Genomic DNA, 72,089 nt, shown 5'->3' with positions numbered 1-72,089 from the left:
CCCGGTCGGGCACATGCGGGAGTCTGTCTGACTGTCTCTCCCCGTTTCCAGCTTCAGAAAAATACAAAAAAAAACCCCAAAACAAAAAACAAAACAAAAAGAACCAGTTAGAAATGAAAAAATACAATATCAGAAATAAAGAATAGGAGAAGACAAGATGGTGCTGGAGTAGGCAGTAGGCGGAAAGACCAACATCCACCTCCCAGAACTAAAGTGGATTACAAACTAATTTTAAGAACTATCATCTGGAAAAACCAACTTTGGACTAAACTAAGAGGACTCTTCAACCAAGGAACACTGAAGAAGCCACATCGAGACTGGTAAAAAAAATGGAAATGTGGAGAGGGCTGCCCAGCTCCCTGGAGTGAATGGCAGCCAGGAGAGACTTGCGTGGAGGGAAGTGAGTTTAGCAGAGAGGGGAGGGTCCTGAGTCTCAGGAACAAAGCCCCAGCCTGCAGCCCCAGAGCCTAGAAGGGGCGTATGGACAGTATTTAGCTGGAAACAAGTCAGGATTTTTTTTTGTGAGAAAGAGACTGATTTCTCAGACCTAGGATTCTTTTTAAAGGGACCGTGCAGAACACCTCTCTCACAACCACTCACCCAGGGCTCCAGGGGACAGGGAGAGAGGAGAGGATCAAAGTAGCAGGAAGAGAGTGTAATGTAGGAGGCACAGGGAGAAATATTTTGGGAGATAGCCACCCTAACCCGTAGGATAGTCACTTCCCAAATCTGAAGTGAATAATTCCCCTGGAGACAGCAATACCAGCAAAGGGAAGCAGGATGCCAGCCAAACAAGCTCTCCGGCAGCACTCAGAGCAGAATTGCTTAGAAGGAGGGAGCTTTTAGAACTACAGTAGTGAGTGTTAGGGTCTGAGCTGGAGCATCCCCACCCACATGGCTGAGGGCTCACTGGAGGGTGGGCAGTGGCGGGACATGGAAGCGTGGTTCTGTCGGCAAGGGCAGAAACCAGCTGGCCACTACTGGGCCCAGGTGTGAGCTCAGTCTTGCCTGGCTGAAGAGGAGGAGGAGGGGGAGTGCAAAAGTGGTCAAGACCAACTGCGGGCAGCCTGCAATCCAGCCTGCAGGAGAAGGGCAGGAACCCCAGAAGGGATGGAGACCAGTCCTTGAGCAAGGGCACTGGAACACAGCCTTGCCCTGTCCACAGAATGAGGCTTTTGGCCTAACTAGGGAGCTGGCTCCTCTCATGGAGGGGGAGCCAAAAACCCAGAACAGGCAGAGTCCTGTTACTGAGCATGGGCACACAGTCCCACCTGGCCTGTGGAGCCAACGCTTGCAGCCATCCCTCGAGTGGGCTCCTCCTGCAAGGGCGGGGCAAAAGCTCGGAAACAGGCGAAGACCTGCAGCTGAGCAAAGGTGCTTGCCACTGCCCTCAGGGCCGAGCATAACGCCACCCATGGGGGCAGGGCAAAGGCCAAGGCCACCAAGATCGTACACCCGAGCACTTGATCACAGCCACTCCCGTGAAAGAGAGGTGGAAACCACAGCAACAGCCCCAGTGGGCAGGCACCGGCAATGCCCATACCCAAATGCTCTAGGCAGCAACAGCAGATGGGGTGGCAGGCCTGCAGACAGACCATACCTAGAAAACAGAGGCCACACCCAGTGCACTCGAGTGGCCAAAATCTTCCTTTACACAGAGAAAATGAGAAGGCAGAGGAATGCAACACAAATGAATCAAGAGAAATCCCCAGAAAAGGACCTGAATGAATCAGATATAACCAAACTACCAGATGCAGAGTTTAAAATAACAATTGTTAGGATGCTCAAAGATATTAGAACAACAATAGATGGTCATTACAAACACCTAAATAAAGAGATGGCAAATATAAAAAAGGACATTGAAATAATAACAAAGAATAAGTCAGAAATGACAAATACAATATCAGAAATCAAGAACACAATGGAAGGAATTAAAAGCAGGATGGATGAAGCTGAGAATTGAATCAGCGAGTTAGAGGACAAGATAAATGAAGGCATGGAAGCAGAGAAGAAAAAAGAAAAGAGACTCAAAAAGTCTGAGGAAACTCTAGGAGAGCTCTGTGACACATGAAGAGAAATAACATCCGCAGCATAGGGGTTCCTGAAGAAGAAGAGAAAGAACCAGGGATACAGACTTTGTTCAAGCATATTGTAGCTGAAAACTTCCATCAATTAATGCAGGAAAACATCTCACATGTTCAAGAAGCACAGAAAACTCCATTAAAGAGAAACCAAAAGAAAATCAACACCAAGACACATCATAATTAAAATACTAAAGCTAAGTGATAAAGAGAAAATATTAAAAGCTTCTAGAGGATAAAAGACTATCATCTACAAAGGAGCCTCCATAAGGATGACTTCCGACTTCTCAACAGAAACACTTGAGGCCAGAAGGAAATGGCAAGAAATATTCAAAGTAATGCAGAACAAGAACCTAAAACCAAGACTACTTTATCCAGCAAGGCTATCATTTAAAATTGAAGAAGAAATAAAAAGTTTTCCAGACAAAAAAAAAAAACAACTCAAGGAATTCACTACAACCAAACCAAGGCTACAAGAAATGCTAAGGGGCCTGTTGTAAACAGATCAAAGGAGAAAAAGAATATAACAAAAGAAAAATACAGTTTTAAAGAATAAAATGGCAATAAACAGTTACATATCAATAATAACCTTGAATGTAAATGGATTAAATGATCTGATCAAAAGACATAGGATAGCTGCATGGATAAGAAAACAGGAACCATACATATGCTGTCTACAAGAGACACACCTTTAAAAAAAAGATGCACATAGACTGAAGATAAAAAGATGAAAAAAAATATTTCCCGTATATGGAAATGAAAAAAAAAAGCTGGGGTAGCAATACTTACATCAGACAAAAATGGACTTTAAAAAAAAGACTATAGTTAGAGATAAAGAGGGTCACTACATAATGATAAAGGGAGTAATCCAACAGAAAGATATAACCGTTATAAATATCTAGGTGCTCCTATAACTCCTAACATAGGAGCTCCTAAATCTATAAAGCAGACTTTGATGGATTTAAAGGGCGAGATCAACAGCAATAGTATAATAGTAGGGGATTTCAATACCCCACTAACATCACTAGATAGATCCTCAAGAAAGAAAATTAGCCTGACCTGTGGTGGCGCAGTGGATAAAGCGTCGACCTGGAAGTGCTGGGGTCGCCGGTTTGAAGCCCTGGGCTTGCCTGGTCAGGGCACATGTGGGAGTTGATGCTTCCAGCTCCTCCCCCACTTCTCTCTCTCTGTCTCTCCTCTCTCTCTCCTCTCTAAAAATGAATAAATAAAAAATTAAAAAAAAGAAAGAAAATTAACAAAGAAACAGCAGACTTAAAGGACATACTAGATCAACTCGATTTAATAGATATCTTCAGAACCTTTCATCCTAAAACAGCAGAATATACATTATTTTCAAGTGCTCATGGTACGTTCTCTAGAATAGACCACATGTTAGGGCACAAAAGTGGTCTCAACAAATTTACAGAGATTGAAATCACATCGAGCACTTTCTCTGATCACAATGGCATGAAACTGGAAATCAACTACAACAAAAAAACTGAAAAATACTCAAACACTTGGAAACTAAATAGCATGTTATTAAATAACGAATGGGTAAAAAATGAGATCAAAGAAGAAATTTAAAAATTCCTAGAAATGAATGATAATGAGCATACATCAACTCAAAATTAATGGGGCACAGCAAAAGCAATCCTGAGAGCGAAGTTCATAGCATTATAGGCATACCTCAAGAAGCTAGAAAAAGCTCAAATAAACAACTTGACCCTACATCTAAAGAACTAGAAAAAGAACAGCAAGTAAAGCCCAGAGCTAGGAGAAGGAAGAAAATAATAAAGATTAGAGCAGAAATAAATGATATAGAGGCTAAAGAAACAATACAGAGAATCAATGAAACCAGGAGCTGGTTCTTTGAAAAGGTAAACAAGATTGATGAACCTTTAACCAGACTCACCAAGAAAAAAAGAGAGAGGACTCAAATAAATAAAATTAGAAATAAGAGTGGAGAAATAACAACTGACCCAACAGAAATACAAAATATTGTAAGAAAATGCTATGAAAAATTGTATGCCGAAAAACTAGACAACCTAGATGAAATGGACAAATTCCTTGAAACATATAATCTCCAAAAATTAATCTGGAAGAATCAGAAAACCTAAGTAGACAAACTACAACAAATGAGATAGAAACAGTTATCAAAAAACTCCCAAAAAAGAAAAGTCCTGGGCCTGATGGCTTCACAAGTGAATTCTACCAAATATACAAAGAAGAACTAACTCCTATCCTTCTCAAGCTATTTCAAAAAATTCAAGAGGAAGGAAGACTTCCAAGCTCCTTTTATGAGGTGAGCATAATTCTGATTCCAAAACCAGGCAAAGAGAACACAAAGAAACAAAATTATAGACAAATATCTCTGATGAATTTAGATGCTAAAATCCTCAACAAAATATTAGCAAACCCGATCCAGCAATATATAAAAAAAATTATACACTATGATCAAGTGGGATTTATTCTTGGGAGGCAAGGCTGGTACAATATGCACAAATCAATCAATGTGATTCATCACGTAATCAAAAGGAAGACGGAAAACCACATGATAATTTCAATAGATGCAGAAAAAATCATTTGATAAAATCCAGCACCCATGCGTGATCAAAACTCTCAGCAAAGTGGGAATACAGGGAACATACCTCAACATGATAAAGGCCATCTATGACAAACCCACAGCCAACACCATACTCAATGGGAAAACATTAATAGCAATCATCTTAAGATCAGGAACAAGGCAGGGGTGCCCCCTTTTACCACTCTTATTCAACATAGTTCTAGAAATCCTAGCCACAGCAATCAGACAATAAAAAGAAATAAAAGGCATCCAAATTGGAAAAGAAGAAGTAAAACTATCATTCTTTGCAGATGATATGATATTGTATATAGGAAACCCTAAAGTCGCAGTCAAAAAACTATTAGACCTGATAAATGAATTCAGCAAGGTGGCAGGATATAAAATTAATACTCAGAAATCAGAGACATTTTTATACACTAACAATGAACTGTCAGAAAGAGAAATTAAGGAATCAATCTACTTTACCATTGCTACCAAAAAATTAAAGTACCTAGGAATAAATTTAACCATGGAGATTAAAGACTTGTACTTGGAAAATTATAAAACATTGATAAAAAAAAATTAAGGAAGATACAAACAAGTGGAAGCATATACCGTGGTCATGGTTAGGAAGAATAAACATAATTAAAATGTCTATATTACCCAAAGCAATTTATAAATTCAAAGCAATATTGATTAAAATACCAATGACTTACTTCAAAGATATAGAACACATATTCCAAAATTTTATATGGAACCAAAAGAGAACACGAATAGCCTCAGCAATCTTGAAAAAAAAGAATAATGTGGAAAGTATCACACTTCCGGATATCAAGTTATATTATAAAGCCATTGTATTCAAAACAGCCTTGTACTGGCATAAGAACGGGCATAAATATCAATGGAACAGAATAGAGGACCCAGAAATAAACGTACAGTTTTATGGACAACTGATATTTGACAAAGGAGGTAAGAGCATACAGTGGAGTAAAGACAGCCTCTTCAACAAATGGTGTTGGGAAAATTGGACAGCTACCTGCAAAAAAACAAAACTAGACCACCAACTTACACCATTCATAAAAATAAATTCAAAATGAATAAAAGACTTAAATGAAAGCCATAAAACCATAAGCATCTTAGAAGAAAACATAGACAGTAAGCTCTCTGACATCTCTCACAGCAATATATTTGCCAATTTGTCTCCACAGGCAAGTGAAATAAAAGACATGATATACAAATGGGACTATATCAAACTAAAAAGCTTCTGCACAGCTAAAGACAATAAGAACAGAATAAAAAGACAAACTACACAATGGGAGAATATACTTGACAATGCATCTGGTAAAGGGTTAATAACCAAACTTTATAAATAACTTGTAAAACTTAATACCAGGAAGACAATCCAATCAAAAATGGGCAAAAGAAATGAATAGACACTTCTCCAAAGAGGACATACTGATGGCCAATAGGCAGATGAAAAAATGCTCTACATCATTAATCATTAGCAAAATGCAAATTAAAACCACAATGAGATATCACCTCACACCTCACACCTCACACCTCACACATGAGAATGGCGCTCATCAACAAAAGAACACAGAATAAGTGCTGGCGAGGATGTGGAGAAAAGGGAACCCTCCTGCACTGCTGGTGGGAATGCAGACTGGTGTAGCCACTATGAAAAACAGTATGGAGATTCCTCAAGAAATTAAAAACTGAACTGCCTTTTGACCCAGCTATACCACTGTTAGGAGTATACCCCAGGAACACCATAGCACTGTTTGAAAAGAAGAAATGCACCCCCATGTTTATGGCAGCATTGTTCACAATAGTGAAGATCTGGAAACAGCCCAAGTGTCCATCAGTGGACTAGTGGATTAAAAATCATTGGTACATAAATACTATGGAATATTACTCAGCCATAAGAAATGATGACATCGGATCATTTAAAACAACATGGATGGACCTTGATAACATTATACTTAGCGAAATAAGTAAGTCAGAAAAAACTAAGAGCTATATGATTCCATACATAGGTGGGACATAAAAATGAGACTCAGAGACATGGACAAGAGTGTGGGGGTTACAGCAGGGGGGTAGGAGAGGTAGAAGGTTGGTGGAGGGGATGGGCACAAAAAAAACAGAAGGTGATGGAAGACAATTTGGGTAATGAGAATGCAGCATAATCAAATGTCAAAATAATGTAGAGATGTTTTCTCTGAACCTATGTACCCTGATTTATCAATGTCACCCCATTAAAATTAATAAAAAAAGAATTTGTTTCATGGTTATTTCAGGCAGTTAGAGGAATAGTATAAGGATGCTAATTCTGCTTCTCAGGCCACATCTTGCAAAAGGGGCCCCAAGAAAATTGGTGATTTGGCTCCTCTGATTTTGCCAATTGGATTTAAAAAAATAGGTCAGGAACACCCTGAAATGCAACTAACAATACATGGGGATAAATTTAAAAGACTTTTAGATACTGGAGCTGATGTATCTGTTATTGCTAAACTACATTGGCCTCATTCCTGGCTCACTCATGCAGCAGCCACAGAATTACAAGGTATAGGGAAGAGTAAATACCCTCAACAAAGTTCTCATTTTTTGCATTGGGAGATTCAGAAGGTCATTCTGGATCTTTTAAGCCTTATGTGCTCCCTGGATGGCCAGTTAATTTGTGGGGTAGAGATGTTTTGAAAAATACGGGGGCGTTGCTTGTCAGTCCTAATGGTTTAGTCAGTACTCTGATGCTTGGTCGGGGATTTTTGCCCACTAAGGGCCTAGGGAAAGAACAGCAAAGAATTCTCACCCTCAAAGAAGTCACACCCAATACCAGAAAGTGTGGATTAGGATATCAAAATTTAGCATAGGGGTCTTGGTAGCTCCTTCTACCTCAATAATGCATTGTGTAGACCCAATTACTTGGAAATCAGATAATCCTGTGTGGGTAGACCAATGTGCCCTTCCTCAGGAGAAACGTAGGGCAGCTGCTCAATGGGTACAAGAGCAGCTACAGCTTCGGCACATTGAACCATCTAATAGCCCATGGAATACACTTCCATATTTTGATCTTGTTGCCTCCTGGATTATCAAGGGGCATAGGCAACCCTTACAGTTTATAGGTTTTGAGCCTCAAAATTATTGTTGTTCCTTTTTACAAAGGATCAACTACAATGGCTCTGGGAAACTTCCACTAAATGGCAAATCACTTTTGCCAATCAATGGACAACTTTATAGTGAAACAGTCAACTTAAAATTAGCTCAAAGTCTAGAATTATATGCCATTATCATGGCTTTTCAGCATTTGCCATATTCCTCTTTTAATCTATATACAGACAGCAAATATTTACTTATGGTGTTTCCACTATAAAGACTGCTGTCTTAGGGACAACTGCTGATGAACTATTTCAGCAGTTCCTCCTTCTTCAAAGACTTGTATATCAACATAGAGCTCCATGTTTTATAGGACATACTCGAGCTCACTCCATGCTCCCTGGAGCTTTAGCACAAGGGAATGTCCTTGTTGATAAAGCTAACCAAAAGAAAATTATTTGGAGCAGCCACAACAGATCGAGCAATTCAGTCTTATACTATTCATCACCAGAACGCTGCAGCCCTGTGTAAACAGTTCCAACTTTCTCGAAAAGCAGCACAGCAGATTGGTAAATCCTGTCCAAGGGGTCCTATACTACAGTCTGTCTCTTCATTTGGAGTTAACCTTCAAGGACTCCTACCAGGACAACTTTGGCAAATGGATGTCACTCATATACCTTCATTTGGCAAACAGTCCTATGTCCACGTTACAGTGGATACTTATTCTGGATTTATAGTAACCTCTGTCAGAACAGGAGAGGCTGCTAAGCATGTTATAGCTCATTGTCTGTATGCATTTTTTTATTATTGGATTTCCTAAACTGGTTAAACTGACAATGCTCCTGCATATGTAGCAAAAGTATTTACTCAGTGACGTCACGGAAATGGCGCCGTGAGCAGCGCGTCCAACAGATCTCCCCAAAATCACAACAAATTTATCAACTAGAAACAGAAAAATTTATCCTCGGAGCATTCTGGAGTTCCACACAAACTGAAAGCGAAAGGACTGTTATCACTTGAATCTGAGAGACGAGGGTGTGGAGGAAGCTAACTACCGCAGGGACGTTCATTCAAGCCGCAGAGAGAGTGCGCCTGTGGTGAGTCGGCCCACACTTGGGAGCGGCGAGCAGCCACCAGCGCGCGCCTGGTGCCGCGGTCCGGTGGCAGAGCGAGCACCGCTAACGTTCCCAGCGGCCCGCGCACTGCGAGTGAGAGTCCTCAGCCACCAGTGCCCGGAGTACCCCATTCGCGCGTGTGCCCTGGGCGTCCCACGCGCCCAGAGCGCCCTACTGGCCCGCACACAAAGGGTGCCCCATTATCCTGCACCCGGTGAGCCCCAGCCACCAGCAGCAGGGCGAGCGGGAGAGGCACCAGGGCGGTCTTCCCTACTTGGGAGATTCTCTCCATGGGCGGGGCACCTCACCGAGCCATTCAAGCTAACAATCAAGCATTGGGGGAGGGGCGCGCAGGCAGCCTGAAATACCTTCGGGAGCACAGCTGCAGACCCAATCACTGAAATTAGCTTAACCCATGAAATCTGTGCACCCACGGGGCTCAGATTGATAAGATCTCTCTCAGTTCAGCGATCCAAGACAAGAGGCATGATATTTTTTAGTGCCTCTCGCTAAAGGGGCGGGGCAACTTCTGATTGATAGAGCCTCCATATTCAGGGATAAATGCTAACAAGAGGGACTTGGCAGATAATAAGATCTATACTACACTAGTCGCAAGCAGAGACTAGTGCCTCTTCTTCCCAGCCAAAACAGGCTACAAAGTGTGGAAAGCCTGGGTTGAGTGGTCCAGCTGAATGCTAGGCACTGAACAGTCACCTTGACAACAATTGACTCCCACCCCCGCCTGATTACACTGGAGGCTCTGACTGCCAGAGCCTTTCCCAAAGCCTTGCACTGAGTGGGGATAGAGTGGGGATTTCCTAGCTCTTTGAGCCTCTTACTCCCCAGGCAGAAGCAGTAGCAGCCTTATAGCTGTATCACCAGGCTGCTAATTCAGGAAGGGGGGACTAGGAGAGAGACTCCAGGAAAGCAAACTCTCTCATCGTTGGACCCTGCAAATGCCAACAAGCCTTGACTACCAGCAAGACTAAAGTCAATTATATGACATTGCCATAGAATCCCATCAACTGCAAATCCCTACCTAAGTGTGACACAGGGGCAGAGCCTGGGGTACAGAGTCACTGACCAGGAAGAGGGAGAGAAAAGAAAAAGGAAGAAGTTAACCTCTCAAAATCAAGAAAAATCCACAGACTTTACAACTTGTTCCACTAATTTTTCTGTTGTTGTTTCTTCTATCTTATTGCCTTTATTATTATTATTTCTATTTCCTCCACCTCGGTCCTTTTATTCTCTGCCCATCTTATGCTTCCCTTTTCTTGAACTACACTACCCATGAGTGTTACATTTTATTTCTTTTCTTCATCCTCACCCTCCTTTAAGGTTATACTCCAAAACGCTTAACTCTCACTCTCTCCTCTTTTGTTTTTTTTTGTTTTGCTTTATTTTGTTTTTTTCTCTTCCTTTTTTTTCTTCCTTCGTTTTTCTCTTTTTCTTATTTTTTCCTTTCTATTCATTTTTTCTTTTCTCGTTTTACTTTTCCTCCCATTTAATCCTCAATCACGAACAAATTATTTAATTTGGGACTCAAGGTTTTTTTTTGGTTTTATTTTTCTTTTTCGCTTTGGTTTTTGTTTATTTTTGTGGCATTTTGGGTACTTTTTACATTGCTTTTTAACTCACTAGCATTCCTCCCAACCCAAGGTCTCCATTGTATTTAGTCTTCGCTCCACTTAATACAACAGATTTTTACTTATTATTTTTATTTTTTTCTTCTTTATTATTCTTTTGTTTTTCTCCTTTTTTCTGGTTCCCTCTTATCCCTCTCATTATATCTCTTAGTCGACCATCACTTACAAGCAAATCATCTTATGCTTGTCTAAGATTTTCTTCCTTTTTTTTTTTTTTTTTGCATTTAGTAGGTCCCTACTCCCTTTTTTTGCCCCTTGAACTCTTCACCCCAAATCAGGCCCTCCATTATAGGCAGTTTTTGTTCCATTTAGCATAATATAATTCACAGGTCATCACGATATTTCCCTGAGTTGGGGAGAGGAGGGAAAGAGCAGAAAGAAAAAAAGGGGAAATAATAAATTATTACTGTTTTTTTTTGTGGGGTGTTTTACCTTTTTTTTTTTTTTTTTTTTTTACTTTTTACTCTTTATTAATTCTAAGTAGTGCTATCAACAAGACCACCCTCAGATGCCAATAAGAAAGAGGAAATCGAATATTATGGATACAAAAGAAAGAGAGGTAACACAAATAGATGTGGAAAAATCTATGGAGAAAAGACTTAACATATTGGAAGCCTTGGAGCTAAATGACAGAGAATTTAAAAAAAATACTCAGAGATATACAAGAAAACACAGAAAGGCAATTTAGGGAGCTCAGAAAACAACTCAATGAACACAAAGAATATATTACCAAGGAAATTGAAACTATAAAAACAAATCAAACAGAAATGAAAAACTCAATTCACGAGCTGAAAAACGAGGTAACAAGCTTAGCTAACAGAACAGCCCAGATAGAAGATAGGATTAGTGAAGTAGAAGACAAACAACTTGAGGCACAAAAGAGAGAAGAAGAAAGAGACTCAAAAATAATAAAAAACGAGAAAGCCCTACAGGAATTGTCTGAATCCATCAGAAGGAATAACATAAGAATAATAGGTATATCAGAGGGAGAAGAGAAAGAAAATGGAATGGAGAATATACTCAAACAAATAATAGACGAGAACTTCCCAAGCCTGTGGAAAGAACTAAAGCCTCAAATTCAAGAAGCAAACAGAACACCGAGTTTTCTTAACCCCAACAAACCCACTCCAAGGCACATCATAATAAAGATGACACAAACCAATGACAAAGAAAAAATTCTCAAGGCAGCCAGAGAAAAGAAGAGTACAACATATAAAGGAAGGCCTATTAGATTATCATCAGATTTCTCAGCAGAAACTCTACAAGCTAGAAGAGAGTGGACCCCAATATTTAAAGCCCTGAAAGAGAGGAACTTTCAGCCAAGAATACTATACCCATCAAAGCTATCCTTCAAGTATGAAGGAGATATAAAAACATTCACAAATACAGAAAAGATGAGAGAATTTATTAGCAGAAAGCCCTCACTCCAGGAAATACTAAAGGGGTTTTTTCAACCAGATTCAAAGAACAAAAGAAAACAAAACCACAAGTAACAGCTCCACCAAGAACACAATAAAACCAAACTTAAACTGTGACAACAAAGGAAAAAAAAGGGGGGAGAGGATGGAGATTAACAGTAGCAAAGGACGATGAAGTGCAGAAATACTCATAAGATAGGGTACTACAATGAATATGGTAGGTACCCTTTTCATTACTTAATGGTAACCACCCTTGAAAAAACCACCACAAAAACACTTGACTTAAAAAAGGTAGCAACAGAGGAAAGAAGTATGGAACACAAACAAACAAAAACAAATGATAGAAAAACAAAAGAGAAGAATCAAACAAGATACAAAACTAACAGAAAGCAATTTATAAAATGGCAGTAGGGAACCCACAAGTGTCAATAATTACACTAAATGTAAATGGATTAAACTTACCAATAAAAAGACACAGAGTAGCAGAATGGATTAAAAAAGAAAATCCAACTATATGCTGCCTACAAGAAACACATCTAAGCAACAAGGATAAAAACAAATTCAAAGTGAAAGGCTGGAAAACAATACTCCAAGCAAACAACACCCCAAAAAAAGCAGGTGTAGCAATATTCATATCTAATAATGCTGACTACAAGACAGAAAAAGTACTCAGAGACAAAAATGGTCATTTCATAATGATTAAGGGGAAGTTGAATCAAGAAGACATAACAATCCTTCATATATATGCACCAAACCAAGGAGCACCAAAATATATAAGACAGCTACTTATTGACCTTAAAACAAAAACTAACAAAAATACAATCATACTTGAAGACCTCAATACACCGCTGATGGCTCTAGATCAGTCATCCAAACAGAGAATCAATAAAGATATAGTGGCCTTAAACGAAATACTAGAACACCTGGATATGATAGACATCTACAGGACACTTCATCCCAAAGCGACAGAGTATACATTTTTCTGTAGTGTGCATGGAACATTCTCAAGAATTGACCATATGTTGGGCCACAAAGACAATATCAGCAAATTTAGAAAAATTGAAATTGTACCAAGCATATTTTCTGATCATAAAGCCTTGAAACTAGAATTCAACTGCAAAAAAGAGGGGGAAAAACCCACAAAAATGTGGAAACTAAACAACATACTTCTAAAAAATGAATGGGTCAAAGAAGAAATAAGCGCAGAGATCAAAAGATATATACAGACAAATGAAAATGAAAATACCACATATCAGAATCTCTGGGATGCAGCAAAAGTTGTAATAAGAGGAAAGTTCATATCACTTCAGGCCTATATGAACAAACAAGAGAGAGCCGAAGTAAACCACTTAACTTCACATCTTAAGGAACAAGAAAAAGAAGAACAAAGACAACCCAAAACCAGCCAAAGAAAGGAGATAATAAAAATCAGAGCAGAAATAAATGAAATAGAGAACAGAAAAACTATAGAAAAAATCAATAAAACAAGGAGCTGGTTCTTTGAAAAGATCAACAAAATTGACAAACCCTTGGCAAGACTCACCAAGGAAAAAAGGCACAGGACTCAAATAAATAAAATCCAAAATGAAAGAGGAGAGATCACCACAGACATCATAGATATACAAAGAATTATTGTAGAATACTATAAAAAATTATATGCCACCAAATACAACAATCTAGAAGAAATGGATAAATTCCTAGAACAATACAACCCTCCTAGACTGAGTTATGAAGAAGCAGAAAGCCTAAACAGACCAATCAGCAGGGAGGAAATAGAAAAAACTATTAAAAACCTCCCCAAAAATAAAAGTCCAGGCCCAGACGGTTATACTAGTGAATTCTATCAAACATTCAAAGAAGACTTGGTTCCTATTCTACTCAAAGTCTTCCAAAAAATTGAAGAAGAAGCAATACTTCCAAACACATTTTATGAGGCCAACATAACCCTCATACCAAAACCTGGCAAGGATGGCACAAAGAAAGAAAACTACAGACCAATATCTCTAATGAATACAGATGCTAAAATACTAAACAAAATACTGGCAAACCGAATACAACAACATATTAAAAAAATAATACATCATGATCAAGTGGGATTCATCCCAGAATCTCAAGGATGGTTCAACATACGTAAAACGGTTAACGTAATACACCATATCAACAAAACAAAGAACAAAAACCACATGATCTTATCAATAGATGCAGAAAAGGCTTTTGATAAAATACAACACAATTTTATGTTTAAGACTCTCAACAAAGTGGGTATAGAAGGAAAATATCTCAACATGATAAAGGCCATATATGATAAACCATCAGGCAACATCATATTAAACGGCATAAAACTGAGGACTTTCTACCTTAAATCAGGAACAAGACAGGGTTGTCCACTCTCTCCACTCTTATTTAACATGGTGCTAGAAGTTCTAGCCAGAGCAATGAGACAAGACAAAGAAATAAAAGGTATCCATATCGGAAAAGAAGAAGTAAAGGTATCACTTTTTGCTGATGATATGATCCTATACATCAAAAACCCGAAGGACTCCACAAAAAGATTATTAGAAACAATAAACCAATACAGTAAGGTCACAGGATACAAAATTAACATACAAAAGTCCATAGCCTTTCTATATGCCAACAATGAAATATTAGAAAACGAACTCAAAAAAATAATCCCCTTCACGATTGCAACAAAAAAAATAAAATACCTAGGAATAAACATAACAAAGAATGTAAAGGACCTATATAACGAAAACTACAAGGCATTATTAAGAGAAATAGAAAAAGACACAATGAGATGGAAAAATATTCCTTGATCTTGGATAGGAAGAATAAATATAATTAAAATGGCCATATTACCCAAAGCAATATATAAATTTAATGCAATTCCCATCAAAATTCCTATGAGATTTTTTAAAGAAATGGAACAAAAAATAATCAGATTTATATGGAACTATAAAAAACCTCGAATAGCCAAAACAATCCTAAGGAAAAAGAATGAAGCTGGGGGCATTACAATACCTGACTTTAAACTATATTATAGGGCCACGATAATCAAAACAGCATGGTATTGGCAGAAAAATAGACACTCAGACCAATGGAACAGAATAGAAAGCCCAGAAATAAAACCACATATATATGGTCAAATAATCTTTGATAAAGGGGCCAACAACACACAATGGAGAAAAGAAAGCCTCTTCAACAAATGGTGTTGGGAAAACTGGAAAGCCACATGCAAAGGAATGAAACTCAACTACAGCCTGTCCCCGTGTACTAAAATTAATTCAAAATGGATCAAAGACCTCAATATAAGACCTGAAACAATTAAGTACATAGAAGAAGACATAGGTACTAAAATCACGGACCTGGGTTTTAAAGAACATTTTATGAACTTGACTCCAATGGCAAGAGAAGTGAAGGCAAAGATAAATGAATGGGACTACATCAGAATAAAAAGTTTTTGCTCAGCAAGAGAAACTGATATAAAAATAAACAGACAGCCAACTAAATGGGAAATGATATTTTCAAACAACAGCTCAGATAAGGGCCTAATATCCAAAATTTACAAAGAACTCATAAAACTCAACAACAAACAAACAAACAATCCAATAAAAAAATGGGAAGAGGACATGAACAGACACTTCTCCCAGGAAGAGATACAAATGGCCAACAGATATATGAAAAGATGCTCAGCTTCATTAGTTATTAGAGAAATGCAAATCAAAACTACAATGAGATACCACCTCACACCTGTTAGATTAGCTATTATCAACAAGATGGGTAATAGCAAATGTTGGAGAGGCTGTGGAGAAAAGGGAACTCTCATCCACTGTTGGTGGGACTGTAAAGTAGTACAACCATTATGGAGGAAAGTATGGTGGTTCCTCAAAAAACTGCAAATAGAACTACCTTATGACCCAGCAATCCCTCTACTGGGTATATACCCCAAAACCTCAGAAACATTGATACGTAAAGACACATGTAGCCCCATGTTCATTGCAGCACTGTTCACAGTGGCCAAGACATGGAAACAACCAAAAAGCCTTTCAATAGATGACTGCATAAAGAAGATGTGGCACATATACACTATGGAATACTACTCAGCCATAAGAAATGATGACATCGGATCATTTACAGCAAAATGGTGGGATCTTGATAACATTATAAGGAGTGAAATAAGCAAATCAGAAAAAAACAAGAACTACATGATTCCATACATTGGTGGAACATAAAAATGAGACTAAGAGACATGGACAAGAGTGTGCTGGTTACCAAGGGTGGGGGGGAGGGAGGACATGGGAGGGAGGGAGGGAGAGAGTTAGGGGGAGGGGGAGGGGCACAGAGAACTAGATAGAGGGTGACGGAGGACAATCTGACTTTGGGCGAGGGGTTTGCAACATAATTTGATGACAAAATAACCTAGACATGTTTTCTTTGAATATATGTACCCTGATTTATTAATGTCATCCCATTACCATTAATAAAAATTTATTAAAAAAAAGTATTTACTGTATTTTGTCAAACCTTTTGAATTATGTGTATTTCTTACAATCTTTAAAGTCAAGGTATTATTAAAATGTACCTAGGAAATATGTTAAGGTCAATTTAAAAAAAATTTTCAACGGGGGAGTCATATCCTGGAACTCCTTTGGGTCTACCATGTCATGCTTTTTATTTAAAAAATTTTAAATTTCTTTTGAATTCTGATGAACAGGAGATGCCAAATCTTTTTCTCCTGCAAACTTCTACCTTCTTTTATTTGATCCAGCTAATAACACTGTTTTGTCTTTTTTCCAAATAGCTCCAGATATACAGAAAAGGTTTATATAGGCAGATGGGAATCCTCCATCCCCTCAACGAGATCTTCTGAGCATGACTTTTAAGGTACCAAGAGGCAGAAAAAGCCCAATAGAGATCAGGTGAACTACAAGCTTTTAGGATACGCCTTTAAGGCTGCAACACTCCAAAGGGGTCCCATAGGATTCCATCTGGGTCCTGCTTCAAAAATGAGTAGGAAGGTCACTGACCTAAAGCCTGCTAGGCTTACAAGCCTTTGCTGTGAGGAAAAAGGGACACTGGAAGGTAGGCTTCCCCCTCGCTCCTCTAAGGGAGGGTTCAGTCTCTTCCAGTCCTGCTCCAGCCACCTATGACCTAACCTTGCCCAAAATGCTGGGGTTTGCCATGGAAGGCTGAAGGTGCCCAGGGCCATCGGCCCCATCCACGACACTGTGGTCGAGACTAGTGTATTTCTTCCAAGAAGCAGGTAAACTGATCTCATTTGCACAAGCGCCACTTGACTATGTTTTGCCTGAATAGTCAGGTTTTTTATTCTTCCCTCGAAGATCTCTGTTGTGGGTGTTGATAGTCCTATTTTCTGCTGCTTTGTTTAATATATAGTGTTTCCTTTATTCCTCCTACCCCAATGCCCCACTCATATTTCAGGCTGGGACCTACTCCTAATTTAGAGCTCTCTTTCCCCCTTTTGCCAACTTCTATTATGAATCTATCTTTGCCAACCAGCTTAGTGTATCCCAAGCTTCTCTTTACATGCTACAGTTGCACAACTTCAGGGAAAAGCAACCTCATCTCATCTCTTCAGGCAACGAACAGAAGCTTCATCTCCACACATGCTGCAGATGGCTTTTCAAGTCTACCTGAATTATTACCAGCTAGAAGCAGCGGTCATTGGGACTTGGACGTGAGCTGCAAAGTATAAATTGTGACAACAATTCCAGTGCCATGAGGACTTTTCCTGGTTGTGGACTTTTCCTGGACTCCTGCTCATTGGGACAGCTCCTAACAGACTGAACTGGGGTTGGGTTGCATTTGCAGGGATTTGGAATGGTGTTGGTGCCAACATGGACTTGGTGAATATGTTAAGGACACTACTCTTTTATGGATTCTTGCTATATTGGCCAAGAGTTTGTTTAACGGCTTTAATCACTGTAAAAAAAAATAGAAGACTGGATAAAGAAGATTTAGCACATATACACTATGGTATACTACTCAGCCATAAGAAATGATGACATCAGATCATTTACAACAAAATGGTGGGATCTTAATAACATTATATGGAGTGAAATAAGTAAATCAGAAAAAACCAAGAACTGTATGATTTCATATATTGGTGGGACATAAAAATGAAACTAAGAGATATGGACAAGAGTGTGGCTGTTACGGAAAGGGGGGAGGGAAGGAGGGAGAGGGGGAGGGGGAGGGGCACAAAGAAAACTAGATAGAAGGTGACAGAAGACAATGTGACTTTGGGTGATGGGTATGCAACATAATTGAATTACAAGATAACCTGGACATGTTTTCTTTGAATATATGTACCCTGATTTATTGATGTTACCCCATTATAATTAATAAAAATTTATTTATAAAAAAAGAAATAAAGAATACACTAGAAGTAATTAACAGTAGGTTCGATGAAGCAGAAGATTGAATCAGTGATTTAGATAATAGAAAACACCCAAGCAGAGCAATGAAAAGAAGAAAGAATTTTAAAAAGTGAGGAAACTCTAAGAGACTCTGTGACAACCTCAAGTGTAACAACATCTACATCATAGGGATACCAAAAGAATACAGTACAGAGAGCAAGGGTTTGAGACCTATTTGAAGAAATAATGGCTGAAAACTTTCTTAATCTAGTAAAGGAAAAAGACACAGAAATACTGGTGGACAGAGGGTTTCAAACAAGATGAACTCAAAATACCAAGACACATCATAATTAAAATGGCAAAGGCTAAGTACAAATAGAGAATCTTAAAAGCAACAAGAGAAAAACAGTTACCTATAGGGGAGCTCCCATAAAACTGTCAGCTGTTATGTTAATGGAGACATTTTAAGCCAGAAGGGATTAACACGAAATATTCAAATTCAAAAAAAGCAAGGACTTGCAACCAAGCTTACAACCAGCAAGAGTATCATTTAAAATTGAAGGAGAAATACAGAACTTTTCAGAAAAAAAAAGCTAAAGAAGTTTATCAGCACCATCACAGTATCACAAAAAATGTTAAAGGGACGTACTTCTTTAGAAGAAGGGGGGGGAGAGAAAGAGAAACATAGTCATAAAAAATAAAATGGCAATAAAGATGTACCTATCAGAAATCACTTTAAATGTGAATGGATTAAATGGTCCAACCAAATGACATCGAGTTGCTGAATGCATAAGGAAACAAGATCCATATACAAGGGATCCTCAGGTTACTACAGTCTCAACAATGATGTTTCAGATTTACAACACTCACTCCCATAAAAGAAAAAATTGAGAGGTGAATATTTTAGCTTACACCATTAGCGTCTACTTAGGGACTACATGTGTGAACTCTTTTGGTTGCACACTGTGGAAGAATATTCAGTACAGTGTACAGTATAATATATTTATGTCCTTTTCCTTTTTCTGTTGCTTAGTTGTGTTTTTATGTTCTAGATTATGATTTTACAATTGTGTTAAGATAGGTAAGTGATTTAGGCTAGGGTGTGTTTCAACTTATACCAAAAATTTGGTTACGTCACTGTTGTAGGAACAGAACTATGTGTTAACTGGAGGACCCCCTGTAATGCTATCCACAGGAGACCTACCTTGGAACAAATGATCCATAGAAACTGAAAATAATGGGATGGAATAAGAAATTTCATTCACATGGAAATGAAAAATAGCTGGGAGGCAATACTTACACCAGACAAAATAGATTTTAAAACAAAGGCTAAAATAAGTGACAAAAAACCCTTTACTTAATGAAAAAAGGATCAATCCAACAAGTAGATATTACCCTTGTAAACATTTATGCACTCATGGTAGGCACACCTAAATATGTAAAGCAAATTTTTTTTCTTTTTTTTTTAATTATTTTTTTTTTCTGAAGCTGGAAACGGGGAGGCAGCCAGACAGACTCCCGCATGCACCCGACCGGGATCCACCCAGCACGCCCACCAGGGGGCGATGCTCTGCCTATCCGGGGCGTTGCTCTATCGCGACCAGAGCCACTCTAGGGCCTGGGGCAGAGGCCAAGGAGCCATCCCCAGCGCCTGGGCCATCTTTTTGCTCCAATGGAGCCTCGGCTGCGGGAGAGGAAGAGAGAGACAGAGAGGAAGGGGAGGGGGTGGAGAAGCAGATGGGCGCTTCTCCTGTGTGCCCTGGCCAGGAGTCGAACCCGGGACTCCCGCACGCCAGGTCAACGCTCTGCCACTGAGCCAATCGGCCAGGGCCGTGTAAAGCAAACCTTGATGAACGTAAAGGGAGAGATAATAATAATGAAGTCATGGTAGGGAATTTTAACATCCCACTGACATCAATGGATAAATCTTTTAAACAAAAAATCAATTAGAAAACAGTGGCCTTAAATAAAACACTAGAGCCTGACCTGTGGTGGCGCAGTGGATAAAGCGTCGGCCTGGAAATGCTGAGGTTGCCGGTTCGAAACCCTGGGCTTGCCTGGTCAAGGCACATATGGGAGTTGATGCTTCCAGCTCCTCCCCCCTTCTCTCTCTCTGTCTCTCTCTCCTCTCTCTCCCTCTCTGTCTCTCTCTCCTCTCAAAAAATAAATAAATAAATAAATAAAATTAAAAAAAATAAAACACTAGACTAGATGGATTTAATTGATATTTTCAGGACATTTCATCTCAGCAGAATATGTGTTATTTTCAAGTGCACAAGAAACACTTTCTAGGATAAGCCACACGTTGGGACACACAACAAGACTCAAAAAAATTAAAAAGATTAATATCATATCAAGCATTTTCTCTGACCACAATGGTAGGAAAATAGAAATCAATCACAAGAAAGAAAATAAAAAACACAGAAATACCTGGAGGCTGAATAACACATTACTAAACAATAAATAAATTAAAAATGAGATCAGAAAGAATTCAAAATATATCATGAAACAAATAAAAATGAAAACACAACAACCCAAAATCTATAGATCACAGTCCAAATAGTCTTAAGAAAAAAATTAATAGCATTTCAGGCCTACCTCAAGAAACACGAAATATCCCAAATAAACAATTTAATTTTACACTTAAAAGAACTAAAAAGAGAACAACAAATAATGTCCAAAGTGAGTAGAAAAAAGGAAATAATAAAACCAGAGACTAGATAAATAAAATAGTCTAAAAAGATACAAAAGATCAATAATATCTGGTTCTTTAAAAAGATAAAAAGATCGACAAACTTTTAAGCAGATTCATCAAGAAAAAAAGAGAAAGAACCCAAAGAAATAAAATAAAAAACTAGAGGAGAAGTAACAATTGACACCACAGAATAGAAGTGACTTAAAGAGGATATTATGAACAACTAGATGCCAACAAATCAGACAATCTGGAAGAAATGGGTAAATTTCTAGAAATTTAAAATCTTCCAAAATAGAATCAAGAAGAAACAGAAAACGTGAACAGACCAATTATAGCTAATGAAATAGAAACAGTAATGAAAAAACTTTCAGCAAACAAAACTCCTGGACCAATGGCTTCACAGGTGAATTCTACCAAATAGTTAAAGAAGAGCTAACACTTATCCTTTTGAAACTATTCCAAAAATTCAAGAGGAAAGAAGACTCCCAAGCTCATTTTACCAGGCCAGCATTATCCCAATTCCAAAGCCAAATAAAGACACTAAAAAGAGAGACAATTATATGAACATAGATGCAAAAACTTTCCACTATTTCAAAATATTAGCAATCTGAATTCAGTAATACATTAAAAAAAGATCACACATCATGATCAAGTGGGATTTATTCCTGAGATGCAAGGTTGGTAATATTTGTAAATCAATAAATACAATATATCACATAAACAAAATAAAAGAGACAAGTCATATGATCATATCAATAGATGCAGAAAAGCATTTGACAAAATCCAGCATTCATTTATAATAAAAACTCTAAGCAAAGTGGTAATAGTGGGAGCATACCTCAACATAGTAAAGGCCATATATGACAAACCCACAGCTAAAGTAGTACTTGACCAGGAAAAATTAAAAATGTTTCCCTTAAGATCAGAAACAAGACAGGGATGTCTGCTTTTACCACTCTTATTCAACATAGTATTGGAGGTCCTAGCCACAGCAATCAGACATAAGAAATAAAGGCATTCAAGTTGAAAAGGAAGAAGTAAAATTGTCATTATTTGCAGATGACATGATACTGTATATAGAGAGAACCCTAAAAACTTCATCAAAAACCTATTAGAACTGAAAGATGAATTCAGTAAAGTAGCAGGATATGAAAGAAATATTCAGAAGTCTGTTGCATTTCTATACACCAATAAGGAAATATCAAAAAAGGAAAATAAAAAAAACAATCCATTGACAATTTCATCAAAAATACCTAGCACAATAAATTAAAATCAATAAAAATAAAAAAATTCCTAGGATTTAACCAAAAATGTAAAAGACCTGTACTTAGAAAATTATAAAATACTGAAGGAAGAAATTGATATAGACACAAATGGATGGAAGTTTATACTGTGATTATAGATAGGAAGAATTAATATTATTAAAATGTTCATACTACCCAAACAATCTATAGATTCAATGCAGTTCTTATCAAAATGTCAATGGCATATTTCACAGAACTAGAACAAATAATCCAAAAAATTTATATGAACTATAAAAACCTTGAATAGCCACAGCCATCTTGAAAAAGAACAAAGTGGAAGCCATCATGCTACCTAATATCAAACTACAGGTGTCCTCAGGTTATGACATAGTTCCGTTCCTATGACAGTGATGTAACTCGAATTTTGGTGTAAGTCAAAACATACCATAGCCTAAGTCACTTACCTTCCCTAATACAGTTGTAAAATCATAATCTAGAACATAAAAACACAACTAAGCCACAGAGAAAGAAAAAGGACATAAATATACTGTATTGTAGTAACAGAAAAAATGACAAAAAATAAGTGTAAAAAATTTTCTTACCTTTATTCCTGTGATTGGCTTGCAAACTGGAAGGAGCATTGCAAGGTGGGAGAGAGTGACCTATTGGGAGGAGGAAGCTGGAGAGGCAGGAGAACCTGTAGAATTTTGGAGATACTGGGTCAGGTGAGTCAGGATTGCCTAGGGAACATGCTGGAGATGCTGGAGTTGATTCTACCTGCACTACAGGTGTTTCATCTCAAGAAGCAGCTAATGTAGAGGGTACAGGATTTGTTGTAAGCCTCTCTACCTTCTTAAAGAATTGTTCCAGGCTAATCTGGAACTAGTTCACCCATGTCGTCAGTAAGTGTGACGCTAATGATGTAAGTTGAAACACATCTCAATTTTTAAAAGTTTTTATGGGAGTGAGCATTGTAAACTTGAAATGTTGTATGTCAAGACTGTTGTAACCCAAGGACCCCATGTACACTAAAAAGCTGTTATAAAAACAGGCAATATAAATTAGTGAAATACAATTAAAGAGCCCAGAAATAATCCCATGCCTATATGGTCAATTAATATTTAACAAAGGAGGCAAGAATATACAACAGGGTAGAGAGTCTATTCAATAAATATTGTTGGGAAAGTTGGACAGATACATGCAAAAAAATAAAACTAGGCCACCTTTTTATACCATATACATGAATAAACTCAAGATGTATTAAAAAATGTAAGACTCAAAACCATAAAAAAATCCTAGAAGAAAACATAAACAGTAATATCTTGGACATTCTTCTTAACAATATTTATTCTGATATATCTCCTTAGGCAAAGGAAACAAACAAACAAAAAACACAAATGGAACTATATCAAACTAAAAAGTTTTTGCATAGCAAAGAAAACCAACAAAATGAAAAGACAACCTACTGGATAGAAGAAGATATTCAAAAATGATTCATTTGAATTTATTAAGAATATTACAAACTTATTAAGAATTCATACAACTCAGCAAACAAACAAACCATCCAATTAAAAGTGAACAGAGGACCCCAATAGACACTTTTGCAAAGAGGAAATACTGGTTGCCAATAGACATATGAAAAAATACTCAACATCACTAATCATTGGAGAAATGCAAATTAAAAGTACAATGAGATTTTACCTTACACCTGCCAGAATGGCTATAAATCAAATTTATTGATTTATCATCAATAAATCATTAAACTTTTGCAGAAATCAAAGGAGGACAAAAACGCTCAGACAACTTGATGAAGGAAGTAGGATTTATAAAAGCCAGCAGAGCACGTGAGGACTGTAGCTCCCAAACAAGGGCTCCCTGAAGTTGACTTTCTTATGGGTTATATACCTTTACAGTATCTAAGTAATGAGCATGTGATTTTTTTTTGCGTAAGGTTTCCCAGGACTCAAGGAGAGGGGAGGGAAAGCTTCAGTGGGGTAAGCAAGAGGAAACGAGTTTCCAGATCACTGGCCATAGTTACATACAGTTCTTGCTGTTCTTGTTTTGTATTGTACCTATGGGATATAGATAATTTATCACTGGCTGGCTCGGGTACCCCAGATGGCTCCTTTCCCTTGTATTCTTTTTGTTTCTTCCTTCTAAGCCAAGAGGGGGCCTGCCTCTCCTTCCACAAAGCAACAGGTGTTAGTGAGAAGGTGAAGAAAAGGGAACCTTGTGTATTTTTGCTTGGAATGCAGATTGGTGCAGCCACTATTAAAAACAGCATGGACAGTCTTCAAAAAATTAAAAATAAAACTGCCTTATGACCCAGTGATTCCACATCTGAATGCAGATTAAAAAAATCCCTGAAACATTAATTTAAAAAAATATATGCATCACTTTTTTATAATAGTCAAGATATATAAGCAATCCAATTGCCCATTTATAGACAAGTGGATTAAAAAAATGTCGCTACATATATACAATGATATATTATTTGGCCACAAAAAATTAAAGTTACCATTTGCAATAGTATAAATGAATCTAGAGTGCATTATTCTAAATGAAATAAGTCATATAGAAAGACAAATAGTGTATGATTTCACTTACATTTGGAATCTAAAGAACAAAACAAACAAAATAGAAACAGACTCAGATACAGCGAACAGACTGATGGTTGCCAGAGGGGTGAGGGTAGGGGACTGGGTAAAAAATGTGAAGGGATTATAAGTACAAACCAGTGGTTACAAAATAGTCATGGTGATATAAAGTACAGCATAGGAAATAATATTGTAATAACTATTTATGGTGACAGGTGGGTATGAAGAATATTGTGAGGAACCCTTTATGAAGTATACAATGGTCTAATCACTATGCTTTAAACCTAAAACCAGTACAAAGTAATATTTAATGTAAACTGTAATTAAAAAATAAAATTTGAAAAAGCTGGGTAGCAATACTTACATTTGACAAAATAGACTTTAAAACAAAGGTTATAGTAAGGGATAAAGAATGTCACTACATAATGATAAAGAGAGCAATCTAACAGGAGAATATTACTATTGTAAATATCTATGTGCCTAATATAGGAGTACCTAAATACATAAAGCAGATTTTGATGGACATAAAGGGTGAGATCAATAGCAATGCTATAATAGTAGGGGATTTTCATATCCCACTAACATCAATAAATAAATCCTCCAGGCAGAAAATTAACAAAGAAACAGTGGCCCTAAATGACACATTAGATCAACTGGACTTAATAGATATCTTCAGATTTTTTCACCCCAAAGCAGCAGAAAAAACATTCTTTTCAAGGGTTTATGGTACATTCTTTAGGATAGACCACATGTTAGGACACAAAATGAGTCTCAATAAATTTAAGAAGATTGAAATTATATCAAGCATCTTCTCTGAACACAATGGCATAAAACTGGAAATCAACTACAATAGAAAAACTGAAAAACACTCAAACACTTGGAGGCTAAATAGCATGTTATTAAATAACAAATAAGTTAACAATGAGATCAAGGAAGAAATAAAAAATTTCTTTGAAAGAAATGAAAATGAACATACAACAACTCAAAATTTATGGGACACAGCAAAAACAGTCCTGAGAGGGAAGTTCATAGCATTATAGGCATACCTTAAGAAGCAAGAAAAGCTCAAATAAACAACTTAACCTGCATCTAAAAGAACTAGAAAAAGAATAACAAATAAAGCCCAGAGGAAGTAGAAGGAAGGAAATAATAAAGATCAGAGCAGAAATAAATAACATAGAGGCTAAAAAAACAATACAGCAGATCAATGAAACCAAGAGCTGGTTCTTTGAAAAGGTAAACAAGATTGATAAACCTTTAACCAGACTTATCAAGGAAAAAAGAGGACTCAAATAAATAAAATTAGAAATGAAGTGGAGAAGTAACAACTGACACAGCAGAAATACAAAGAACTGTAAAAAATACTATGAAGATCTGTATGCCAAAAAATTGGACAACCTTGGTGAAATGGATAAATTTCTGGAAACATATGATCTTCCAAAACTCAATCTGGAAGAATCAGAAACCCTAAAAATACCAATTACAACAAATGAAATAGAAACAGTTATCAAAAAACTCCCAGCAAACAAAAGCCCTGGGCCAGATGGCTTCACAGGCAAATTCTACCAAATATTCAAAGAAGAACTAACTCCTATCCTTCTCAAGCTATTTCAAAAAATTCAAGAGGAGGGAAGACTTCCAAGCTCCTTTTATGAGGCAAGCATAATCCTTATTCGAAAACCAGGCAAAGACAATACAAAGAAAAAAAAAAACTATAGGCCAATATCCCTGATGAACTTAAATGCTAAAATTCTCAACAAAATATTAGCAAACCTGATCCAACAATACATGAAAAGAATCATGCATCGTGATCAAGTGGAATTTATTATTGGGAGGCAAGGCTGGTACAATATTCACAAATCAATCAGTGTGATTCATCATGTAAACAAAAGGAAGGCAAAAGACCACATGATAATTTCAATAGATGCAGAAAAAGCATTTGATAAAATTCAGCACCCATTCGTGATCAAAACTCTTAGCAAAGTGGGAATACAGGGAACATACCTCAACATGATAAAGGCCATCTATGACAAACCCACAGCCAACACCATACTCAATGAGAAAAAATAAAAAGCAATCATCTTAAGATCAGGAACAAGGCAGGGGTGCCCCCTTTCAGCACTTTTATTCAACATAGTTCTGGAAGTCCTATCCATAACAATCAGACAAGAAGAAATAAAAGGCATCCAAATTGGAAAAGAAGAAATAAAATTATCATTATTTGCTGATGACATGTTACTGTACATAAAAAACCCTGAAGTCTCAGTCAAAAAACTACTAGACCTGATAAATAAATTTGGTAAAGTGGCAGAATATAAAATTAATATTCAGAAATCAGTGGCATTTTTATATACCAACAATAAACTGTCTATAAGGGAAATTAAGGAAACAATTTCTTTCACTATTGCAACAAAGAAATAAAGCACCTAGGAATAAATTTAACCAAGGTGGTAAAAGACTTATGCTCAGAAAATGATAAAACATTGATAAAAAAAAAATCAAGGAAGATACAAACAAGTGGAAGCATATACCATGTTCATGGACAAAAAGAATAAACATCATTAAAATGTCTGTATTACCCAAAGCAATCTATAAATTCAATACAATTCTTACAAAAATACCAATGGCATACTTCAAAGATATAGAACAAATATTCCAAAAATTTATATGGAACCAGAAAAGAACACAAATAGCATCAGTAATCTTCAAAACAAAGAATAAAGTGGGAAGTATCACACTCCCTGATATCAAGTTATACTACAAGGCCATTGTGCTCAAAACAGCTTGGTTCTGGCATAAGAACAGGCATACAGGTCAATGTAACAGAACAGAGGACCCAGAAATAAAGTCATGCTTTATGGTCAATTGATATTTGACAAAGGAAGTAAGAGTATACAATGGAGTAAAGACAGTCTCCTTAGTAAATGGTGTTGAGAAAATTGGACAGGTACATGCAGAAAAATAAACTAGACCACCAACTTACACCATTCACAAAAATACACACTTGATCTTAGCCAAAAGGCCAAGAAGCAATGCCATTCACAAAAACAAACTTAAATGGATAAAAGACTTAAATGTAAGTCTTGAAACCATAAACATCTTGGAAGAAAACATAGGCAGCAAACTCTCTGATATCTGTTGTAGCAATAGTTTTGCTGATTTATCTTTATGGGCAAGTGAAATAAAGGACAGGATGAACAAATGGGACTATATCAAACTAAATAGCTTTTGCACAGCAAAAGACACCGTGAACAAAATAAAAAGACAACCCACATAATGAGAAAACATATTCACCAATACGTCTGATAGGGGTTAATAATCAAAATTTATAAAAAACTTCTAAAACTCAACACCAGAAAGATAAACAATCCAATTTAAAAAATGAGTAAAAGAACTAAAGAGACACTTCTTCAAAGACGGCATACAAATGGCCAATAGGCATATGAAAAAATGTTCAACATCACTAATCATCAGAGCAATGTAAATTAAAACAGCAATGAGATACCACCTCACACCTGTCAAAATGGCACTCACTAAAATAACACAGAATAAGTGCTGGCGAGGGTGTGGAGAAAAGAGAACCCTCCTGCACTGCTGGTGGGAATGCAGACTTGTGTAGCCACTGCGGGGAACTTGGGTTTCCTCAAAAAATTAAAAATTGTACTGCCTTTTGAAAAAAAAATAAAAATTGTACTGCCTTTTGACCCAGTTATCCCACTTTTAGGAATATATCCCAAGAACACCACATCACTGATTCAAAAGAAGAAATGCACCCCCATGTTTATGGCAGTATTGTTTACAATAGCCAAGATGTGGAAAGCCCAAGTGTCCATCAGTGAACAAGTAGATTAAAAAGCTGTGGTACATACACAAAATGGAATACTACACAGCTGTGAAAAAGAAGAAAATCTTACCTTTTGTGACAATATGGATGGACCTGGAGATTATTATGCTAAGTGAAATAAGCCAAGCAGAGAAAGAAAAATATTATATGTTCTCACTTATATGTGGAATCTAATGGACAAAGTGAACTGAGGAATGGAATAGTGGCAGAGGTGGGGTCACAGGAAACAGAGGGACAGCAGTCAGAGGAAAGGGGGATGAGGAAATGGGGTCAGAGAAGGTAAAGGGATTAGTGAAATTATATATACATAACACAGAGATATAGATAACAGAAAAGCAAATCCTAGAGGGAGGTGGGGAAGGAGTTAGGGGGAGGGAGGCAAAGCCGGTATAAAAAGGAACACGGGGTAAAGGATGAAGGAGTTATATTCATTGGGACACCTGAATCCATGTAAACACAATAAATTAAAATTAATATAAATTTTAAAAATTAAATTAAATTTATAAAAACCCCAAAAGACCACATTGGGAGCAAACAATGTGAACTTTGGAGGGAGGAAAGATGAGTATGGGAAAAGTGTTAAGACAAATCATGTCCAGCTTCCAAAGAAAATAATGAGGACTGGAAAGAGGTTCCAGTCCTATGAGCAATGAAGCTCAAAATCAGAGCAAAAGTATGAGGAAGGAGGATCTTACTCATCCTTGTGTCTGAACATTATAGGACTATTATTGTATTCTCAGAACATCATGTCAGCAGGCCCATGGTTTGAGTTAGTATTCTCCAAATGTCTCCATTGTAAAGTTACAGTTTTTTCCTATGTATGAAGTAAATATTATGTGTGGAACAGTATTTTGAGGGTATCTATATCTTGTTTGTTTTCTTCCTCTCTAACAGTTCGCCAACTTTAAATCCCTAATGTAGAGAAGTTAATGTCTTAAAATCGAGGTTTCTTATAAGCAGATATTAAAATCCATTTTAAAAATCCAACATATTCAGCCTGACCAGGCAGTGGCGTAGTGGATAGAGCATACAACTGGGATGCGGAAGACCCAGGTTTGAGACCCTGAGGTCACCAGCTTGAGCGCAGGCTCATCTGGTTTGAGCAAGGCTCACCAGCTTGGACCTAAGGTCGCTGGCTCCAGCAAGGGGTTACTTGGTCTGCTATAGCCCCGCGGTCAAGGCACATATGAGAAACAATCAATGAACACCTAAGGTGTCACAACGAAAAACTAATGATTGATGCTTCTCATCTCTCTCCGTTCCTGTCTGTCTGTCCTTATCTATCCCTCTCTCTGATTCTCACTCTGTCTATGAGAAAAAAAAAAGTAAAAAATCCAACATATTCAATTCCTTACCTTTGCCATATTCATAGTGGTAGGAGAAGACTCCTTGTCACTCAGGGGCAAACATCAGGGACCTTACATAGCCCAAAGAAAAGCAACTGAAGACGCAGAGCATAACACCTAGTTCAGCTGTTTCTTTGGATGACCTGGCTTCCCCAACATCTAGGAAGTCCAGCTTGTCCAGTTCAAGGGGGAGCACCAACCAATTCCTGAAATGATGGGACGTTTTGCTTCAGATTTTTTTTTGGTCAGGACACTGGTACCAGTGTGAGGCTCAGTAATGACTCATTTAATCAAGAAATCAAGAATTTCCGCAGACTGTGGTATCTGACAGCATTGTGTCTGGGTGGCCTGAAGGTCTCATTTTTTTAGTCAAGAAAGGAGCACGGGGAAAATCACTTTCTGAAACTGGGTGTGAGAGATGGTACAATGACCCTCACTGGGATCTTACAAGAGGACCTAACAAAAGATATGGGGAAGAAAGGTGCATTGTCACAAAAGCCAATGTTCTGAAGTTTGACTGATTGTCCTTCGGATCCATCTATTCCATAACATAATCTTTGTCTCCTTGAGGAAGCCAGACAGAAGATCTGAGATAGCCTGCATCAGTTACTATCTTCCTGTACCTTGAGAGGTATTCCAGGTATTATGTTGGCCTATTATCTGGATTGAAACAGGCTTTGTTGATTTCCTGTATGGACATGTGCTGCCTCATGCAACTAACCACAAAAGGCATGGTTGATGATGTTTATTAAACAGTTGAAATTATCCCCATTCAGGCCAGCAATAACTCTGATAAAGAGAGCAGTGAGCTCTACAAAAGTTTGACCTTTTTCTCCTTTGACCTTTCTAAGTGGGGTTATGGAATAACCTGGAAAGAAATATCTGAGAATAGCTCGAGTGTGGAGGCCAGAAAAAAATCCTCCACTGTCTTCCTCCCACAAGAATGAACTAAAAATTCAATGCCACATAGCTCCTTCTCACCATCAACCCACCTTATTTTTCATCTGAGCGCTTCCTGCTGCTACAATGCATTGAAACTCTCCTTTATTGAGATTCACCAATGATCATTTCCCTACTTGCTTTGTCATTTGCATATGTGTTATCACTCACTCACCCTTTTTCTGAACCATCTCAGTGTAATTCTACTGGAAAAAAAACTATGTGTTTATATCTATATGGATTCATGGATTCCTCTTTGTAGTCAGTTAATTATAATTCATTACTATCATTATTTATTTTGATGCCGCAAAGTTCCAAATTTGGCTAATGAGATATTCCCAAATTTTTTAGTGTACACTTTTTAAGAATCAAGTCATTCTTTTACATAATTGTAGCATATTAAAAATCAAAATATTTAATATTCATAAATTATCTAATCCTTAGTCCATGGTAAAAATTTTCATAATAGTGTCCTTTAAAACTATTTTTTCCCCCTTGGGATCCAAAACAGAATCACATATTGCATTTAGCTATCAGATCCTTTAAATCTTTTTTATTCTGGAACAGTTCCTTAGCTTTTCTTTATCTGCAATGATCTTGGCATATTTGGAAAAGTCTAGCTGGGTATTTTGTAGAAAGTTCTTCAATTTAAGTTTAGTTGATTTTACCTTGTGATTAGATTCAGATTATGTATTTTAAGGAGAAATGTTACAGAAGCAATGTTGTAGTCTTCTCAGAGCATCAGTGGAGAGCACACATGGTTTAAATTGGTGTCCTTCAGATTTCTCCACTGCAAAGTTACTATTTTTCTTCTTGAAATTAATAAATGGCTTGTAGAGACATATTTTGAGGCTATATATATTTTGTTCCTGTCAACCTTTTATCCACTAGTTTTAGCATGTGTTAATGGTTCTTGCTTGAATCAATTATTCCTATGATAGGTGCAAAATGGTATTTTCTAACTTGATCATTTTTTTCTACATGTATTAGTTGGCATTTTATTTGTAAAGAAGAGCTTTCCATCATGTGTGTATGTATGTACGTATGTATGTATGTATATATGCATTTCTGTATGGATTCATAGGTTCTTCCTTTATTCAATGAATTATAATTTATTACTATCATTAATTATTTTGATGGTCAAATGTCCAGTGAGAACTCCTCCAAACTGGATTTTGACAAATATGTCTGTATCATTATTCGAGCTTTCTTTTAGATACAATAAGATATTTAAGGTTCATCTTGTCTTTTCCTTGCCTCAGACCTAGAAGCAATCATTGATTTCTCCAAGGGATCTGAGTCCTCTCAATGGAGAACAGTATTCAGAAACTGAGCTCCGGATAGCAGATGTGCTCATTCCCACGGTGGTCATATTGCTTTGTCAGCATACAGAGCTACGAAATAAACATATGTTTGTGATTGTGAATATGTATATATATATATATATTATATATTTCATGTATATGTGTATATATGTAAATATATGTGTGTATACATGTACACACAGACATACACATATGACATGAATTCATACTAATATATCTGATTATAATCCAGCATCATGGGTTTATTCTAGGCTTCTCTTTCCAAATTTGTCACTCCCTTCCTGAGAGTTGTGTTTTAAAAGTCATCCTTAAAATGAGAATAATTTTAAGGGAAATTCAAGGGTGGTGATAGGAAGCCAAAGGGAAAAAGGCCTTCAAAATCTATTTATGAAGTGAGCTCTTTCTTATTATACTTCTTGTTGACTAATATAAAAAGCAATGAGAACTTTTAAATAAAGGTAGAATAGAAACTTAATAAGCCATTAAAATATAGTGTAAGATAAGAGAATAAAAGAGATAAGAAGAAGTAAAAACTAAGCTCAGAAGTCCAATAAGAGTAAAAAGTTAATTTTTTCAAAATAACAAAATAAAATGATGAGTTTTAAAATAAAAGATAGCTTGTCAACCAATGAGGTAAAAGGTTAAAAACATAAAAAGCAAAAAAGATAAAATCTAAAAAAACCCCCCCACACATATGCTTCACGAAGCAGAAAGTTAAAATACCAAAAGGAATTAAAGATTAGAAGTAGAAAATATGAAATAAAAATATAATTAATAATATCAAAGAAATAAATAAAAATATTGAGGAAATATAATTAAAAGAAAATAAAAATAAAAAGTTGAAAGACCAGAAGACTGACTAGTATAGTGGAAAAGAGGCATTATATAGAGGATGAGGAAGGAGAATCCATGATCAAGTTTGTGAGGTTCTGCTTTTCTTCAGGGGGAATGTATCTTCCTGTTGAAATTCAATTGCCCTTTATAAAACTAGAGACAGCACTTACTGTTCCTTCATTGGTGGGGGGAGGTACTCTCATTTCTACTGTAAGCAGTCCATAGACAGCAAGGAGTTGAGGATGAATAGATGGGCAGACATTCTCACAGCAATCAGTTGGTACAAGCAAAGCAAAACAGCTTCTGAATATTAGGAACCCCTTGCTCACTTTTCCTTTTAGAAGTGTAGTTGGAATAATGTACCCTGAGTGGGCATGGCTTAAAAATGGATATGATGGTATGTACTTCCTAAGATTTCAGTGATGTGTAGGGGGAAGAGTAAGGCTTAGAACTTGGTAGACTTGGGTTTAGTCCTGGGGGTCAAACTAATGCAAGCTTGAATATTCTCCCAGGACTTCGCATTTATAGCATGTATGTAGAGTATATATATGTGTATGTATTTATTCTGTAAAAGGAGAGCCTTGCAATGTTTCCCTGTAAATATTAGGCCACGAACAAGCGAAACAGCAAATTATCAATTGTAGGTGTCTAGATCAAATCTTCTGTCATAGGTTTGTGAAGAGAGGTGGTAATGAGAGGAGAGGTGTACAGGGCACCAGGCTGCTGCCGAAAGAAAAGATGGGAGCAGAAGTTCACATGATGTAGTAAAATGTTTGACTCCAAAATTCTCAAACCTGAGGTTGAAAAAAAAATGGTGAAGCTACCGAAAAACTTAGCTTACCAGTTGTTGTTGTTGTTTTTTTAATAGTGTCAATAAAACAAAAACTTAGTTGGGAAAACCCAAGACTTCAGCCAACAAGGAAGAAATTAACAAGCATGGTAATTATCCAAATCATAAAGTTAAAACAGGAAATGGAGCCAGTTCTATTGGATATGTAATCTGAAGTTGTAGTCTGCACTCATGTGAAGATACTTCTAACTGGCCTGCATCCAAAGATGTCATAGTAACCATGGGTGTATGTATGACTGATCTTCCCTTTCCCACATCACATTGGACATCATAGCAACACATCAGGATTCTCTCCTCTTCACACTAGAAGACCTGGCTGCTGGGAATGAGGGTAACAGGATTGCCAATCATCCAGACACCAAGGAAGATCAGGGTAACAAACAGGGAACGTCGGAGGAGCAGAGACCCAACTCTGTTGCCATCTTCTCTTCCCTCCTTCCTCTGTCCTAACCTTGCCTCTAGCTCGAATTCCCTGTTTTATCTCCTTGTTTGTTTTTGGGTTGGGTTTGGTGTAGTTGTTTTTTTTTTTTTTTCCTCTTAATTTATATGAGAAAATGGTGGGAGGAAAGCACAGGACTGAGAAGAAACACAAGTTATTTCTCCTGTCTTTATTTGGCTCCAGAATTCTTGCTTTATCTCTATGCCTTCATCATCTTTTGCTAAGTCCCCTAAAGCCACTTTCCAGTATCAGTCAGATGCTTTTACAGTATGATAACTTCCTTCTTTTTAAATTTTGTCCATATCAAGCTTGCCTTAGTTTTCCTTTAAATCACCCCTCACTCAACCCTTCAGCAAACCTAATTCTTTTTTTACTGGAAAGGAGTAAAAGGTGAATGCAGACTATCTAAGAATCAATAGGCTGTCTACTTAATTCAGTCAGCACATTTTTGGTGATGACAATTTGGGGCAGTTTGCTAACATGGACGCTGGGTAATGTAATGGGTAATCTCTGCTTTCTAGAGTTTGCAGTCTAACTGAGAAAATAAAAATCTTTTGTATGAAGAAGTGAAAACACAAGAGTTAAAACCAGCCTGACAGACAGTGGCGCAGTGGATAGAGTGTCGGACTGGGATGCGGAAGGACCCAGGTTCGAGACCCCGAGGTCGCCAGCTTGAGCGTGGGCTCATCTGGTTTGAGCAAAAGCTCACCAGCTTGGACCCAAGGTTGCTGGGTTACTTGATCTGCTGAGAAAGCAATCAATGAACAACTAAGGTGTTGCAATGAGCAACGAAGAACAAATGATTGATGCTTCTCATCTCTCTGTTCCTGTCTGTCTGTCCCTGTCTATCCTTCTCTCTGACTCTGTAAAAAAAAACGAGTTAAAACCAATACCAGGTGACACAAGACAAGTTGTGGATAATGTCTAGTGAATGGGATAGATTTTGAATATTTAACATTTTAGAAGAATGGGGGAGAGTTTCCTGTGGGGCCCATCTGAATCCTGAAATAGATAAATAACAGTTGTGGTAATTTGCATGGCACTTCAAAGTTTAAAAATTATGTGCCTTATTTAATGTTTATTTATTTTTTAGAATAATTTTTATTTTTTAGTTAAAGTTGACATGCAGTATTATGTTTCAGGTGTACAGCATAGTGATTACATATTTATATAACTTACAAAGTAATCATCCCAATAAATAGAGTACCCATTTGACATCATTCATGCTTCTTAAAATATTATTGACTATATTCTTTTTGTGTGTGTGACAGAGATAGAGAGAAGAACAGACAGGGATCAAACAGGTAAGAAGGAAGAGAGATGAGAAGCATCAATTCTTCATTGTGGCTCCTTAGTTTCCTTAGTTGTTCATTGATTGCTTTCTTATATGTGCTTTGACCGGGTGGGGGGGCCTACAGCAGAGCTAGTGACCCCTTTCTCAAGCCAGTGACCTTGGCTTCAGGCCAGTGACCATGGGGTCATGTCTATGATCCCATGCTCAAGCCAGTGGCCCTGCGCTCAAGCTGGTGAGCCTGCTTAAACTGGTGACCTTGGGGCCTCAAACCTGGGTCCTCCATGTCCCAGGCTGATGCTCTATCCACTGCGCCACTGCCTGGTCAGGCTTGACTATATTCTTTAAGCTATAATTTACATCCCCATGGCTATTTTGTAACTGCCAATTTGTACTTTCTAACCCCTTCACCATTTTCCCCAAGCCCATGAACCCTGCTCCCATCTGGCAACCATCAGTTTGTTCTCTGTATCTATGAGTCTGTTTCTGTTTTATTTGTTCTTTAATTTTGTTTTTTACATTCCATATGTAAGTGAAGTCATATGATATTTGTCTTTTTCTGTCTGACTTACTTCACTTAGCATAAAACCCTCTAGGTCCATCGATGCTGCTGCATATGACAAGATTTTATTCTCCTTTATCCCATTGTATATATCTGCTACTTCTTTTTTCATTGATTACTGCTGGACACCTAGGTTGTGTCCATATCTTGACTATTGTAAATAATGTTTCAGTGAACATATAAATTTCTACCATATTTCCCCATGTATAAGACGCACCCTTTTGTGAAAAATTTGGGGTCTAAAAACTAGGTGCGTCTTATACAGTGGTTGTAGATTTTTTTACTTGTATCTCCTGCTTTTTCATGTTTGTTTTTAAGCTCATTGTTGAAGACAGTGATTGGTCATCAGACACAGATGAGGACAAGCTAATGGATGGAAGTTCTGGCAGTGATGAAGAGTTGTATGAATTTTATGGTGAATATAACTTGAGTTTAATAACTTTACGTAAAACTTTTTTTTTTCCAAATTTCGGGCCTCTAAATTAAGGTGCGTCTTATACATGGGGGCATCTTATATATGGAAAAATACAGTACATCTTTTGGAATTAGTGTTTTGAGTTTCTTCAGATAATACCCAGAAGTAGAATTACTGGGTCCTCTTTGTCTCACTGTAGCCTTTGTTTAAAAGTGTTTTTTTTGTCTGGTACAAGCATTGCTACCCCAGCGTTGTTTGTTTGTTTTTCCTTTTCATGAATTATGTTTTCTATCCCTTTGCTTTCAGTCTGTGTGTATCTTTCAATCTGATGTGAGTATCTTGTAGACAGTATAAGTAAGGGACTTGTTTTGTTATCTATTCAGCCACCCTATGTCTTTTGATTAGAGCATTTAATCCATTTACATTTAAAGTAATTGTTGACAGATATGTAGTTATTGCAACTTTATTATCCATGTTTCTGATCTTTTTTTCCCCTTCTTCTTCATATAGAAGTCCCTTTAACATTTCTTTTACTTCTGGTTGGGTGGTGATGAACTTCTTTAGCATTTTATTGCCTGGGAAGCTCTTTTTCTGTCCTTTAATTGTAAATAGTAGCTTTGCTTGTAAGCCTTTGCTTTTCATCACTTTGACTATTTCATGCCAATCCCTTCTAGTCTGAAAAGTTTCTGTTGAGAAATCAACTGATAGCCTTATGGGAGCTACTTTGTAGGTAACTAACTGCTTTTCTCTTGCTGCTTTTAAAAATCTCTTTTTGTCATTAACCTTCCACATTTTGATTATGATGTATCTTGGTGTGCACCTGTTTGGGTTCATATTGTTTGGGACTCTCTGTACTTCCTGGGTTTGTATGTCTATTTCCTTTGTCAGGTTAGGGAAGTTTTTCATTATTATTTCTTCAAATAGGTTTTCAAAACCCCCCCCCCCACTCTTCTCCTTCTGTTATACCTATGACACAAATGTTGGTCTGCTTGATGATGTTCTAGAGGCCCCTTAAACTATTTTCATTTTTCTGGATTTTTTTTCTTTTTGCTGCTTTGATTGTGTGTTTTCTGCTACTTTATCTTCTAAATTGCTGATTCAGTTCTCTGCTTCATCTACTCTACTGTTGATTCCCTGTAATGTAATCTTTATTTCTGACTGGTTCTTTTTATATTTTCTATCTCTAGGTTTTGTGTACCCTCCTGTTATAGTTGAGCTTTGATTGATGTTTGGAGGGATCAACCCTCAAGCTGACTGGTAGTAACTCACTGGCCACGACTATCGTTGCTTGGGGGCTGACACTACATAACAATATTTTCTTTAGTGGAACTTTGGTGCCTGTCAAGTCTGCCCTTTGAGTGTATTATTTGTGAAGGTTTTTTGGGTGGTACTTTGGTATGGTCTGAAGCTGGCCACTGGGTGTGTTGGTTCTGTGGGTCTCTGGGAGGCACAGTATAAGGTCAGCTGCTGCCTGTGTCCTGCCTGTGGTCAGTTGGTATGAGATGCAAAGTGATCTGCAGATGGGTGCCACTGTTTATGGGCTTGGAGGTGCCTAGAAGAGGCTAACCTGCCTGATCAGGTGGTGGCGCAGTGGATAGAGCATCAGACTGAGATGCAGAGGACCCAGGTTTGAGACCCCGAGGTTGCCAGCTTGAGTGCGGGCTCATCTGGTTTGAGCAAAGCTCACCAGGTTGGACCCAAGGTCGCTGGCTCGAGCAAAGGGTAACTTGGTCTGCTGTAGCCCCATGGTCAAGGCACATATGAGAAAGCAATCAATGAACAAGTAAGGTGTCGCAACAAAAAACTGATGATTGATGCTTCTCATCTCTCTTCATTCCTGTCTGTCTGTCCCTATCTATCCCTTTCTCTGACTCTCTTTCTGTCTCTGTAAAAAAAAAAAAGAGACTGGCCCTGGCCGGTTTGCTCAGCGGTAGAGCGTCGGCCTGGCGTGCGGGGGACCCGGGTTCGATTCCCGGCCAGGGCACATAGGAGAAGCGCCCATTTGCTTCTCCACCCCCCCCCTCCTTCCTCTCTGTCTCTCTCTTCCCCTCCCGCAGCCAAGGCTCCATTGGAGCAAAGATGGCCGGGGCGCTGGGGATGGCTCCTTGGCCTCTGCCCAAGGCGCTAGAGTGGCTCTGGTCGCGGCAGAGCGACACCCCAGAGGGGCAGAGCATCGCCCCCTGGTGGGCAGAGCGTCGCCCCTGGTGGGCGTGCCAGGTGGATCCCGGTCGGGCGCATGCGAGAGTCTGTCTGACTGTCTCTCCCCATTTCCAGCTTCAGAAAAAAAATAAAATAAATAAAAAATAAAAGAGACTAACCTGCAAACCGAGGCCAGCTGCCACTAGTGCTGGGCTGGGCTTAGGACTGCTTAGCAAGAAGTATAGGGCATGCTGAGGCTAGATGATTCTTATTTGGGACATAGTGAACCTTTGAGAGATTTTAGAGAAGTCCATAGCATGAGCCAAGACATGCCTTTTGTATGGAAAAGACACTGGAAGTGGTGTGGGTGGTGCAAAGTCTCAGGTAATTATTAGGGCAGGGGAAATTAACTAGGTTGACAGAGAATCAGATATGGTTCCCACCTATTCATGCAGGTTTGGTGGGGGGAGGGCTCAAAAATGAAAGAATGGCTTCTTTGAGCACTTCTGAATGGGAGAGAGCTGCCCCTCCAGCCCTCACTTTAAAGGTTGACAATTCAGTTTTTTCCCTATGTCCCTCATACTTTTGGAGTTGCTGCCCCAGCACTGGAGCTCAGAGAGAGTAAGTCGGTCAGTGAGTAAGTTCATGCATAAGCCTTTTAAGAGAAAAACCTGAGGCCCTGGCCGGTTGGCTCAGTGGTAGAGCGTCGGCCTGGTGTGTGGGAATCCCGGGTTCAATTCCTGGCCAGGGCACACAGGAGAAGTGCCCATCTGCTTCTCCACCCCTCCCCCTCTCCTTCCTCTCTGTCTCTCTCTCCCCCTCCCACAGCCAAGGCTCCATTGGAGCAAAGTTGGCCTGGGCGATGAGGATGGCTCTGTGGCCTCTGCCTCAGGCGCTAAAATGGCTCTGGTTGCAACAGAGCAATGCCCCAGATGGGCAAAGCATCGCCCCCTGGTGGGCATGCCAGGTGGATCCCGGTTGGGCGCAGCACATGCGAGTGTCTGTCTGACTGCCTCCCAACTTCAGAAAAATAAAAAAAAAATAAAAAAATAAAATAAAAAAGAGGAAAACCTGGTATTCCAGCAGACTTCCATCTCAGCCACAATCTCAGCTGTCTTTCATAGCCAGAAGTTAGGGGGACTTCCCTTCCCTGCAGTGGAACCCTAAGCCAGGGAGCCTGATGTGGGCCTTGGGACTCCTTGCACTTCAAGAGGACCTCCACAGTTGAGCTCTCCCTTCAGATTTTTAACCACCACATGTGGTATAGGACTAGCATGTTCTGTGTATCCTATCAATCTCAATGTGACTATTTCTGATATACTTAGTAATAGGACTTCTGTTTTGCTAACTTCATGCAATTCTCAATTATGGTTTATTTGTAGTTTTGATGTTGTCATGGGAGGAGGTAAGTACAGCATTTATCTACTTCACCATCTTGACTAGAAACTGATTTAATGTTTAAATCGTAAGTCTTCCAGCTGAGGAAACTGAGGCTTAGGACATGTGGAATCAGTTAACCTTGGCCTCCCAACCACAGGCTAGAGCTGTTGGCATAGGGACCTCCTCTGAAGAAGCCAGACTGAGCAATGAGCTGTGAGAAGAAGTTCTAGGAGCCAGACCACCTCAGGCAGTGAGGTGAATCTGAAGGATCTTGAATATGGAAGTAAAATTGTCTTAGGGAAATAATTGGCTCAAGCAAGGATAGAAGTTGACCCCCTTTATACCTGACATTCCTTGAATTGGTGGCTCAGGGGCCAGATTTATCCTAAAGGCAATTTGTAACATACACAGTAGCTTAAAATGTGTGTATTTGTTGCCCATGTTAAAAAAAATGAGGTAATTTTTCTTTCATTCTCACACACACAAACACACTCATATTGCTAATATCACTTGAAAATTAGAATCCCTAATGACACAGAACCCCTTTTCTCATGGCAACTGTGAGCTGAGCACATGCTCTGAAAGTCTCCAGGCACTGCATGGTTTGGCGCCTGGTGGCTTTTGACTTCGCATCCCTGGATTTAGATGGGGAGCTTGTAAGAAAATCTGATAATTATTGCACTTCAACAATCCTTAGATTTGAGTAGTCTATGAAAAATTTGAGAGACAATTATGATATCGTAGAAAGGGGCCAAAGGCCTGGATTCAAACTCAGTTCTACCATGTGCCAATTATTTAATCTTAGCTGAAAAGTCTACCTCTTTTATTGTTTATTCTTCTTATTATTATTTGTGAGAGAGACAGACAGGAAGGGAGAGAGAAGAGAAGCATCAACTTGTAGTTGTGGCACTTTTAGTTCTTTATTGATTGCTTTTCATATGTGCCTTGTCTGAGGGGGGCTCCAGCTGAGCCAGTGACCCTTTGCTTAAGCCAGTGACCTTGGGCTCAAGCCAGCAACGTTTGGGCTCAAGCCAGTGACCATGGGGTCATGTCTATGATCTGATGCTCAACTCAGCATCCTGCATTCAAGCCAATGAATCCATGCTCAAGCTGGTGACCTCGAGGTTTTGAATCCGGGTCCTCAGCATCCCAGGTAGATGATTTATCCACTGCACCACCACTTGGTCAGGTTCCACCTCTTTCAATTTCAGCTTCATGGTCTTTCAATTGGGCGGGATGATAGCTACTTTCAGTGAGGGCATGAGAATTATCTGAGCTAATATAGAGGAAGTGCCACCTATATTGTTTTAATGCTATTTTTGGAAGTGCTCAATCTAAGATGCATTGATTCTACAAGATACTTCTCAAAATAATTTTGGAATCTTTGTGTTAAAGTGCCAGCTTTGGGATGAAGCTGTAATGAGTTTTGTGTAACTTGGGGGGTGTCATGGACAGAAGGTAAGGAGCAGCAAAGAAGTATTAGAATAAAGGTTGACCCTTCTTGCCCATTAATTTCTGAACCATAGTCCTCTTGGCCATCCCAGTCACATTCCCTTATTTTGTCATTTCAACAGAATATACTTATTTTTGTATATCAGAGAGAGGATCACAATAAAAAAAATTGTAACTAGGTCATTTTTGAAATCCACCTGAAAGGTAGGAGAGTATTTTAGAAAGCCCAAACTTGTTCAGTAAGGAAGGATAAGCAAACCACACACTTCTCATCTCTGGAACAGCTTCAAGTGCCTACTGCAAAATGATTTTAGGATTGTGACAATAATACTGGAACCCTGAAAATGGCAGCATCTTGTCAAAGTTCTTAATGAGGTAAATTCACATGTGAAGTATTTCAGGCCAAAATTCTCTTTGGACACCACTTTTTGGTTTTTCTTTTGTTCTGGCTCACTGAGCGGTTTTTATGGCCATGCATGTGGGCATGTGGGAAAGGGTTCGCATAGGCAACTGTTCCCTGACTGCTCAGGTATATAATTCTGTTCCTTCCTCCTTGCCATCCTCCACTCCCACTCCACCTTCCCCAACCCTGTGAAACACTATGCTTAAAATGGCATTTTGCCTTTTCATTGTGATTCCTTGGTGAGCAGAAATTAGAGTGACCACATAAATGCTGCCCAGAGACATCTGTCAGCTCTTGGCTCAAGCAGAAAAACCACAGCTACATGATTGTTGAGCAATGGTCCGTGTTTACCCAATCTCCCAGATACCTGAGAGCTCGTGTATCTCAACATTTATAAAATTTCCATGTGTTCAGGGAAGGTTTTCCCCCTTCACGTTTCAAACATTGCTTCCTGAAAAATATTACTGAGAGGGGTGCTGGTAATATATGACAGTAATAACTTTGGGACCACAAAGCAAGTATATATTTTCTCCCTTGCTAAGAAAGTAAGAGATGCTAGATAAAAAGTAGCTTAAGTTTTCATTATTACATGCTTAAAATAGGTAGGGCTCAGCCTCCTTCACAAAATGTTAGTCCTTGGACTGAAACCAAACATGCAAATTTTAGTTTAAAAAAGTGCATACTAGGAAAAGCAAAAGGGCAAACCTTGGAGGCCCCACTGGAGGCCACTGGTGGCCTTAGCTCTGGTTTGCTACTTCCTTCATTGCATTAGCTGCCCTGTTTTCCTAGAAAACTGCCTTGATTTGGCAAGCAAGGCTCAAGCAATGGCAACGAGTCTCTTGCTGTGAGGAGAAAGAAGGAAGCTGCCCAGCAGTCCACGGAAATGCTAATGAGCTAAGATGGTCCTGGGATATTTGCTTTCAGCTGTCCTGTAATATTTGCTTTGCTGATGCTGTGGGAACATATTTTTACATTACCTGATAAGAGGGAGATGGTGAAATACAAATCCTACCAAGCTGAATCGCTTCCATTGCTGCTCTAACCACTCAGCAGATCATGATGCTTTACGTCAGAGATGATGAAAACAGTTTCACTCTAGTCTGGAGATTGGCCTCAGGCCACGTTCTTTGTTGGTATTTCTCAATGCAGGCCTTTGGTGTGGTAGGTTGTGGCCTTGTTGGGACGCCATGTTTTTTACTCTGGATCTGTACTTGAACGAGTTGTTCTCCTGCTTGTATATGGATTTCCAGGAAAATAAGGGCAGGAGGGGAGAGGATGGCAATGCTTTTGTCTTCCAGATTGCTATTTCTGAACTCTGGTGTTTCCTGGTATCTGAGGAACATATAACTAATGTCAAGGATATAACACCTGCCAAGAACTCCAGGGAGTGGCTTATCTGCCAATTGTGCTCACTACCAAACTCACTTGAGGAAAAGTACTCTGCTGGAAAATATTGTTGGGTTATAGGTCCAATTTTTAAGATTCTCAATCTCTAAAATTTAAATGAGAAATTTAAGAAAATGAGTATCTGATTAACAATATGACTCAACACAGGAGGAGAAAAGCATCCTTAAGCAATGAGGTTGTAAAAAGTCAAGGTATTGGTAATACTTGGCAAGTTTCTTGCAGATGGAATTGACAGGTCCCACTGGGCAGTACTTTTTATTCTTCTGTACCTTAAGTCTGACTAGTCATTCTAATCATGTGAAGTTGTTTGGGTGGCATTCAAAAGCATGTGTTCTCTTGTTATCAAATAGCCACAGATATAGGGAGAGGACTCATGGGCTGAGAGACAGGGCTTGGCTCATTGAATCTTCTTGCTCAGTACCTCAACATGCCCTCTGGGTAGTCATTAAAAATGAGCTCCATGACCTCCTGCTAGCTCAAGTTGACTTTCATGTTTGACTTTGGACTAGGCAACTGGAAAGGATATAAATGAAAATAATAATTTTTGACAGGGAGATTGTATTCTTATGGTAGAAAGAGAGAATGAAGAATCAGGAGATGTGGAAAGTACCCATTATATGGGTAATTATGCAGGGCCTGCTAATGCTTGTGGGTGCACAAGGGAGTGAAGGAAGAAGAAGTTCTTAGGCATTTTTATGAAAGCCCTGTGTCTCTCCTAGACAAAGGTGGTAAATGTTATTGGAAAAGGCCAGCTGAGAAAAACCTCTAGAAAGTGAACTCATTTATTTATTCTTTCATTCAACAAACATATACTGGATATTATTATGAACAAAGCACTATAGGTAAACAGATATAAAACACTAAGTTCTTGGCTCTCAAAGAGTATCCGGTAATCATGGAGATATTATCTTTTATGTTACTTAGTGCCATCCCCTATGTGTGTTTCTCCTTGAGATAGGACTTTTTGAACTTAGTCCCCAGAAAAACTTGTCTTTGTGAGAAATGGTCTATATCCTCTTTTCAGATATGAGAATTTTGTAACTTGTCATGTTCTATGAGTAAGCAAGTGTTCTAGGTTGCAAACTATAGAAATCAATTATCGATGTCTTTGGCAAAAAAGAATAACTCACTGAAAAGATATTTAAATAAAAAAATATACACATCAGACCTGGCTATTCCACCATCTTGCTCAGGGTCATAGGACAAATCATTTATTCTCTTCAGATTTCACTTTACTCGCCATTCAAGGAATGTTGTATAATCAGAGTGGAGTGCCCAAAATAGATAGACTGCTCAAAGACCAAGTTTGGAAAACAGATAGGAATTGAAAGTGTACAGCAAGGCCATAGAAACTGCTTCTCATGCTGCTGGGCCAAGGTGAGTAAGGTGTTCAACTATCTCCATGACGATGGATCACTAATTGAAGATTCAAGTCCTGAGAGAATCTTCTGACTGGCCACACTTAAGTTTGGGGAGCTAGTCTTTTTGGTGTTTATAGCAGGAGGGACAGCTACTCTCAAGATTAATGAGGCAGTCTCCAAAAGGAAGATTAGCAGACCAATAGAAAGGATGGTTGGATAGTGAATAACAACGAGAACAGATGGCAGGAAATGCAGAGTCAGACTGATGGTCAAACAGAGAAGCACTATCAACCCTTATAAGGAGCTTAGTTCTTCCTGCCTTTTTTTGGTTCTGATTTTTTTTCTTCTTTTCCCTTTATAAGTCTTATTGTACAACATTCTTTGAATGCAAATAAGGTGAAATTTGAAAAGGATAAATGACTTGCTCAATATTTTTGAGTTAGTAAGTGGTACAGCAGATCTTGAATTTATATCTTTTTATTTCAATTTTAGTCCTCTTGTCTGTCCTGTGAGTTGATGCAATCAAAGTAGAGAGTTATAAATGTTAAGAAGGTACCCACACAATGTTATGTTTGTTCTGAAGAGGAATATTTCTTGAAGTTTGAAGAAGTTTATAGATCTATGTGATCAACAACAAATATGTTTTCCTAACTGAAGGAAGAGTATATCTGTTCTCTCTTGTGAACCAACTTACCCACCAACACAAAACATTCTATCACTGTCAGGACAATTACCCCAGTGAACATGGGCAGTGGTTTCTTTAACTTTTTCTACCTGGCTGAGACCCTGTCAGGATCTCACGTCTTCTATGTTTAGACTATTCCTCTCTCTTGAAAAGACCTAACCTGTCATCTGAAAGCATCAGACCAAAATTTTATTGCCTTTTTAACAAGTGTTTTCTAAGGAGAAACTACATGTTTATTACAGAAAATTTGGATAATACATAGATGAACAAAAACACTGACTACTAAAAACTCCACTGTTAATATTGGTTATTTCATTTTTTATATGTATGTGTGGGCACATACATATTTTCCTTTTTGAAAATTGAGATTATATGATATAAATCATTTGATAACCTTCTTTTATCACATGAAATAATCTTATGAACATCTCATGACATGACATTTTTGGCACTTGAATTCTCAATTCAATTTAATCAACTTGTACATCTATTCTGGGCTCACTGCTTGGATCAGAAATATTCTCTGTCCTCAAGGAGTCACAGGATCCTCCGTTTTTAATCTATATGAAGAGGAGAAAAAGAAGAAGTCAGAAATAAACCACTCAAGAGAGCAACCTTGGGCACCATAACTTCATACTGATGATTATCTTTCTGTATTAAAGATATCAAGGAGTTCAAAACACTTCCTTTCATATTTCTTGAAAGTAGAGGCATATGATTTGGTTTTTGCATAAAACCACATCAAAAGCAATACATTTCTGCACAAATGCTAAAAACATGTTATTTAATTAATTAATTTATTTATTTATTAATAAAGTCAGAGAGAGGGACAGATAGGGACAGACAGACAGGAAAGGGATGAGAAGCATCAATTCTTTGTTGCGAATCCTTAGTTGTTCATGGATTGCTTTCTTATATGTGCTTTGATGGGTGGCGGGGCTACAGCAGACCGAGTGACCCCTTGCTTGACCCAATGACCTTGGACTCAAGCTGGTGAGCCTTGCTCAAACCAGCTGAGCCCGTGCTCAAACTGGCAACCTCGGGGTCTCGAACCTGGGTTCTTGGCATCCCAGTCCGATGCTCTATCCACTGCACCACTGCCTGGTCAGGCTAAAAACATGTTATTTTAAAGAATTAATTATTTGCCAGGATCTCTCTAAGACAGTGGTTCTCAACCGCTGTATTTATTATACAATACATTTTTAAATAAAATATGTATTTCCAATGGCTTTAGGCAACCCTGTGTTTTGGTCGTTCGACCCCCACCGGGGTCGCGACCCACAGGTTGAGAACTGCTGCTCTAAGAGTACTGAGCAAGATCCAGTTCATAAGCCACATGGCTATAATCTACGTACTTGTTTCTTTTTATTTCCAGCCCTCCAGCCTATGGAAGCCACTCTGGACCATGTCACACACCAAACCCACAGCTTTCTGCTTTCTCTTTCCTTCCCCCTTCCTTCCTCTTGGGATATAGATCGCTTAGCTGTTTCTTCTTTTTCTTCTTCTTTTTAAAGTAAGAATCCTTTTTTTTATGAGCTAAGAGGAAGGGGAAAACTGTAGGACTTCAGGGTTCTCTTTAAATAGCAGGTGGGAGAGATCTATGAGCACTGACCTCTTAATCTTTACAGTCTTTCTCAGTACCGTGCCTCTTTGTCTGTTCCCTGATGTGACCAGCACTGGCATGGCACTTGGGAGGAGCCAGGACACTCTTGCTGATAGACTCAACCCTGAGGAACTAGGCACAAGGAGAGTAAGGTCCAGGAAAGCCTCATACCCAGCCATGCTGCCTGGGTATGGGGGCAGAAGGACAACAGCAGTGGTTGTCCCTTTTCATGTCACCCTTCTCCCCCATGCTAGTGGTGGCCTCCAAAGAAGGACCAGTTTAACATTTCCCTGTAAAAGCACAAAAACTCAGTCATCTTGTGTAACAGGACTGGATCAGCAGGAGATGGGTGTAGTGTTAAGATTAGGATTTAAGCTCTTATCCTCTCAGGCTGGTGGCTTGACCATAGAAGCTGCTTGCTTTTGGCTGTTTTATTAGCTCATAGAAGTCAGATTTGTGGAAGGATTGAAGTGAAACTCGGATTTCTGCAGTCACTTTGCTTAAAAACTGAGCTCATTATTTTGTAAATGGGAGAAGCATGGGCTACATCAGGACTTTGTTTCTACCTTTGTTGGTTTCCTTGGCCTTCCTTCTGATTTCTTGCAGAAAATCATGGTCTTGCCTCAGTTTATCCAAGTTCAGCTGTGGTTGGTGTTGCACATGCTCTACTGAGCAACTTTGTATCAGAGACTTCCTTGTTTGTATATTGGATTAAAGGTTTTGGTTTCTACACTATAAAGTGGGGCAGACCGGGGAGCTTGCTCTCTTGGTTCCTGAGATTAGCATTAGAGGAGAGCAGAGAGGAGAGCAGAGAGAGGCCACGTGGAGGAGAGGAGAGGCAGCCAAGTTGGCAGAGTGCTGAAGGAGTAATCAGTTTGTGCAGAGAGGAGGAGATGGGGAACAGAGGTGAGTAAATCTGGTGAGCTAGAAACCTTTGATTCTAGGGAACTCGGATAAGTCAGTAGCTTTGTGAGCACTGAATGAGTAGGTTTGGGAGCCCAGTGTGTGTTTTTACTTGCCTGCTGGGTGCAAGCTAGGATTAAAGGTAATGGCCCACTAGTTCTTGGCTCCGTTGTTTCATTACCGGCTGTCCAAATCTAATGCGAACCTGCATGGGCCAGGTGGCTGTGATGGTGGCCGTGGCTACTGGCTTTACACTGCACGAGGAAAAATACATTGAGAAAATGAGGGCTGGTTTCTGACTTTAAATTGTAGAACTTTCTTTTGGGTTCTGATTCCTTCAAAAGTTAGAAAGGAGCCAGAAGCAAAGATAAGAAACAAAATGACCAGAAAGCTGAGGCTCTTGAGCCTTCACTTGTTCATCCCTAAATTCTTTCAAGAGCCTGTGAGCATTCAGACTTATATCTGAAGCCCATTTCGGCCACTCTGCTACTCTCTTCTGCTGTTTTCTTGGGCAAATGACTTTACCTCTTGATGCTGCAGGTTCTTAATGGGTAACATTAGAAAAATAACAGCCATCTCCTCCGATGGTTATGAGGATTAAGTGAGAATAAAAAAGTACATGTCGAGCATTCATTCAGTTCCCGCTGTGCTGTCTCAACTGTGGGCTGGTATCATTTTTCTTGAAAACATCATCCCAGAAAGCTGTGAGGGTGGTGATAAAGGTAAACTGACACAGATCCTGTCCTGAGGTATTTATGATGGGCAATCATGACACAGGACATGACAGTCACCAGGAGAGAAGCACAGGGTGGAAAGGACATGCAACAGATGGAATCAAAGTTTCAAAAAGAGCCAGTTGCTCAAACATGATGGGGCTCCAAGTGAAAGCTGAACGTAACAGTTCCCCAGTACTCTCTGTCGGAGCACAATGGGGTAAGGTGGGAAAGAGGAGCCAGGGGATAAATTAGAAACAAAATAAGAGAGCAGGCGTATCACCAGGCTGACAGGACACTGAGAAGATAAGCAAAGGGGAGACAGCAGACTGGGATAAATAAATTAGCAATCAATGCAGCAATGGAGACAGCCCTAGACAGCCTGTCACAGAGGACAGAACTGGGCTGGAGATGGAAGATTCCACAAAGAATAATGCAGGAAGACTTTCACAGACGTTTTCTGAAAGTTTGATTGTTTTCCTCCCATGACACTCCAAGATCCACTTTGGATTTATTCTCAGGAAGGATGCCAGGGACCTCTCCTTGACCCTTGACCCTGCCTTACAGATTTCATGACATTCTTGGGATGGGACAGATGGTTTAAAGAGTGACAGCACAAGCTGCTGAATTCCAGGCACCCTGATTGGAGCAGATGTTGGCTGTGCGGACCATGTCTAGACATGGAAATTGTGCTCCTAATCTCTCAATCCTGCTTTCACTACGTCCTCTAACAAGGCGCTGTCTCTGTTAAACATTCTCACCATGGGAACAGAGCTGGAAACACATGTGCAATCAGCAGTCACAGCAGCTACAGAGAGGGGTATGAAATCTGCTCAAAAATAGCCTGTTTGTCCCATCGGCATGCAAAGCAGCCAAATTGCCAGGGTGAACACGCGTCAGGTGGCAGAGTTTATTCTGCATGCACATCAAGAGGCTTCCAGTGACCTGCCACACTTAGGCGCAAAGGAGTTCACTGCTGGTCAGAAATGTCTGGAGGTGATCTGGGCCTGTGGACAGAGCCCTCCACATACCTGTGAGCCATGAGTGTCTGCATCAGTTTCTGCTCCAGGGGAGGCCATGCCCAACCTCCCAGGACATGTCAGGCTCCAGTCTTCTTATCTTACCTACCTTATAATTTCTTATTCCTGGGTTTTTGTTTGTTTGTTTTTTCCTGGTGACATTTATTTGGGTTAAAACTTTGAGGTTATATAATGTTACCTGAGGCAAGATAAAAAATAGTCTGGCTCTCTTTGGGGTCTACTAAATGCATCAGCTGGCTGGATCCCCCTGCAGGGTCCAGATAACACATTTTACAGAGAGGGGGCAAAGGTTATTTGGCTGGGTGCTCAGAGGGTCAGGGAAGATGGGGCTTGCAGGTGTGGGACCACTATCTGAGAGCGTTGGGTGAGAGGTGAGACTCTCTGTGGTCTGGGTGGCATAGTAGCTGTCACCTTCCATCTCCAGCTCCAACTGTTTTTGAGACCTTTGGCCCAGTCATTGCAGACCTCTTGCTTCAGTTGGCTCTTCCCAGTGGGTGTTCTTTCTTCTATGTTTTACTCTTAAACGAGAAAGGAGTCAGATGGCTGTCCTTCACCATGTGCCTTTGGAGTTGGATCTCAGTCAACTTAAAGAATGATCACGTTACTGAGTGAGGCTGCAGAGGGCTTGGGCATTTTTTTTTGTCAACACTGCTTGTTGGTTAAATAAGTTTGTAAATAATAATATATATGTTTGCTTGCTTATAGTCTGCATTGGATGTGGGGGGGCAGGCTGTAAGCAGGCAGGATTCTTGTAGCCTAAGACTCAGTTTTAAGACTAAGCCTTTCCCACCCTTTTTGATGTAGGATGGTGCACTCTCATGAGAAATCTCATTATGCTTCAGATAAGTGACTTTGTATCAGAGACTTCCTTATTTGTATATTGGATTAAAGGTTTTGGTTTCTACACTATAAAATGGGGGAAACCGGGAGCTTGTTCTCTCTCAATTCCTGAGATTAGCATTAGAGGAGAGAGCAGAGAAAGTAGAGCAGAGAAAGACCACGTGGAAGAGAGGAGAGGCAGCCAAGATGGTGGAGTGCTGAAGGAGCAGCGAGTTAGTGCAGAGTTTGTGCAGAGAGAAGGAGATGAGAACAGGGGTGAATAAGGCTGGTGAGCTAGAAACCTTTGATTCCAGGAAACTCAAATAAGTAGTAGCTTTGTGAGCACTAAATGAGTGGGTTTTGGAGCCCAATGTGTGTTTTTTCTTGCCCGCTGGGTGCTAGCTAGGATTAAAGCTAATGGCCCACCAGTACTTGGCTCCGTTGTTTCATTATCATCTTTCCAAATCTAATGCAAACCTGCATGGGCCAGGCGGCTGTGATGGTGGCTGTGGCTACTGGCTTACACTGCTTTTTATGGCTGAAGAGACAGGATTTCATCTATGTCTTGGTGGGAAAGACCACTGGGCTAGATAGAGGTCAGGTGACCCGGGCTCGGAGCCAGCTTTGTTAAGTTGCTTTGTGTGTGTTACTGAACCTCTTATGACTTCCCTAAGTTGAGCAAGACCAAGACTTGTTTCCCAAGAAAGGACCCTGAGTAATCCCAGGGGTAGGACTAGGGCAGCAGAACTTGCTGAGGGTGGTGTAGAAAGCATGGCCAATGCATAAAAGGGCAGTTTTCTTTTTCATGGGAGCTCCAAATGAACCATCCTTCCCTTCGCCTGCCTCCCATCCACACCGACTGTTTCCCTTCCCTTCTACAGGCAGCCAGGTTGGCCCTGTTCCCAACTGGGTTTCTGTTCTGTCAAACTAACTCTCAGGTTTCTGCTGGGAGGAGGACACCACTGGGAGCAGCATGAACTCATCTTTGGTATTGGGGTGGAACTTGGCTTGCTTATCCAGGTATGTCATGGCTTGGCTTAGACTGTCTCTTCACACCCTTGTATGGGAAGTACACACCTTCTCTCCTTCTGGGTGTGGACTGGCCCAGCATGACCCAGGCAAAGCACTTGAGGCAGCAGACCCTATTGACTGGGTCAGCTGGGGGACCCCATTGATCTATGCTTCATAATTGAGTCTATACTTGCTTCTGAAGAGTCTCTTTAAATTCAATGACCTTCACTCTTTCCTTTGTGGCCATTTTAAGGCAAAGGGATAGTAAGGCTTGGTCCTTCAGTGCCCTGAGTCATATCTTTAAAATCAGAGTTATCCTCCATCTCAAATCCTGCTCTAAGAGTCACAGTTGTTGAGTTGCCCAGACTGAGACCCTGGGCTAGCACCTATCATACACTACATGCTGATTCTCTCCTTAGCATCCTATATATGCTTGGGATGGGGAAACCCTAACCTTTGCCCCTCCATCACATTGGGACTATAGGAAACCTGTGTAACACAATCTGCTATTGTAGCTTCTTCCAATGGGCTTTCACAATAAGGAAAGCTTCTGTCCGTGTGGGGATAGCTCTGATGTGGAATACTTGAAACTCACATTTTCAGAAAGCTCGAAGGCTTTGACCTTCTTAGGTGCTTTCTTCATGTTTCATACCAGGCAGCTTGGGCATAAAGAACCACCTCCACCAATCCGCCTGTGAAGATCTGGCAGCTGCTCAGGCTGAAAATAGTAGCTGCTCTGAGGTTTAATGGCAGCATGAAAAGGGACTCATGTACACACACCCGACATGCAAATATGGACTCAGAGGCATCAGGGCTGAGTTTGCAAGTGGCTGCGAGGTGAAGCTGAACATGTACTCTGGTAGTCAAGAAGCCAGTGAGCTGAGTGAGGGCTTCTTTCCTGTGGGGCTGTCACTTCCTTCCTGCAAACAGCAGGTGGAAGACTTCACCTGAGCCTCAGTGGCCCAAGTGTCTTTGCACTTGCAGCCTGCAACCAGCTTTAGAAGGAAGAGGAAAGAGCAAGATTATTGTTTTTGTTTTAAGCAAATCTTCTAGCATTCTCCCTTTAGATCCAAATGCTAATCTTTAAAGTGTTTAAATCATTCTATGAAAGTGAAAACATATAAGCCATCTCCTCTCTGCCATGGCGCTGTGTCATGTTGCTCCCAGGTTTCCTCTCACTCCGTGGCTGCTGTTCCCAGGGCCCTGTCTCTGCTCAGCCTGGGCACTGAGCAGCAGTTATGAAACACAGGGCGTGTCTTCAGATATTAAACCACATATAGAGTGTTCCAATCAATATTTACAGTGTTGGCCTGTCTCTGTCTCTGTCCCTTTATCCCTTCGTTTTTTCTTTCCTTAAGAAATAGATTCTCTTATTGAGGTCACTGTACAATACTGTAGGATAATTATTGATCTATATTTATTTTCCCATCATGTCCCTCATCTAGGAGGCTTAGTGGACCAGTAGAAAGTCATCAGGCCTTGGAGATGGAGTGGTTTGGCTGGGTTTGGCCCAGCCATACTATTTGCAGCTATAGAACCTTGGATACTTTGCCCAAACCCTTGGGACTTTTGTAAACTGAGAACAATCCCTGCTTTGCAGGCCTTCTGTGAGGTTTCAATGGGACAGTTTATACAAAGCACCAAGGATCTATTAGCACCCAGAGAATGGTTATTGCATTCACTGAGCAATTGCATTCATTTTTGAGACTCCTCATAAAAGGCAAATACTGTGGAGGTACAAAGGACTGACCCAGGTATGGCCCACACCATCAGGTCATCATGTCCAACAAGTTTCACTGTGGGTCACTAGCAAAATGTCTCCACAGCAGGCTGCATGTGAGAAGGAACTGGGCTGCGTCTTCATTCACTTCTTATGTTCATGTGAATCTGTTCCCAGACGAAACTGGGACCGATGCTGCAAACTTTGCTACAGTCCAAAGCTGGAGTGGAAGTTGCTGAAACAGTTTCTTTAATGTTTTTTACAAAGTGTTATAAATGAAATAAACTTAACAAACTATTCAAAAGACATGGCAAGCTTACTGTGTCTTCAGGGAGTATCAGCCATTGAAAATCTTCCCTCAAAGGTACAGAAAGAAGCAGATGGCATTTTGTGGTAGAGAGGAGAGAGACAGATTAGGAGCCTGGAGACCCAAATTCAAGCTTCAGCAGATGACCTTGAATTTGTCATTTGTACCTCAGATCCTGCATCTGTAAAGTAAGGATGATGATGATAACAACAGTTTTACAGGCCACATCTATCCCATAATATTATAATAAAAATCAACTAAGATTATGCACTTTAAAGTCTTCTGCAGAGTGCCAGTACAACGTATGGTTGCCTCACTTTGCAGGAAGGCCTGCAATCCTCTCCAGCAGGCTTTCTACAGTGGCAGTTTTCTGGGTTGCTTTCAGTGCGTGAAAAGATGTAGAATCCGTGTGCAGGCAATGCTTCTAGCAAAGGCTTGGAGTAGTCATAAGAAAAAGGCTTCTCAAAGAGCAGGTGACTTTAGGCTGAGAGGGACAACTATTCTATCAGGGATACACTCAGATTCCTTTGAGCCATGATAACTGGAAGTCGTCATGTTTGCATTCCAGTTAGCAGGAAGAGACACATCAGACCAGAATAAGCAATTCCCATTTTACTGAGGTATAATTCCCTTCTGGAATTTTGATCTGATGTTTCCAGTGTTTCTAATTGAATTCTAACACAATATTTTTTTTTGTTGTCTTACAAATGAACAATTCAAGCTAAATATATCTTCAGTCAGTGGACCGTCTGTCCCCAGTAGTAGAACAATCTCATCTCTCACCTGTTCTTGTCACCACCTTAGATATGTTTTGCAAACTATGAGTGGTCCCTTCCCGCCACCCTCCTTGGTTTTGCAAACTTTTGTGCCCAGAGTGGCAGACACACTACTCTTGCTTTCACCCTTACCCCATTCCCTCCTAGAGATGCACAATTGCACCAGGAGGCTGATTTGATTTTATCTGTGTGTGCACTCTCTCTCTCTTTTTAAAGCACTTTACAAAGTATAAACAGGAAATCTTTGGAGAGGCAGATTTTCTCCATACTTCTTCAGCTCATTCTCTGCTAGAATAAGATTCAAGGAGATGCACAGCACTCAAGCAATTATGGACAAATATTTACTGAGCATCTAGGAGGGTAAAGGCTATGCTGGGTGCTGGGAAAGCTACAAAAAAGAGAAGACAGCAGCTCCTAGTGCACAGGCCCCTCATATTGAGGGCACAGCCTGTCTTAAGGAGCAATTGCCTGACCTAATACTTCTTGAGGAGTTGAAATGCAAATGAATCTCCATGCCAGCAAAGAGCTCAGACAGCTGAGCAAGTCTGGTATTTATTGTACAATGTTTCTGTATTCTTCTGGCTTGTGTTTTCCCTACAGGACTGGTAACCACTGTGTGCAGTACTCTGGGAGCCTTGAGCAAACTCCAGATGTGGCAAAGTTAGCACCTGCCCCTGTGCACTGGCACCAACTCTGTAGGAAAGCCCAATCTCTCTGTGTTTGCAGGGAGTGGCCAGGTGAACACGATGCTTTCCTACTCCTTTTAGCTCCCCAGTATAGTGACAGGACTCCAAGCTGATAAAACTGCTGAGTCTATATTGAGTTCCAATTTGTTCTGTCCAATTCCCATGGTGCCTTGATCTATGCTACACACACAGTGGACCTGAGTTTACTATTAGATGAACAGAAGAATTGCTAAAATAGTGATATATATCAAGTACTTGCTCTGTGTCATACACTATGCCAAGTTCTTCATATTGATTATCTCATTTTATCCTCACAATTACTTATGAAAGTTATTATTATCCCCTACTCTACAAACAAAAAAATGAGGGTCAAGGTCACACTCCTGCTTAGTGGCAGAGCCAAAATTTGAACCCAGGAATCTATTATTGTACATGCCACCTGGATGAAAACTCTATTAATTAAAACCTATGGCATTAGATTTCAGAGCATCCTAATGTGGTTTAGAAAACTCATGTGCCTTAATTTGTTCAGTCAATTTACTCCTGAAAAATAGAACAGAAAAATGAATATATAAACATCCTAAAGGCAAGGGCCATGTCTTTGTAACTTCAGTATCTAGCATTGTGTCTAAAACACACATTTGTCAAATGACTGGATGGATAAATGAAACAATTGTAGGAGTAATTTTAGATATACTCACTAAAACCAGTGTTTGAAAGGACCTACAGAGTTGCCAGAGTATCCACATTGATCTGCTTTATTTAAAGTTACTTATAAGTGGGAATTAATGTGTAGAAATATAACTGGAGAGAACTTTCAAAAATGGACTTCCACTTTCTTCTCAGACATTTTTTATATTGGGTTTTTAAAAGTTGAGGATGCATCTGTCTTCATCTGGGTCCCACTTGAAGCAGAGCCCCAGGGAGGAGGACTTGGTATAGCTGATTTGGAATGTGATCCCAGGAAGAGAAGTGAGGGAGTGGGGAGATGGAGACAGGAACGGAGGCAGGAAGGGGAAGGGGAAGCCCTGATCAGGGTGTGTAAAGGCTGTGTGGGTGGGGAATAGGAGCTCCTTGACGTAAGACTCGTCTGAAGGCCAGGAGCCTAGAGCAGTAATACACTGGCTCTCATAGACACAGACACCCCCAACCTTTGCCGGCTCTATTTTGAGGGCTCAGTGGGCCCTGCAGCATCAGAAAAGGCCCCCAGCCTGATGGCCCGCACGTAAGGTGGGCACAGTCGGTACCGGGGGAGTCTGAACTTCTGCGGTTGCCCACAGCAGTGATGGCTAAAATAAGAGATGGGGACATGAAATAGTAGGCATCTAGTATGGTATAATTTTTCAAAAACCAATACAACAATTTAAAAAATAAACAACAGTAGTAATTTTCATAAAGTAAAGAATGGCCTTCTGATTTGGCTTTGCCCATCTGGACTTGCACAGATGAGGTTCTCTTCAGTGAGATTCTGATGTGCATGGTGGTGCAGGTCCAGTTCCAGGAAGCAGCTCAAAGCTGGAGAAGCTGTGCAGGAAGTGTCTTGGGAGCAGGCTGGGGCCCAAGCCAGGGCAGGAAGCAGATGGACGGGCATGGGGAGGAGCTGAGCTGGGATGCGGCCACCACACAGCTTTAGCCTATGCCATGGGAAGTTCTGGAGCAGGGATGGCCCTGCAGAGTCATCCTGAGTCAGGATGAGAAGGTAGGGTTTGTAAAAGTGTCCCCCAGTCACTGGACACTAGATGTCCAGAGAGGACAGATACCCTGAGTGAGGCAGAAGAAGGCAGTTCCAGGAGACGACCGAGACCTGCAACCTGATGACTGGGGTGACGGGGCTCTGGAAGGCATTGCATAGTGCCCACTGCATGGGGCTTATAGCTGACTTGCCTTTGAACATCTGGACCAATCAATACAATTGAAAAATTCAAACCCAGGAAAAACAAAACAAAACTTAATTCAACAGTAACTCTTCTTCCTCACTGTGGCAGGTTGAACTAAAAAGATATGAGGAATAAAACCAGATTTTTTTTATATGTCAAATAAAGTCTATGGACTAGATAAAAAAAATTAGGTTGACTCTGTCTGCAGAGTCTTTTATTTGCATGAATAGTTTTCATAGCGAGATTTCTGGCTTCTCTTGAAAATTTGGAACATCTGGCACATTGAGCCTATATTCTTTCAAGGCAAGTACCACCTAGACTGGAGTAGCAGGTGACCCCCTTAGTTCCTGTCCCCTCCTGCCTGCTTCTGCCTTATATGTTACTGCCTGGGGCCTGTAACCATGTAAGTTTGATCACTCTGATCTATGTTTCTACCTAGCTCTGATGAACTATGAGTCCATGTGAGTAGCCTTGCATTCTACTAGAAGAGGTACTTGACTTCCTAATAACATGACAGCCCAGAACCTTAGACTTCCTTGTCAAAGATGCATCTCTTTCTGGATATTCTCTTTGGGAAAGTAAGATCAATTTGTTGTAGGCTAGCTTTTTGGCTTTGCAAATGAGGATCTCAGTGACCTTGATCTTAATGGTGAGCATGAAGGAAAATGCTTTTGGCAGGAGTCATGTGGTAGGAGCTGTGTGTTAATATTTTAGCCCTTAGAATATTATTTAAGTTTTACATTTTGTATTTATAAAATACAAGTTCTCAGGTTTTTGTAGGTTTCTCTGATTCAGAAGATTTTAGCCTAGTAAGTAGTGCCCAATGAGCTTTATTTTTAATTGGTTTTGCAAGTATCTTGGTGTGCAACCATATTTAGGAACTGCACTGACTCCTAGTTGCTACTTGTATTCAGTGCTTTGTTCATGTATGATAAGCTTCTGAGCTCCCAGTGCGCAAGGGTCCTTTCTTATTCATCTGTTTATTCATCCCTGTCCTTTAGTGCTACCATTATCCCAGTGCTCTGCAAGTCCTAAGCACTAAATGAATATCTACTGAATGATTGATTAAATGAATGAATAAATATTTCCAAATAGCTTTCTTCTTTTGGAGGTGAAGAGCACAAATCTCCAAAATCATATATTGAAGACCATTTGATTTAGAGAATTTATTTTCTAAATATGGTGTCACATAAGTCAGAGAGGGGAAGAGCCTTAGCTTTATCTTGGGCAGTTTTTGCCTTGGGGATGTTAAGAAATAAATGATTTCTTCTAAAAACAACTTATACTTTTCATCACAAGATGGACTATGCACTCACCAACACTATGTATGTGAGTTATTTGTACAATATTTCAAAAACAGCAAAATGACTCAATAGAAGAGGAACTTTCTAAATTATGCTGAAACTTTGTCTTGTAATAAAAACTTTGAAAGAATAAGACCAGGAGCCTCTTTTATACTAGGAGATAGATGCAGTGATACAAATTTAATTTATTGTGTTATGGTTTATTTATCAGATGCTCAGATGCTCTGCTTCCAAAGATTTCAAAAAGCCTGTGTCTGCAGAAAGAAGATGTGGAAAGTCCCTCTGTTAATTTGAATTTTGAAGGGGGAAAATCTATAAAATTTTGGCTCAAAGAAAATTTTGGAGCTTGTTTGGTTGTTTATACAGTCTGCCCTTCCTGGAAGCTCTCTGTGTTCTCACTGATTTCTGGGGTTGGGGTCCTTTTGGGGGAGGATGCCTTGGGATTCTGAAAGACTGCAGATGGGTGAGATAGAGAAGTCGATGGGACTGTGGCTTATAAGGCCTGAACTAGTAACCTGACAAGTTTGGTAGTCTGTCTAGAATGCTGGAAACTAGAAGCAGTTATATCTCAAGTGCCCAGGAGTCTTTGTTAGCTGAATGATACTTAATTTATTTTTTATTTTTTGGCATCACTAATGATGTTTATCTTTTTTTTTTAAATAAATTTTTATTAATGGTAATGGGATGACATTAATAAATCAGGGTACATATATTCAAAGAAAACATGTCTAGGTTATTTTGTCATTAAATTATGTTGCGTACCCCTCGCCCAAAGTCAGATTGTCCTCCGCCACCCTCTATCTAGTTCTCTGTGCCCCTCCCCCTCCCCCTAACTCTCTCCCTCCCTCCCTCCCATGTCCTCCCTCCCCCCACCCCTGGTAACCACCACACTCTTGTCCATGTCTCTTAGTCTCATTTTTATGTTCCACAAATGTATGGAATCATGTAGTTCTTGTTTTTTTCTGATTTACTTATTTCACTCCGTATACTGTTATCAAGATCCCACCATTTTGCTGTAAATGATCTGATGTCATCATTTCTTATGGCTGAGTAGTATTCCATAGTGTATATGTGCCACATCTTCTTTATCCAGTCTTCTATTGAAGGGCTTTTTGGTTGTTTCCATGTCTTGGCCACTGTGAACAGTGCTGCAATGAACATGGGGCTACATGTGTCTTTACGTATCAATGTTTCTGAGGTTTTGGGGTATATACCCAGTAGAGGGATTGCTGGGTCATAAGGTAGTTCTATTTGCAGTTTTTTGAGGAACCACCATACTTTCCTCCATAATGGTTGTACTACTTTACAGTCCCACCAACAGTGAATGAGGGTTCCTTTTTCTCCACAGCCTCTCCAACATTTGCTATTACCCGTCTTGTTGATAATAGCTAATCTAACAGGGGTGAGGTGGTATCTCATTGTAGTTTTGATTTGCATTTCTCTAATAACTAATGAAGCTGAGCATCTTTTCATATATCTGTTGGCCATTTGTATGTCTTCCTGGGAGAAGTGTCTGTTCATGTCCTCTTCCCATTTTTTTATTGGATTGTTTGTTTGTTTGTTGTTGAGTTTTATGAGTTCTTTGTAAATTTTGGATATTAGGCCCTTATCTGAGCTGTTGTTTGAAAATATCATTTCCCATTTAGTTGGCTGTCTGTTTATTTTTATATCAGTTTCTCTTGCTGAGCAAAAACTTTTTATTCTGATGTAGTCCCATTCATTTATCTTTGCCTTCACTTCTCTTGCCATTGGAGTCAAGTTCATAAAATGTTCTTTAAAACCCAGGTCCATGATTTTAGTACCTATGTCTTCTTCTATGTACTTAATTGTTTCAGGTCTTATATTTAGGTCTTTGATCCATTTTGAATTAATTTTAGTACACGGGGACAGGCTGTAGTCGAGTTTCATTCTTTTGCATGTGGCTTTCCAGTTTTCCCAACACCATTTGTTGAAGAGGCTTTCTTTTCTCCATTGTGTATTGTTGGCCCCTTTATCAAAGATTATTTGACCATATATATGTGGTTTTATTTCTGGGCTTTCTATTCTGTTCCATTGGTCTGAGTGTCTATTTTTCTGCCAGTACCATACTGTTTTGATTATCGTGGCCCTATAATATAGTTTAAAGTCAGGTATTGTAATGCCCCCAGCTTCATTCTTTTTCCTTAGGATTGTTTTGGCTATTCGGGGTTTTTTATAGTTCCATATAAATCTGATGATTTTTTGTTCAATTTCTTTAAAAAATCTCATAGGGATTTTGATGGGAATTGCATTAAATTTGTATATTGCTTTGGGTAATATGGCCGTTTTGATTATATTTATTCTTCCTATCCAAGAACAAGGAATATTTTTCCATCTCATTGTATCTTTTTCGATTTCCCTTAACAATGCTTTGTAATTTTCATTATATAGGTCCTTTACATTCTTTGTTATGTTTATTCCTAGGTATTTTATTTTTTTTGTTGCAATCGTGAAGGGGATTATTTTTTTGAGTTCGTTTTCTAATATTTCATTGTTGGCATATAGAAAGGCTATGGACTTTTGTATGTTAATTTTGTATCCTGCGACCTTACTGTATTGGTTTATTGTTTCTAATAATCTTTTTGTGGAGTCCTTCGGGTTTTCAATGTATAGGATCATATCATCAGCAAAAAGTGATACCTTTACTTCTTCTTTTCCGATATGGATGCCTTTTATTTCTTTGTCTTGTCTGATTGCTCTGGCCAGAACCTCTAGTACCACATTAAATAAGAGTGGAGAGAGTGGACAACCCTGTCTTGTTCCTGATTTAAGGGGGAAAGCCTTCAGTTTTGTGCCATTTAATATGATGTTAGCTGATGGTTTATCATATATGGCCTTTATCATGTTGAGATATTTTCCTTCTATACCCATTTTGTTGAGAGTCTTAAACATAAAATTGTGTTGTATTTTATCAAAAGCCTTTTCTGCATCTATTGATAAGATCATGTGGTTTTTGTTCTTTGTTTTGTTGATATGGTGTATTACGTTAACCGTTTTGCGTATGTTGAACCATCCTTGAGATTCTGGGATGAATCCCACTTGATCATGATGTATTATTTTTTTAATATGTTGTTGTATTCGGTTTGCCAGTATTTTGTTTAGTATTTTAGCATCTGTATTCATTAGAGATATTGGTCTGTAGTTTTCTTTCTTTGTGCCATCCTTGCCAGGTTTTGGTATGAGGGTTATGTTGGCCTCATAAAATGTGTTTGGAAGTATTGCTTCTTCTTCAATTTTTTGGAAGACTTTGAGTAGAATAGGAACCAAGTCTTCTTTGAATGTTTGATAGAATTCACTAGTATAACCGTCTGGGCCTGGACTTTTATTTTTGGGGAGGTTTTTAATAGTTTTTTCTATTTCCTCCCTGCTGATTGGTCTGTTTAGGCTTTCTGCTTCTTCATGACTCAGTCTAGGAGGGTTGTATTGTTCTAGGAATTTATCCATTTCTTCTAGATTGTTGTATTTGGTGGCATATAATTTTTCATAGTATTCTACAATAATTCTTTGTATATCTATGATGTCTGTGGTGATCTCTCCTCTTTCATTTTGGATTTTATTTATTTGAGTCCTGTGTCTTTTTTCCTTGGTGAGTCTTGCCAAGGGTTTGTCAATTTTGTTGATCTTTTCAAAGAACCAGCTCCTTGTTTTATTGATTTTTTCTATAGTTTTTCTGTTCTCTATTTCATTTATTTCTGCTCTGATTTTTATTATCTCCTTTCTTTGGCTGGTTTTGGGTTGTCTTCGTTCTTCTTTTTCTAGTTCCTTAAGGTGTGAAGTTAAGTGGTTTACTTCGGCTCTCTCTTGTTTGTTCATATAGGCCTGAAGTGATATGAACTTTCCTCTTATTACTGCTTTTGCTGCATCCCAGAGATTCTGATATGTCGTATTTTCATTTTCATTTGTCTGTATATATCTTTTGATTTCTGCGCTTATTTCTTCTTTGACCCATTCATTTTTTAGAAGTATGTTGTTTAGTTTCCACATTTTTGTGGGTTTTTCCCCCTCTTTTTCGCAGTTGAATTCTAGTTTCAAGGCTTTATGATCAGAAAATATGCTTGGTACAATTTCAATTTTTCTAAATTTGCTGATATTGTCTTTGTGGCCCAACATATGGTCAATTCTTGAGAATGTTCCATGTACACTAGAAAAAAATGTATACTCTGTCGCTTTGGGATGAAGTGTCCTGTAGATGTCTATCATATCCAGGTGTTCTAGTATTTCGTTTAAGGCCACTATATCTTTATTGATTCTCTGTTTGGATGACCGATCTAGAGCCGTCAGCGGTGTATTGAGGTCTCCAAGTATGATTGTATTTTTGTTAGTTTTTGTTTTAAGGTCAATAAGTAGCTGTCTTATATATTTTGGTGCATATATATTAAGGATTGTTATGTCTTCTTGATTCAATTTCCCCTTAATCATTATGAAATGACCATTTTTGTCTCTGAGTACTTTTTCTGTCTTGTAAACAGCATTATTAGATATGAGTATTGCTACACCTGCTTTTTTTTGGGTGTTGCTTGCTTGGAGTATTGTTTTCCAGCCTTTCACTTTGAATTTGTTTTTATCCTTGTTGCTTAGATGTGATTCTTGTAGGCAGCATATAGTTGGATTTTCTTTTTTAATCCATTCTGCTACTCTGTGTCTTTTTATTGGTAAGTTTAATCCATTTACATTTAGTGTAATTATTGACACTTGTGGGTTCCCTACTGCCATTTTATAAATTGCTTTCTGTTAGTTTTGTATCTTGTTTGATTCTTCTCTTTTGTTTTTCTATCATTTGTTTTTGTTTGTTTGTGTTCCATACTTCTTTCCTCTGTTGCTACCTTTTTTAAGTCAAGTGTTTTTGTGGTGGTTTTTTCAAGGGTGGTTACCATTAAGTAATGAAAAGGGTACCTACCATATTCATTGTAGTACCCTATCTTATAAGTATTTCTGCACTTCATCATCCTTTGCTACTGTTAATCTCCATCCTCTCCCCCCTTTTTTTTCTTTGTTGTCACAGTTTAAGTTTGGTTTTATTGTGTTCTTGGTGGAGCTGTTACTTGTGGTTTTGTTTTCTTTTGTTCTTTGAATCTGGTTGGAAAACCCCCTTTAGTATTTCCTGGAGTGGGGGCTTTCTTTTGATAAATTCTCTCATCTTTTCTGTATTTGTGAATGTTTTTATATCTCCTTCATACTTGAAGGATAGCTTTGATGGGTATAGTATTCTTGGCTGAAAGTTCCTCTCTTTCAGGGCTTTAAATATTGGGGTCCACTCTCTTCTAGCTTGTAGAGTTTCTGCTGAGAAATCTGATGATAATCTAATAGGCCTTCCTTTATATGTTGTACTCTTCTTTTCCCTGGCTGCCTTGAGAATTTTTTCTTTGTCATTGGTTTGTGTCATCTTTATTATGATGTGCCTTGGAGTGGGTTTGTTGGGGTTAAGAAAACTCGGTGTTCTGTTTGCTTCTTGAATTTGAGGCTTTAGTTCTTTCCACAGGCTTGGGAAGTTCTCGTCTATTATTTGTTTGAGTATATTCTCCATTCCATTTTATTTTTCTTCTCCCTCTGATATACCTATTATTCTTATGTTATTCTTTCTGATGGAGTCAGACAATTCCTGTAGGGCTTTCTCGTTTTTTATTATTTTCAAGTCTCTTTCTTCTTCTCTCTGTTGTGCTTCAAGTTGTTTGTCTTCTATTTCACTAATCCTATCTTCAATCTGGGCTGTTCTGTTAGCTAAGCTTGTTACCTCGTTTTTCAGCTCGTGAATTGAGTTTTTCATTTCTGTTTGATTTGTTTTAATAGTTTCAATTTCCTTGGTAATATATTCTTTGTGTTCATTGAGTTGTTTTCTGATCTCCCTATATTGCCTTTCTGTGTTTTCTTGTATATCTCTGAGTATTTTTAACATTTCTATTTTAAATTCTCTGTCATTTAGCTCCAAGGCTTCCAATATGTTAAGTCTTTTCTCCATAGATTTTTCCACATCTATTTGTGTTACCTCTCTTTCTTTTGTATCCATAATATTCGATTTCCTCTTTCTTATTGGCATCTGAAGGTGGTCTTGTTGATAGCACTAATTAGAATTAATAAAGAGTAAAAAGTAAAAAAAAAGGTAAAACACCCCACAAAAAAAAACAGTAATAATTTATTATTTCCCCATTTTTTCTTTCTTCTCTTTCCCTCCTCTCCCCTCTTCAGGGAAATATCGTGCCTATAATGGAGGGCCTGATTTGGGGTGAAGAGTTCAAGGGGCAAAAACAGGGAGTAGGGACCTACTAAATGCAAAAAAAAAAAAAAAAAAAAAAGGAAGAAAATTTTAGACAAGCATAAGATGATTTGCTTGTAAGTGATGGTCAACTAAGAGATATAATGAGAGGGATAAGAGGGAACCAGAAAAAAGGACCAAAAAAAGAATAATAAAGAAGAAAAAAATAAAAATAATAATAAAAATCTGTTGTATTAAGAGGAGCGAAGAATAAATACAATGGAGACCTTGGGTTGGGAGAACCCAAAATGCCACAAAAATAAACAAACAAGAAAAAACAAAAACAAAAGCAAAAAAGAAAAAAAAGCCTTGAGTCCCAAATTAACTAATTTGTTCGTGATTGAGGATTAAATGGGAGGAAAGTAAAACGAGAAAAGAAAAAACGAATAGAAAGGAAAAAATAAGAAAAAGAGAAAAATGAAGGAAGAAATAAAAAAGGAAGAGAAAAAAACAAAATAAAGCAAAAAAAAAAAAGAGGAGAGAGTGAGATTTAAGTGTTTTGGAGTATAACCTTAAAGGAGGGTGAGGATGAAGAAGAGAAATAAAATGTAACACTCATGGGTTGTGTAGTTCAAGAAAAGGGAAGCATAAGATGGGCAGAGAATAGAAGGACCGAGGTGGAGGAAATAAGGGCAATAAGATAGAAGAAACAAACAACAACAAAAAAAAATTAGTGGAACAAGTTGTAAAGTCTGTGGATTTTTCTTGATTTTGAGAGGTTAACTTCTTCCTTTTTCTTTTCTCTCCCTCTTCCTGGTCGGTGACTCTGTACCCCAGGCTCTGCCCCTGTGTCACACTTAGGTAGGGATTTGCAGTTGATGGGATTTTATGGCAATGTCATATAATTGGCTTTAGTCTTGCTGGTAGTCAAGGCTTGTTGGCGTTTGCAGGGTCCAACGATGAGAGAGTTTGCTTTCCTGGATTCTCTCTCCTAGTCCCCCCTTTTTGAATTAGCAGCCTGGTGATCCAGCAATAAGGCTGCAACTGCTTCTGCCTGGGGAGTAAGAGGCTCAAAGAGCTGGGAAATCCCCACTCTATCCCCGCTCAGTGCAAGGCTTTGGGAAAGGCTCTGGCAGTCAGAGCCTCCAGTGTAATCAGGCGGGGGTGGGAGTCAATTGTTGTCAAGGTGACTGTTCAGCGCCTAGCATTCAGTTGGACCTCTCAACCCAGGCTTTCCACACTTTGTAGCCTGTTTTGGCTGGGAAGAAGAGGCACTAGTCTCTGCTTGCGACTAGTGTAGTATAGATCTTATTATCTGCCAAGTCCTTCTTGTTAGCGTTTATCCCTGAATATGGAGGCTCTATCAATCAGAAGTTGCCCCCGCCCCTTTAGTGAGAGGCACTAAAAAATATCACGCCTCTTGTCTTTGGTCGCTGAACTGAGAGAGATCTTATCAATTAGAACCGAGGGTGCGCAGATTTCATGGGTTAAGCTAATTTCAGTGATTGGGTCGCAGCTGTGCTCCCGAAGGTATTTTAGGCTGCCTGCGCGCGCCCCTCCCCCAACGCTTGATTGTTAGCTTGAATGGCTGGGTGAGGTGCCCCGCCCACGGAGAGAATCTCCCAAGTAGGGAAGACCACCCTGGTGCCTCTCCCCCTCGCCCTGCCGCTGGCGGCTGGATCGCACCAGGCGCAGGATAATGGGGCACCCTGGGTGTGCGGGCCAGTAGGGCGCTCTGGGCTCGTGGAATGCCCAGGGCATGCGCGCGAATGGGATGCTCCGGGCACTGGTGGCTGGCGACTCTCACTCGCAGTGCGCGGGCCGCTGGGAACGTTAGCGGTGCTCGCTCTGCAACCGGACCGGGCGCGCGCCAGCGGCTGCTCGCTGCTCCCAAGTGTGGGCGGTGCTCGCTCTGTAACCGTACCGGGTGCGCGACAGCGGCTGCTCGCCGCTCCGGAGTGTGGGCGGTGCTCGCTCTGCAACCAGACCGGGCGCGCGCCCGCGGCTGCTCGCGGCTCCCGAGTGTGGGCTGACTCACCACAGGCGCACTTCCTCGCGGCTTGAATGAACGTCCCTGCGGTAGCTTCCTCCACACCCTCGTCTCTCAGATTCAAGTGATAACAGTCCTTTCGCTTTCAGTTTGTGTGGAACTCCGGAATGCTCCGAGGATAAATTTTTCTGTTTCTAGTTGATAAATTTGTTGTGATTTAGGGGAGATCTGTCAGACGCGCTGCTCACGGCACCATTTCCGTCTGATTTTTATCTTGAAATCAATTAGAATGTTTATAAAATCTATGCTTTCTATGACAAGAATCTGTATTTTGTTTTTCATTTTCTTCTTCCTAAAAAGACAAACTTAAGGTTATAATTCATTAAGCTATTAAATGAATGTTGTACAGACAAAGAAGGCAATGGGGCTGAAAGTAAACCATCAGTGGGTTTGTTGTAGCTCTACACAACACTGTCAGTGGGAAGTGGAAAGGCATGGTATGAAAGGTGAGTATGGCCTGACCATATGGTGGTGCAGTAGATGGAGCATCTACCTGGGATGCTGAGGACCCAGGTTTGAAACTTCAAGGTTGGCAGCTTAAGCACAGGGTCACTAGATTGAGCATGGGGTCACTGGCTTGAGTGCAGGATCATAGACATGACCCCATGGTCACTGGCTTGAGCCCAAAGGTCACTGGCTTAAAGCCCAAGATCTCTGACTTGAGCAAAGGGTCACTGGCTTAGATGGAGTTCCCTGGTCAAGGCACATATGAGAAGTAACAAGTGAACAACTAAAGTGCTGCAACACGAGTTGATGCTTCTCATCTCTCTTCCTTCCTGTCTGTCCTCTCTTGCTAAAATAAAATAAAATAAAATATAAAAGAAAAAAGAAAAGTGTGTGGAAACATCAATGTTTAAAAATACGGGATGACGTCAGAGTAATGGCAGGGTAGGAAGCAATACCGATAAATCTCCCCCAAAACTCAACAAGATCTTCAACCAGAAACAGAAAAACCTATCCTTGGAGCCTCCAGATGTTTTGCAATACACCTGAAGGTATGGTCGAGCAAAAAATTGGCTAAATATATAACCAAACCCTGAAGGAAATAGGGAGTAAGAAATGCTCCGCCTTCCTCACTAACCTAAACAGGGCGGCTTTCACTGGGAACTGAGAATGTAGAAACTGAGGCGGGCAAAGGGGGTGAATAGATCCAGGCCACGGCACAAACGGCCGAACCAGGCTGTGGCACAGAGATCCAAGCCTAGGAAAAACTGTTCCTGTGGCAACCCGGGCAATACAAGCTAACACTCGCGCCAAACCCAGACAAAGAAAGACAAGTGGGGCAGCCATTTTCCCCGATCCCCTGGTTGGCGCGCACAGATAGTGGGCGAGAGATTCCTTCCAAAGCCCCGGGAGTGGGCGCCTGTGTTATCCCACAGAAAGGCAGAGTCAGAGGCCTTTGTGTGGGCCGAAAGCGGAATCTCCGGACCGCCCCAGCGCCGTATAAAAGCCGCCCATGGGGAAGGAGCGAGAACTAATTCCAATGCTGGAACCTTTCCATGCGGGTGGGGGTTTCACTCAGAGGGTGAGACGGCCAGCCTATATCCTGGTCTGCGCACGCAGCTAGTGAGTGAGAGATTCCTCTGAGTGCCTCAGCAGTGGTGCCCGTGTTATCCCACAGAGGGGCAGAGTCAGGGGCCTTTGTGTGGGCCAAAAGCAGAATCTCAGGCTGCCCCAGTGCCTTGCAAAAGTCATGCACAGGGACGGAGCGAGAGCCAATTCCAACGCTGGACTTTTCCATGAGGGTGGGGGTTTCACTCAGAGTGTGAGACTGCCAGCCTGATATCCTGGTCTGCTCGCGCAGATAGTGAGCGAGAGTTTCCTCCAAGCGCCCTGGGAGTGGGCGCCCACCCGTGTTACCAGACAGAGTGGTAGAGCCAGAGGTCTTTGAGTGGATGGAAGCCCCGCCTGATTATGCTAGCAGCTCTGACTGACTGAGCCTTACCCAGAGCCCTATGCTGAGTGGAAATAGAGTGGGGAGTTGCCAGCTCTTTGAGCCTCTTACTATCCAGGCAGAGGAAGCAGCAACCCCATAGCTGGATTCTCAGGCTACTAATTGAGGAAGGAAAGACTAAGAGAAAGGCTCCAGGAATACGGACTCTCTCACTGGCGGAGCCTATAAATGCTAATGAGCCTCAACTGCCAACGAGACTAAAGCACAATACATGACATCGCCATAGAGACTTATCAACTGCAAACCTCTACCTGAGCATGCCAAAGGGGCAGAACCCGGGGTACAGAGTCACCGACCAGGAAGAGGGAGAGAAAAGAAAAAGCAAGAAGATAACCTCTCAAAATCAAGAATAATCTGCAGACTTTATAACCTATCCCATTTTATTATATTTGTTCATTTATTTCTCTTCTCTTCATTCTTGATATATTTTTTTTCCTTCTCCAATTTGGTCGATTAACTCTCTGCCAGTCTTACTCTCTCCTCTCCTTGAACTACACTACCCATAAGTGTTACATCTCCCATTATCTTTTCTTTCCTCTTCCTTTCTCTCTATGAGGGTTGCACTCCAAAACCCTTAACTCTCTCTCTCTCTCTCTCTCTCCTCTTTTTTCTTCTCTCTTCTTTTAGTGGTTCCCTCTTTTTTTCTCTCTCTCTCTTTCTTTTCTCCCTCTATATTAGTTTCTTCCTTTTTCCTTTATGTCTCCTCTCCTTCAAACCTCAATAATGAACAAATTATCTTATCTGAGACTCAAACTTATGTTTGTGGCATTTTGGGGTTTTTTTACTTCACCTTTTTAACTCACTAGTAGTGCTCCCATCTCTGGCTCTCCATTTTATCTAGTTCTTATTCCACTAAATACAATAGTATTTTTTAATTTGTCCCCCCATTTTCCTGTTTCCCTCTTATTCCTCTCATCATAACTCTTAGTCAACCAACACCTAAAAGCAAATCATTTTATTCTTGACCCAAATTTTTTTCTTATTTGCTTTTTGTGGGTCCATACCCCCTTCTTTTTTTTTGCCCCTTTATTACTTCTCCCCAATTCAGGCCCTCCATTACAGGCATTGTTTGCTCTATTTAATACAATATAATTAACAGTTCAACACAAGATTTTCTCAAGAAAGAGGGGAGAGGAGAGGAGAGGAAAAAAGGAGGGGGGAATAATTTCCTTTTTTAATTTTTATTTTATTTTATTTTTATTTATTTTATTATTAATTTTTTTAAAAAAAAACAACTCTTCGATTTTTTATTTTTTAAATTTTTATTCTTTATTAAATCTCATTAATACTATCAACAAAACCACCCTCAGATGCCACTAAGGAAGAGAAAATCAAATATCATGGATACAAAAGAAAGAGAGGTAACACAGCTAGATGAGGAAAAATTTATGGAGAAAAAATTTAATATATTGAAAACCTTGGAGCTAAATGACAGAGAATTCAAGATAGAAATCCTAAAAATCCTCCGAGATATACAAGAAAACACAGAAAGGCAATTTAGGGAGCTCAGAAAACAACTCAATGAACACAAAGAATATATTTCCAAGGAAATTGAAACTATAAAAACAAATCAAACAGAGATGAAAAACTCAATTCACGAGCTGAAAAAACGAGGTAACAAGCTTAGCTAATAGAACAGGCCAGATAAAGGAGAGGATTAGTGAAATAGAAGACAAGCAACTTGAGGCACAACAGAGAGAAGAAGAAAGAGTTTCAAAAATTAAAAAAATGAGATAGCCCTACAAGAATTATCTGACTCCATCAAAAAGAATAACATAAGAATAATAGGTATATCAGAGGGAGAAGAGAGAGAAAATGGAATGGAGAACATACTCAAACAAATAATAGATGAGAACTTCCCAAGCCTGTGGAAAGAACTAAAGCCTCAAATTCGAGAAGCAAACAGAACTCCGAGTTTACTTAACCCCAACAAACCTACTTCAAGGCACATCATAGTGAAATTAGCACAAACCAATGGCAAAGAAAAAATTCTCAAGGCAGCCAGGGAAAAGAAGAATACAACATATAAAGGAAGGCCCATTAGATTATCATCAGATTTCTCAGCAGAAACTCTACAAGCTAGAAGAGAGTAGACCCCAATATTTAAAGTCCTGAAAGAGAGGAACTTTCAGCCATGAATACTATACCCATCAAAGCTATCCTTCAAATATGAAGGAGAAATAAAAACATTCACAGATACAGAAAAGATGAGGGAATTTATCATCATAAAATCCCCACTCCAGGAATTACTAAAGGGGGTTCTCCAATCAGATACAAAGAAAAAAAACAAAACAAAGCCACAAGTACAAGCTCCAAGAAGAACACAATAAAACCAAATTTAAACTGTGACAACAACAAAAAGAAAGGGGGGGGAGAGGATGGAGATTAACAGCAGCAAAGGATGATGGAGTGCAAAAGTACTCACAAAATAGTGCGCTACAATGAACAGGGTAGGAACCCTTTTCATTACTTAAAGGTAACCACCATTGAAAAAACCATCACAGAAGCACATGAGATAAAAAAGATAGCAACAGAGGAAAGATGTATGGAATACAACCAAATAAAAACAAAAGATAGAAAAACGAAAGAGAAGGATCAAACAAGACACAAAACTAATAGAAAGCAATACATAAAATGGCAATAGGGAACTCACAAGTGTCAATAATTACACTAAATGTAAACAGATTAAACTCACCAATAAAAAGGCACAGAGTAGAACAATGGATTAAAAAAGAAAACCCAACTGTATGCTGCCTACAGGAAACTCATCTAAGTAACAAGGATAAAAACAAATTCAAAGTGAAAGGTTAGAAAACAATACTCCAAGCAAATAACATCCAAAAAAAAGCAGGCGTAGCAATACTCATATCTGATAATGCTGATTACAAGACAGCAAAAGTACTCAGAGACAAAAATGGCCATTTCATAATGGCTAAGGGGACACTGAATCAAGAAGACATAACAATTCTTAATATATATGCACCAAACCAAGGAGCACCAAAATATATAAGACAGCTACTTATTGACCTTAAAACAAAAACTGACAAAAATACAATCATACTTGGAGACCTCAATACACCGCTGACGGCTCTAGATCGGTCATCCAAACAGAGAATCAACAAAGATATAGTGGCCTTAAACAAACACTAGAGCACCTGGATATGATAGACATCTACAGGACATTTCATCCCGAAGTGACTGAGTATACTTTTTTCTCCAGTGTACATGGATCATTCTCAAGAACTGACCATATGTTGGGCCACAAAAACAACATCAGCAAATTCAGAAAAATCTAAGTGTACCAAGCATATTTTCTGATCATAAAGCCTTGAAACTAGAATTCAACTGCAAAAAAGAGGAAAAAAATTCCACAAAAATGTGGAAACTAAACAACATACTTTTAAAAAATGAATGGGTCAAAGAAGAAATAAGTGCAGAGATCAAAAGATATATACAGACAAATGAAAATGTCAATGCGACATATCAGAATCTATGGAATGCAGCAAAAGCAGTGATACGAGGGAAGTTTATATCACTTCAGGCATATATGAACAAACAAGAGAGAGCCCAAATGAACCACTTAACTTCACACCTTAAGGAACTAGAAAAAGAAGAAC

The sequence above is a fragment of the Saccopteryx bilineata genome, chromosome 4, assembly GCF_036850765.1.
Source record: "Saccopteryx bilineata isolate mSacBil1 chromosome 4, mSacBil1_pri_phased_curated, whole genome shotgun sequence".
Classification (NCBI taxonomy): domain Eukaryota; kingdom Metazoa; phylum Chordata; class Mammalia; order Chiroptera; family Emballonuridae; genus Saccopteryx; species Saccopteryx bilineata.
This window is presented reverse-complemented; position numbering follows the sequence as displayed.